Source organism: Vidua macroura, chromosome 5 (genome assembly GCF_024509145.1).
Source record: "Vidua macroura isolate BioBank_ID:100142 chromosome 5, ASM2450914v1, whole genome shotgun sequence".
Taxonomy (NCBI): domain Eukaryota; kingdom Metazoa; phylum Chordata; class Aves; order Passeriformes; family Viduidae; genus Vidua; species Vidua macroura.
The window spans coordinates 52,284,841-52,356,929 of NC_071575.1; the positions used below are offsets into that span (position 1 = coordinate 52,284,841).

The following is a 72,089-nucleotide window of genomic DNA, read 5'->3' on the forward strand; positions in this document are numbered from 1 at the left end:
TAGGGAATACAGCAGTCCTTAAGAAATGAATCTAGTCCACATTAATAAGTCAAATACTGTTTTTCAGAGTTGGAAATAGAAGAGGCACTGATCTCCCTGCTTCTGCTTGCTGTCTCCAGTAAAAGACAGCTGAAGGTGCTTTTGGCTGCCCACATCTGTGCTACTTGTCTTGCTGCCCTTGTAGACATCTTCCAGCTGAGAGATGCCAGGGGACTGTAACTCCTCCAGTCACCCCAGACACAGATGGCAGAGCTTATTCCCAGGTACTCTCCTTCCTCCTTCCTCCTTCCTTGTTCTTGTCTGCCTCCTTTTGCACAACATGTTGTGCAGGAATAACCAGGAAACAAAGCCTCCTCCCCCATGAGCCTTGTGTGTACCTTTGTATGGGGCAGTGATATGTTTCTGTGTTTGGAGTAAAGACCAAGACTCTGAACCAAAGTAGTTTTTGCTAGTCAGTATCATCTGTCATATTCTCTACCCTGTCTGATACCCTGTAACAGCTAATAAAACCATCAGTATTTTAGAAAAAAATGTGGGTGGAGAACATTAACATGGATTTTGCATGTCTACCATGTGAATAACACCCAGGTGGATTATATTTCCTTAACAGAAAATAAGTGTTCTGGCCTGTAAGACACATTCTGGTACAAAAAAGTAAAGTCTGTCATCTGAGAACAAGAAGACAGATTTTCTGAGATACAGTGCTCCTGGTATCCTAAATGACAAGAATTAAGGACTCCAGGGAATGCTGGTAAGTGCCTCTTGTTCTCTCCAGTATGTACAGTAACAACATTGGTTAAGTTCCTGTTCTCTGCTGTTGTGTGAGGATGTGTGCTTCTCTCTCTTCTTCTCAAGTGTGCTTTGAACCTGTCCTCATGGAAAAGATCCTTTTCCAGATGATCACATCAGTGTACATGAATAGGCCAGTTGGCTTACTCTTCCTAAAAGCATGACTCCAAATATCCACTGTATGGAGGAATGTGGGTTCATTGGAATAAATCTGCAGACATGCACTAGTTAATTACCTGTATTGTTTGGGTTTTCACTGGTGACACTTTGGGATGAGATAAGTTTCAAAAGCATCCTGTGCTATTGCTGTTGGTTTAAACTGGAGTTTATGTTCCCAAACCTTTTTTCACTTGGACTCTTTGAGGAAGGGTCTCTCTCTCTGCTCATTTGTTGAAGCTGCTGTTTTCATTACATACATGTGATAAACAGGAATATATCTTTCTTGACATAAACCTATTTCACCCAGATTGATTTTAACTTTCACATTGGAAGATATAACTTTAAAGTGCATTGCCATCGAATGACATAAAAGACAATGAAACATGAATGGCAATCAGGTAATTAGGAAAATTGTTATTTACTCATTTTCTCAATGCCTATTGTCATGGTAGCTTGCAAAGAATTAGAAAGATTTAAATATAAATTAGATCTGTCATTCTCAAAATGAAAACAAGCTAGTTATTCAAAATTGTAGGGAAAAAAAAAAAAGAAAAGGCAAAAGAGCCTTTTGTGTTGCCTTTAAAAGCTTAGATCTGAGCCCTGGAAAGCACTGAGTGCAAACCACATTGTAGGAGGCCTCCCAGGGGAGAGTTATGCTGCTCCTTTTAGTATTTTCTTAGCTTGCACAGAGAAGCACAAGTCAGAGGTAGCCTTGCCTATGCAAATATGCCAGAAGAGGAAAAATTTGTAACTGCAGGAATGTGATGCTATGTCCAAACTAAAGGGTCTGCAGAGACAGCAGCAGCAGAGCTGCTCTGCAAATGAGGTGTGGGACTGAAACCTCCCAGTTTGGTCAATGGCAGCTTTAGGGCTTAGAAGGTGCAGTGGAGAACTATTCCACACTGAGACCATGTCAGGTCCCAAAAAGAGGCCAAACAAACGAAAAATGTCCTATACTGAACAAATATGCTGCAATTTTTCATTCTTTACCATTTAAAAATCCAGGCTGGTATCTCTGTATTTCATTGTACCCTGCAGGTAAACTGCTTTATTTGGAAAGAAGGTAAACATTTAATTGGTCTCCATTGCATAATACAAACTCACCCACAGAGCATCAGATGCCCCAGTGGACAGCAGGAGCTGTCAGTGGCTTGAACTCCTGTAACACAGAAAAGGACTGGCGCATTCAGGACATACTTCCACCTGCAAAGTTTATGCACACATAGGAAGGAAAATACTCTTTCAGGTTAAACAACAGTATCCTCCCAAACTCCCTGGTTTTCTTGCATGCTTCATGTACATCCTCAGGAGGAGCTCACTGACTTCCATGTCTCTTCCCCAGTGCCCTGGTTTCCATAGTACAGAAACCTGGTGACAAAGGCCAGAATGAGAGCACGTGTATTCGGATCAGTTCCCTGACGCAGATGCTCAGACAATAAGATTTGAGGATGCGGCGGCTGCCTGCCACGACCTCAAGCAGTCGAGAAGCGCCGGCTGGCACTGCCCATGTGAGGCCGGGTGGCCGCCACGTGAGTGGGCACTCCAGGGGAACGGCGTCTGCCAGCCTGGTAGTGCTGAGCGCTGCGGCGTGGGTTACACAGCTTTGGTAGCTTCACACACTGAGAGGAGGTGAAGAGATGACAGAAGGACACTTGTTTGAGAGCCAAAGAGCTTATATTCCCCCACGTGTGGCAGGAACACAGTGCTCTCGGGGTGGTTGCAGTGACAAAATGCCGGAGAATGAAGCCTAGGAGCAGATTAAATAGGGGATGGGCAGACAGGGGTGGAAACCTGGCTCACCCAATGGGGACAAATGAGAGAGAAACGACATTGATCATAACAACCAATGGTAACATAACAGAGGTGGGTACAGAGTCCTGGGACAAATAGAAAGGCTAAGGTGGGGTGATTGATACAGAACTTTATTGAAGAAGCTGGGAGTGGTTACAAGATTGACACCCAACAGGGAGTGAACAAACCCTGACTGATGGGACCAAATAAGGAGAAAACAGGGAGAGGTGAGGAGATTGACAGGTATCTGTGGATCCGAGAGGCGGGAACTCTCGGGGTAAACAACTTGGAACAAACCACTGTGAGGGGAAAAATGGGGGAGTACAAGGAACAAACCTAACTAACATTAATAAAACACCTGACTAAATAAAACCAACCCACAACATGAGGATGTCCATAGTATGTGCTTTTTGGTCGGATCTCTTGCAGACTCCAGTCCTAGAAAAAGATTTACAACCTCACTAGCACCTAAAGTGATTCTCTCGAACAAGAGGACACAAGCAGTAGTTGATTATAATGTCCCATCTCTATAGGTAGTTGAACATCAGATGGGGGACTGGATGGAGTTTAGCCATAGTTCTCCAAAAAAAAAAAAATTGAATTCTTTAGGCTGGAGCTGGCCAGGAACTGTGGAAAATATTTAGAAAATCTTGACTAAAGAGGAATAAGTGGTAAATCAAGACAAAGGCAATTGACAAAGTCATTTCCATAAATGAGGAAAGCAAATCTTAAATGTGCACAGAGCATGCCAAATGCATGTGGTGCTAACCAGAACTACCAGTGCAACTTGAGCTCCCATAATTTACCTGCAAGAGACACAACACTGCCCAGGTCTGACTGCATGGGAGGGCAATGCTCACCAGTGGCAAGAATCCTGGGAGCAAGTTAGGGAAGTCAGCCCCATCTTCTGAAGGGCTGAAGGAAAAGAATGCCCAGAGCGATGTAAATTGGAGGATGGGTTCTGTCTCATGGCCATGGTGGGTAAGCATGATACAGAGAAAGTCCTTCTGCCTGGGGTTTGTGGAGGTTAGGATGGTACTTTGGAGAAATGAGGGTTGGAGATGGGGATGTGCTGGAATTGAGAAAAGAGAAAAGGACCTGAGTGAAGGGTGGGCTTAGGAAAAGGGGATATGGTGTGTGCAGGGTAGGATCTGACATGTGTGACTGAGGCTCAGGGGACAGCTGCTGAGAAACAGGTTACAGGTGCCTTAATGACTTGCTCTGCTGAGAGATGAAGTGGCTGGTGCCAAGGAGGTGGTATTCATCTCAGTGGAATCAGACTGGCAGAAGAGTAGGTGATGTGTGGTGAGAAGGGAAGTGAGATCCCACATCCTCAGATAAGTCCCCTGCCTCCCATCACTCCATTCCATGTACCCTCAGCCTTGCAATCCATTCTGCCAAAATCACAATGTTGATTTTTGCTGCTCATTAATAATGGGATTAGTTCCTTCATGTTTCATTCTTGGATCAGCTGAGTTCAATCTTTGCTTACACTGCTTGGAAGCTCTGCCTTTGCACATTATACATCCTACTTTTTATTTATAGTGTACTGTGGTATTTGAAGATCTTTACCAGCTTCTCTTAGCTGCCAACTGTGGCTGTTCTATTATTTCATCTTTCCTGCTGCCTCACAGCCAGCAGGAACACTTAATTTGTGTTATATCAAAGTGAAATCAGGAGCCACCCAACAGCCCTGCTCTTATGATTTGAAGGAGCACAGACATGTTTAGCACCACGTTATTGAGTTGAATCCAGCTCATTCAGCAGCAACTGGAAATTGTTAATGCCTGCTGACAGGCTGGCAGCTGTGGGGCGTGATACTGGTGGCTTTTCTCCAGTTGCTAATGGACAGATGTCCACCTCATAAAACCCCAAACAAAAACTAACATTGTTGCTGGCAGCCTCAGCAGGGAGACATCGAGTGGGCAGTGAGGCTGTTCTTACACCAAACAGTATCCACAATGAAAAGCCCAAGAGCACTGGAGTGAACAATTTGCAGGCCACCTCTCTGTGAGGCTTGTTGTGTGGATAGGAGCCTTTACTACCAGCAACTCTGTCTTGTTTTGAAATAAATATATTGAATATATTGAATATTTTGATGATAGAAGCCAAGGGGATGTTGCTGGTCATTGGAGACAAACTGGCAGGTTTTAACGAGGTGTGAAGAGTGGTTTAACTATTGTGCACCTCTTTTCATTTTGTTTCCCATATCTCTGCAGACCCATTTTTGTAACTCCTCAGGCTCCTTGGCTTTATTCTATTCTGCACCATCACTTCCACCAAGTACAGTAATGATTCCATGGTTCATTCAAAAATTGAGAATTAATTCCCTTTATTATAATACTGCACCCGGAAGAGATGGCTTATTCTGGGAGGAAATCCCTATTTGACTAGGGAGGTGAATGCTAGACTAGCAGATGAGTGGTAAAGATGCTGGATGGGATTGCTGACTGTAAGAATACTGTGGAGTGGATCCTGCATCATAAAGATGCAACATTACAGGAGAGAAAACCACTGCTACTTGTGAAGTGGTACAGCCTTGTAGTCCATGGCTTGGGCTGAAACAGCAAATGCTACCATGAGTGTCTCTGCAGCAATTTGACCTACATAGTTTAATTACTGTTTATCTTATTTTCCTTGTTTTTCTGACACGTAAAGCTGGCTGCCTATTTTCCATGAAAAAATAGCAGGTGGAAGAATAAAACATATTTTAGCACTGAATTTGAAAATTCCAAAACTTAATTTTCATTTATTTTTTTAACTTTAACAAAAAAATATTGATTTCAAGTTCTTATGCAAAATAAGAGTAACGGATATACTAGCATGTTACTGAAGAATGATAATGTGAAAATGTATAATGTTAAAAGTTCCATTCTATATTCTTTCTTCATCATAGCAGACTGCTTTAGAATATATTTTCTCATAATTTTAAAATCATTTTATAAATTAATTTTTAAACCATTTTTTTGCAAAAGAATTATTTAAAATTGTTGTTCTACAGTTGACCTTTAAAATAAAAAAGTAGATGAATATTCTGATTGTTTTCTGATTTGGAGGATTTATCATTATATAGACTTATATAGTAAAAAATATACAAAGAAAACAATGTATGACATCTAAAATGACAAAAACCTTGCAATATAGAAATGACTGCCTTGAAAATGAAATTGATTCCAAAGACAAAATTGTCTTTGGAATCAGGGAAGATGAAAAATAGTTTTTAAATTGCAATATTGAAAGTATAGCAGAGGGTCCACGGCTCAAAACTACTCTAACGTGTGGCACCAGCTGCCATCCCTTTGGTGTGGGAAGCCCTCAACCAGCCCAAAGTGCTATGTGAGCAAAATCAGAGCTGGGAGTTTAATGACAGAGAATGGTTTGTTGTTTAATTATATAGCTCCAAGGGTCCTGCCTATAGCTCTCAAGAATCCCTGTGAGAGCAATCAGAGAGTGCAATGTGGCACTCAGCTCAGTGATCTCCATGCATGGCAATCTTGGTATCTGCTCTCCAGCACAGGATCTCTTCTGTGACCTTGTTTCACACTCTGTGTGAATGCATCACCTGGGGGTACTCTAGATTCTGGCAAAGCAGAACACAATTTTGCTCTCCCCACCCCATTTTTTTTAACCTCCATTAGATAAATCCCTGCTACACTGAAAAGCAAAATTAAGTCAAACTGTATTTCTTTATTTTGGAAAAAAAAAAAAAAGAACTATTTAAAAGAATTTGTTCAGTAAACTAGGGAACATGGTGCAAGACCTCTGACAAGTAATGCGTTTTTGTACTACTCAACTGCAATCAGCTGTGTCAGAAGACACCTTTCATCAACTACCCTATAATTATGCTAAGGCTTTCACCAAATGATAAATTCCAATTGGCTGGGCTAGAGCCCTGCCTTTTTAGACACGAGTAATAATTTTGTCCACTCACCTGTTCATTCATTTCAGCAAGTCCTGACCTGTGGACTCGTTGAGGTGAGTATTTCTGATTATTTTTATGCTGTTTAAATTTTTACTATTTTTAAATTCAAATCTCACAGAGGGAGGGTAAATTTTTATAAGACTTTCTAGAAAGATTGTCAGGAGTTGTGAGGTGGAACAACCACTTACCTGTGTTACACACACTGAACTGTATCTATCAGCTGAACTGACACTATCAGCTGGTTTTCTCTCAGTGTATTTTAACTTTTTTCAATGCCAGTGATTCACTGAACTATTACACACAAAAAAAATTATTAACTGCACATATATAGCTGTCAGAGGTATTGAGTAAAATCTATGTCTCCAGACAAACAGAATTGCTAAAACAACCTTATTTTAAATAAGTCTTGTTTCAAGCTTTTTAGGCTAAGTCCTTAGTCTAGGCAATTTTTCTTAGGAGGTGGGGATATGCTTCCTTTACAGGTATGAGTATGTTAATAGGGATTTCTGTTTCTTTAGGAATCTAAAGTTTATCAGTATAAACTTACACCTGGGAAAATTCAATATGAAGTTACTTCTCCCTAGTGAATGCTTCTAATTAGGGGTGAAAGAAAAGACATCTGCATGTTTTCAGCCTTTCAACTCAGGTAAATGATATGGTGCAGTGTAATAGTTATTTTTTACATGAAGCCACAGGCAGACAAGACAATCCACAAAATATCTGAGGCAAGAGGTTTGAGTTAGAGTTGTATGTAAGCAATGGAGCACGTGCTGGGTAATCTCACACAGGTGAGGGCTGGCATGGGTATCCACTAAAGCCTCCCAGCATGGAAAATCTGAGAGGGAGTGAGGATGTGGGGAGTGAGAGCCAGGCCTGACTGCCAAACCCTGTCCAAGTCCCAGTTCTCATGTGAGTGGTCCAAACTCACTCTCTCAACACGTTACATGTTAAGGTCTCTTAAAACCAGTAGACACCACTGTGTTTCTCAGCTTTGCTGTTTAGTCAGTTTGTGAGGGTTTGCAGGTTGTATCAGTTAGAAGAAGATGAGATGGTGGGGTCAGGTGTCCCAGTTGTATGTTGGTAGAGAAAGCACCAACTTTGCCACCCTAACCAGTGGCAGGCCCGAACAAAAAGAACTCATTTCCTCAGCTCAGAGCCACAAGCCCTTGTTTTCAGTTCCTGTGCTGTAAATCCTTTCCTTAGGCTTTCTCCAAGGGTTATGTTAATGTTCTTGCTCAGGCAGGCCCAACTGTGCTCCTTTCTTCTTTTCAGTTGAACTGTTAATTCTCTGCATACCCGTTTCCCAGAACAATGCTTGATAAATGTTAATGCCTCCTTAATAAATCACCGGTTTTCTGCATAGCTTTGTACTCACTTTTGTTTTGAGACTTTCACATCTGTTTACCCATCTCTCCCACTTATCTCCAGGGATGGGTGGCAATTAGACAGGCTTCTCGGTATTAGTAGGTTTATCAAAATAACAAAAGGCTATGTGAGGGCTGTGAAGGAACAGCAGGTGAAAAAGAACACAGTACGAAAGAGAAATTACTCTTGAGGCAAGGTTTATTTCTTTACTGCAGTTTCATATTTTTGTGATTGTATTTATTTATATGCAATCATGGGAGAAAGGAATATGGAATGAATTACAGTCCCAGGAGAGGAAGATTAAAAAGAAAGAGCATTCAGGTATTGCAGACGAGAACTTGAAATGTCATACTGTGAAGACATATGTTAATGTACAAACTGATAAGAGGTTACTAATACATATTTAATTCCACAAATAATTAGCTTTGAGAACCCCTTCCCCTGCTACCCCCACCTCCTGTTGCTCTAGCAACACACTCTATAGAGTGTGGCTACTGAATATCCAGGAAAAATTTCATCCATGCAGGTTTCATTTACCCCAGGGGTGTTTCTGCTCCCTTATGTTTGAAAGGGAACACCATTATCGTCTTTCTTGAAGATTCTATTTTTTTCTAAGAAAGACAGCACAATTTTGTGACTCAAACAGTTTCAGATACAGAATTGACTTCTGTCTGTCCTGGTCTCTTTTCCAGAGCAATCTCACCTTTCTAAAGGCACAGTTACTTTTGTACACTGTAGATATTTTTTTTTTTCTTTCATAAATCCTAGATGAGGGTAATAGTTTCTTGAAGGGGAAATAATATTTTTAACACAGATGTGAAATGATACCAGCTTTGTATAGAAATGTACTGCACTTATTTCTGTGCTGCATGTTGGCTTAGAAGGCAAGAATATATATTTTTATGTTTGGTTCAGACTTCTGATTTTCAAAATAGTACTCATAAGGGAGATTATGATCATTAAGTGCTTACTAATAGTGGATTATAATCCTCTGTATTATGGCCCCCCTTTGATACTGTCTATACACTTGTAGGTATAACACTATCTTGTTTGGAAGAGCTCCCTGAGAAGATCTAGTAAAGTGCTTAGGAAGCCTGTTCTTGTACTGCAGCGTGCTCAGTGATCTACATTAGAGCCCTTTGGAAATATTGCTGTCCAAAAGATTTTAAAATTATGCTGGAATACATGATGCTGCAGAAAATATGACACTGGGCATCTTAAGTAATATCCCCAGTGGGTGTTGGACCAGGTGACCTTTAAAGGTCCCTCCTAACTCAAACCATTCTATGATTATGAAAATTTGACCTCCTACTTTGAGAAGTAGTCAGAACAAATAGGCTGAATATACAAGCCCAAAGAAAATTTGGTTTGGGCCTTTTGATTGTGATTATTTTTTGAAGGCTTCTAATTAAAATTATTCAAGAGGTTTCAGCCTAATATAGTGAAAATATATTTGACTAAAAAAACCCAAGTAAAACCACTAGATGGTTTTAAAAACTGGGCTGTGATTTGCCCAGTATTCTAAGTTAGGATAGCAGTGGTGTAGTACACTGATCCAAATATGCTTCCAGGTTGTTCTTGCCTTTAATTAGCTATATATTAATAATCTATATTCATGGTAAATATACAATTATATTTTTTAATTCTATATTGAATATGTTTGGGCTTGTTTTGTTACAAAATACTAGAGATTCAGCAGTTAACATTTTGCAGGGTAATCTTAGTGAGATAGAATACTTTACAGCCACACATGATTGACTTTTTATTTTGTCCCTGATTCCTCTGCAATGAAAACTGTAGTTATAAAATCTGAGTTCTGCCAAATCTATTTATACAGAATACAGCAAAGGAAATTTTTCCAAGTACTCTTGGAAATGTGTTCAGATAGTTTATTTGGCTAACTTGCTAAAAATCAAATCACAACATCAATTATCAGGCTGTTATGGTATTAAGAATTTTTATAAAATTAAGAATTAGAACTTGCAAGAGAAAAAAAGAGAATGAAAAGTATAGAGATTTTACTAAATACATGAAAGTAATCCTGGAACACTGCAGCAGTCATCATAAGAGTATGAAAATAATTGGGTAAGTTTAGTAAAAAATTATATTTTAACTAATTTAAATGAGTTAAAACCATATATTTAACTCATTTAAATAATTAAAAAGTTGTTTGACTACTTTTGCATAGGTATTTTTAAGGAGGGTTGTCTACAATGTGGATGCTCAGTTCCTGACCTTTACATCACAGGCATGCTTTGATTTTTTTCCACAGGCAACAGTCAGGAATCCTGGCAGAAATGTTCAGGAGGTTTTTTCAGGTCCTCATGTACTCATTGCCCTGTACTCAGGAATGGGACTAAGTAATGATGAAAGAAATGATTTGGCAGTTCTTGATGATAAGGACAGCCACAGCATTGGGGTGTAGTTTGACAAGCATCTCTTAAATCAGACATGCTGACTAAACGAGCCAGTTTTGCCGGTTCATGTACCTAATTATAAAAACCCCTTCCTCTCCTCTATATCAGCTGAGGTATTTTCAACCTCAACAATTCATTACATGGCCTCATTAACAGTTGCCTTAGCCCAGCTGAGAAGAATCTGCTGAAATGAGAGTGGAGTTTTAAAATCACTGTCAAGATGAGTGCTTACCAAAATCTGACTTTACAGAGATGTGAAGCTTAATGCACTTAATGTAACAATGAGGCCACATCCTCTATGCAAATATCACCCTTCACAGTTTAAACTTGCCATCAGCTGTGTAGCACAGATGGTTCATACTTCCAGAGGTGGACCTTCTTTCTGTGGAGCTTTCTATTCCTCAGAAATGTTCATCACAACACCCATGTGTGTTTGTGGCAACTGAATGTCATTGCCTCTTCTTTAAGAAATGCCAAAATGACACAAATGGGGAATGCAGTACAACTACAGTGTTATTCTTCCCTTTCTTCTGTGGCTGTTTCATGACCCTGATCCTTGTTTGTAACGAACAAACAGCCTCTAGCCAGAACATGCATCTCTAAAAAGAGCAGGAGGGTTTAATTTGAGGTTGCAACAGTGATACTGTCCCCTTCATCCAGAAGAAAGACCCCTCCAGAACAGAATGGAATGGAATGGGGCCATTTCCCACAGCAGCACCACTGAGGCACCCAAGGACAGCAGGACAGATGCCAGACACAGTGTTTTCCACTGATCTATAAAAAATATGTGTGACCTCAGACAGCCCTTTCTCAGCAGTGTGGGCTGATTTGATCATATTCAGAGAAACTGTGTATGGCTGTATCAGTATTGTTGGTAACTTTAAAAAGTGCTTTGGATTCTCCTTCAGGTTTCTTCCAAGTTTAAATATGTTAACATTTAATATGTACTTAGTCTGCTCCTCAGAAGTGTATTCTATCTCTCCTTAGGACTACAACAGTGCTGACATCTTCACAGAAGCTAAAATCGAGTCCTTAGACATCGGTACAACTTTACATTTTGTAACCTTCACATAAAGGAAAATACAAAGCAACTTTTCCTGAGAATTTAAGTTATGCTGTCTAATACTTTATTTTGTCTGTAACATCAAGAGTTATTTCTACACTGAAGTAGCTAATGTTTATATGAAAACAAAAGAATAAGGAATAAATCCTTAAATATTCTGGTCCTGTCTGCATACTTGACCATATACCTTACATCACAGCCTCAGGCATTTAAAGACTTAAATGCAAAGATTTAAAGAGCTAGATTCTTCTGTCCTATAAAAAAACTGCAGTTCTACATGCCAACTTCTATATCTATATTTTCTTTGGCATAGGGAAAAGACCAGACAATTTTCACATCTGTAGTTTTTTTTTTTGTTATTATGCCATTAATTAATAGGCAATATCATACTGCTGGTGATGAAAAAAACAGTTAATAAACACGTAAGAAGTATGCAATCTGTAATCTAAAATGATAACTACACAGATGATTGTGGCACTACAAGTGTTTTTACATACTGTTGTTCAAGAAGATAGCACAGTTCAGTGACACTCACCTTCTGCCTTAGAAGTCACAAAGAGCACGCCTGCTTTCGTGAGTTCAAACTAAAACAGTGAAAGTGCAAGATTTTGCAGACTTTTGCTTGAAATTCAGTAAGTGTAACTAACACTATTAACATAAGAATATCAGATACTCTTTTTGTTTATTGGCTTAAGTTTAATATTAGCAGATCTGACTTTAAGCAATGTCCAATTATATCAAGGCTGAATGTGGACTCTCATGTCTAATTTTCATAGAAAGCCTCAAAGCTGAATTCCTCTAATGTTTAGGGGCAAGTTTTGAACATAAGCCAAACAGTATGACCAATGCTTTTTGATGCAATACACCATCCACTTGTGGGGCAGCAAACATGGATTTGTATGAAGTTCAGGGGTATCTACAACACTTCTTTCCCTTTTTGTTTTAAGACTGTCTTTGGTCTAGTGGAACCTTTTCAGAGTCCACCTTTTCAGGGACATGTGGCATGGCCCGAATCTATGACTGTGTAGTTACCAAAACACAAGAGCACACTTGCACTTTCAACCATGTGTATTTCTGCAGACCAGTTTATGCTGTGAAAAATGATGCAATAATTAAGCCAAGAAAATTAATATGATTTCCTGTAATGCTTAACCTTTACAAATGCCAGATTTGGGAAAATCTTAAGTCAAAGCTTTTTCCCTTGACAAAAGGCTCCTTCAATATGTACTTCCAGTCAGGTATCCCATGAACAATTAGTGTTAATATTATAAAGTAATTGACTTTTTGACAAGAAGAAGGGCAGCTTTCTGACTCAGCTCACTTAGATGCCCATCAAGGAGACTGAAGAGAGTAACATTTATCAGAGCTGTCATTGTTAGGCTGGGAGGAAGGCAATCCTTTTAACTGGAAACTATCACATAAAATAATCTGTTAGCTCATACCCAGTAGAGTACATCACAGCAAGATTTGCAGGAAAACCATTTCCCAACAAAGCGTTAAATTTAACTTTGCAAGATTAGCCAATAATAAATGAATTCTAGCAAAACCAGTAAATATAACATTCCAAACAATGTTTTTCTCTTTACATCAAGTCAGCCTATTACTGAAATCCACTCATTGGAAAAACCTTACAGGAAAAATAATAAAATTTATGTTCTGTAGTTTTCTGACTTCAAAGGGGGCAAGAAATATCTTGTAATCAAAAGAGGAACAGAGGAACAGTAAATCCAAACTATTCCTACAGCTTCTTTCTGAGGCCTTCCTACTTATGATCAAACCAATAACATAAAAGATCACCATCCTGGCAAATGCTGGTGTGTATCAGCTGGTTATGTGTGAAAATTTATTTAATTTGAAGAAGCTGTATTTGCATAAATGGAAAAAGCATTTCTGCAGAATTTCAGTACGGAATTCTTTAAGTTTGTCCTGGAAGTCTCCCTCTATTCTCTCAGGAAGTGTCACTTAGGGTAATGCAGGAGCCAGGAAGAGAGATGCTCTGGTGCACCTTATAGTTACAAACAGGAAACGTGAAGGCTGGGTCTTGGCTGTAGTGATTATGAGATGGTGGAGTTCAAGATCTTGAAAAGAGGCAACAAAGGAAATGGCAAGATCATAATCACTGCCTTCAGGAAAGCACATTTCAGCATCTAGAGCTCTAGAGGCATCAGCTTGGAAGAATTCCTTGGGAGATGGCCCTGGAGAGAAGGGCCCAGGAGCTGACTGATTTTTAAGAATCATCTTTTCCAAGCTCAAAAATCTCCACATTCAGGAAATCAAGAAATGGCAGGACAAGCTCCTGGCAAAGCTCAGACATAAAAAGGAAGCACACATGAGGTACTAGCAGGGACAAGTGAACAAGAAACACTATTTGAGCTGTTGGGATGTTGTTAAGAAACCCAGAGCCCACCTGGAGGTGAATCTGGCAAGATGTGTGAAGGGCAACGTGAAGGGCTTCCAGAGGTATAGCAGCAGCAGAAGACAAGAAAAAATGTGGGCCTAGTGCTGAGTGGGGCTGGCAGGAGATCCAGTAGCAAAGGACAAGCAGGGTCAGGGACATTTATGCAGTCTGGACACACACAGGTTTATGGGACATAATGGTATGTACCTGCAAGGAGGGTATGTGCTGAAAAGCTGCTGATGTCATTGTAAGGTCTCTCTTGATAATCTTTGAATAGTCACAGTGATTGGGGGAGTTTCCAAGGACTGCAAGAAAGCAAATGTAACTCCTTTCTTAAAAAGGTTTAAAAAAAGAAGATCCAAAGAACTATAAGCTGGTCAGACCAGCCTCACCCCAAACCCTGGGAGGCTGAAAGAGCACATAATCCTCGAAGACATTTACATTAGGAACAAGAATGTGATTGCAAGTAGTCAGCATAGAGTAACAAAGAGAAAATTAGGCCTGCCCAAAGTGGCAGCCTTCTCTAAAGAGATGACTGGCTTGGTGGACAAGGGGAGACATTGGATACTGTTGATCTTGATTTTAGCAAGGCTTTCAACGGAGTCCCCTGTAACGTTCTCACTGATTAAGTACAAGCTAGATAACTGGACACTGAAACTGAAAACTGAGAACTGTCAGGTTCAAAGGGTTGAGATCAGTCCAGGATGTACAGCTGGAGGCCCATCAAAGTCCAGCTGGAAGTCTGTTTCTAGTAATGTACACTAAAGCTTCATACTAGGTCAAATACTATATAACATCCTGATTAATTATCTGAACAATGGAAGAGTGTTCCTGTGGCAAGTTTACAGATAATCCAGACTTGGGAGTGGTTGATATGGCACAGGATCCTGCTGCCATTTAGAGGGACCTCCACAGACAAAGAGGCTGACAGGAATGTCATGAAGTCCAACATTTGAAAACATCGACCTCTACAACTGGAGAGGAATAACTCCATGCACCAGTACAGGCTTGTGAGCTGAATGGCTGGAATGAATTGTAGAGTAGGCTCTACAAAGTTGATTGGATTGAGTAGTGAATCTTTGCAGCAATGAAGAGCAAAAGCCTTTTGGGTGGCATTAACAAGAGTATACACCACCAACAGGTCAAGCAATGTCTTTATTCCTTCTATTTAGCACTGATGATGGCACATATGGAGTGTTGTGAAGTCTGAGCTTCATAGTGCAACAAAGCAATGGGTATACTGGAGCAGATCTAGCAAATTGCTACAAAGACGAATAAGGGATTATAGCATTTGTCATATGAGGAGACATGAGAAAGCCAAAATTGTTTAGCTCAGAGGAGAGATGGCTTTTTCCTGCTGTCACCTCTGGGCAGCTGTGGGAAATGCATGCAGACAGCTTTTCTACAAGTTTCATCAAGTAGATGCCATGCAAATGAGGTACTGCTCTTGAAGCAATTTAAATTAACAGAGGCACACCTTCTTTCCTGGTAATTGGATCTACGATCTAAGTCTAGTTTATAAAACTGACTCTTGGCAGAGTTTCTTTAGTTATCACATCAGCAGCTGTGGAATGATGAAATATCTGCATGAATGTTTAGATTTCAGTTCATCCGCTGATTCTATACAAAAATTTGTAGATTCCACTCCTGGCTGAATACAATAAATACAAACTAAAATATTACTTGCTTTTTTTCTTGGATTTGTCCTTAGGGATTTTACATTGCCAGCCGCTCCATGGCCAACTTCATGGTGACCCCTATAATTTTGTGTACACTCTTATATAATCCTTACATACTCTATTGCCTCATCACACGGCCTCTACAGAAAGTGACAGATTCAGGTTTGAACCATTTCAAAGTCAGAAGGAATGTATATTTAGGAGTTACTGCACAGAGAACGCTTTAGCTAGTGAGATTCTATGTAAAAGCTGATGCCTGTACTGAGGCTATCACCACTAAATGTGATTACACTGTGGGTGTATGGACAGCCTCAGCTTTCCTAATGAACTGCACCCCTGGGCAGACTTTGACTCAGGGCCACTTAATCTGTACATCTCAAATGGCCTGAAATAACATATAGCCAGCCATATACCAAAGTGATTCACAGGTGTTTGAGCCTGTTTAAGAGAGGCCTAGACAGAAGATAGAGTGCCTACAATATTTCAGATACCTCACTGAGTTATATGCATCAACTGGTTTTTTGCAAGTGTAAAACAGCCCGGGTTTGTTTTATATTATTTTGTATCTTCCCTTAAGGACTCTGTAAAATTAACAAATGAAGGATCAGAACTTTATTTTTAGGTAGGTGAGACATATTATATATACATTGCTGTTGATTAAGAGAAGTGACTGTGAAACTACTCATTTTTACAGACATTAGTAACTGACACAGTCTGGACTACTTCTGAGCACACTTACTCTGATTTACGAGCCACTGAATACTGTTCCACTGCCTGTTTTAAATCTAGGTTTTTTAAATCTAAGTTTTAGGCATAAAACTGACAGTGGAATAGTACAGTTTATTTCTCTATGGTTGTACATTGTTCTTTTCCTTCAAAGGGTAATTGTATTCAAGCATTACAATATATTCAAAATCAGAAATAGTACTTGTTTCATGGTTAGAAATGAAATATTTATAATTTCTTACTTCACATTTGCTTCTTTTTCTGCATTAGGTCTGAGAAGTTATTGGAAAGTTTCCTGCAGCCTGAAATGACAGAGAGCCTTGTAAAAAGGACACTCCTATTTTACACCCAAGGAATATTGCTTAATAGGTATTAATCTGAAGAAATATATTTTACGATAAAGTTTTTGACAGACTACCAACATTCTGAACACCCAGAGAGCATTTAATTTTAGTCTGATCAGAAGCACCTAATGTCACTGCACATGCTACAATGGAAACTGTAAGACAAATGCAAAGTTTTGGCATCTGTGTTACCTGTACATACCCTGTAGCATCTGGTGTGGTGTTTGCCACTCTTCTAGTTTCTTGCTGCTCATCTCTGAATATAAGAGCTCGTCCACTTGTTTCTAATTCACCTTTCCTTTCTATCTGGAATGCTCCTACAGAACTTTGTACTGAAAGGACTGGAGTGCAGCTGGACATGAATTTTTTTCCTCTAATTGGAAGCACACTAAAGACATCCGTTGGGCAAAACATCACTCTCTTCTATCCAGACAGGCTTGGCTACTACCCTTACAAAAATGAAGTCACAGGAGAGGCATTCAATGGAGGACTCCCTCAACTCTCACTGCTGGAGAATCATTTAAAAAAAGCCAAAGAGGACATCCAGTTCTACATTCCTTCTGATGAACAGCTTGGATTGGCTGTCATTGACTGGGAAAACTGGAGACCTGTGTGGATAAGGAACTGGGGATCTAAAGATATTTATAGACAGGAATCCATTGAGCTAGTTCAGCAGAGAGACCTCAGTCTATCCGAAGCCGAATCCAGAACTATAGCTAAAACGGAATTTGAATTTGCAGCAAAATCATTTATGTTGGAAACTTTGAAGCTGGGCATAGAAATGAAACCAAATCGCTTGTGGGGATATTACCTTTATCCAGACTGTTATAATTATGATTACAAACAAAACCCCCACAATTATACAGGAGCCTGTTTAGGTATTGAAATAGAAAGAAATAATGAGCTTAACTGGTTGTGGGAGAAAAGCACAGCACTTTATCCATCTATCTATCTAGAGACAGCCTTAAAATCTTCCAGAAATGCTCAACTCTTTGTTCGCAACAGAGTTCAAGAAGCCATTAGAACTTCCTATGTCTCTAACTCTAGTCATCCCCTTCCAGTTTTTGTATATACACGTCCAGTATTCACAGATGTCTATGAGGAATATCTCTCTGAGGTGAGTGAAGCTAGACTTTAAATAGTTCAAATTTATATGGCAAGAAATTACCAGGTGACACTCATTTAACAAATATACTAACTTGCATCAGAAAGAAGTGTGCAATTTTTTTCTAAAAAATTAAATTAATCCATCAAAGAAATTTGACCAAATGAAACACTAAGAGGTCTATTTTCAAACCTTTCTCATTATATTTATCAAATAGTGTTTTATTCTCTGAGTTGTCCTCACATGTAACATAATACCACAAAACTAGAAAACATGTTTAGCACACTTGGTCAGAGGAAAGTAGAGTCTTGCAAAGAGAAGTAGTAATACTGGGCTCACCTGCTTTTTAGGTTATAAGAAAAAAAATACAGTAAAATGGAGTCTTTCTTTCCTTAAAAAGTGTTTAAAGCTAGCGAAAAAAATCTGTCCTTAGTTTTACTCAAGTATAAAAATGGTATTTCAGCATGTCATGCATTAGTTAAAGTTAGGCTCTGATTAAAATCCAATCATATTGCAGTTCTGGCCATACTTTTCCCTTCACATTTTTATAGACACCCACCCTATCAGAGATACCACCACTCTGGGGAATCTCTTGCTGTTGTTGCAGCCCATGAGGAAGGGGAAGTTAGAGTCCTGGTGATGGCATTCTATCTGGTGTTCTCCCACACTCTGGACAGAGCATTAGCAAGTATTGTCCCCAGCTCTGTGGATACTTTCAGGGAGCAAGGGGTGCTGTCAGGGGCCCTGCTGGGATCCTAATTAATAATTTAAATCCTATAATCTTTACATTAATTCTTTTTTTTTTTTTTTTTTTTTTTTTTGTGTGTGTGTGTGTTTGTTGTGCCCTACAGTAACTTGCCTTTTTATTGTTTTTTCATTATTATAGTCCTCTCCTATCCCAAATAGACCTTAACATTTTGCTAGGACTGGGCTAATAGCTGACCCTAAAAGGAGAACTGGACAGAAATAAATTTTCCAAATCAATCTCTGTAAAAGACCAGATACATTCTTACTGTTGAAAACTCTTTCTCTTGCTACTTTTCTGTTTTAGCCCTTTCTGGTAACAGAAATTAAAAAAAAAAAAAAAAAAAAAAAGCTGTGCTTTCCAGTATCTTTATCCCACAGCATTACTGAAACCAGTTGCTACCAACTGGGAGCAGCCAGGAGGCAATGCAGCAAAATAAGCCTTAACATGGCTGCAGGAGTGTATGTCATATGCCTAAGCACTGGCTCAGTTTTACAGCCTTGTTTTTTTAACCAGATGACATATATAAATTGGATATTATTGGCAACGTTTTCTGGTATCACCTGTGCAATCCAATTCCAGGATAAAATTGTGCAACTGAGAGCAAGACATTTGGATTGTGTATCATTGCTTGCTGTATTCAAAGTAGTTATTTTGGATATGGCATTTACTCTATGCATTTTTTCATTTGCCCTTATGTTATAGGTTACTTACATTTGTATGATTCTTTGCATATTTTCCTTCAGGATGATCTGGTAAATACCATAGGAGAATCTGCTGCACTGGGTGCTTCTGGAATTGTGATCTGGGGTGATATGAATTTAACACAAAATAAGGTACGCTAAATCAATCATTATATGACATTTTAAAGGAGAAATAAAGTGAAAAGGATGTAAAGCATTATGATCACTTACATTTTCTACTTTTAAAATTATTCCATATTGCCAGCAGTTTCTTGTAGTCAAAACCCAAGCATATCTGAGGCTTATTAAAGTCATCATTGGCTCTACGCAGAACAAGAGTTCAATCTTTAAATGTCTCAGTTCTGTTGACTCTGGGTAACTGGACAAGTTACTATGATAACCGTAGGCAAGTTAGCACTTGTTTAATTAGTATAAGAAAGAATTCCTATATCTTCATTTTATTTTAGTCAGGAGATAAAGAAAAAATTATGTGGGCTTGCCCAGAACAATTTTTAGAAAACCCTTCTGCTTTTTAGAGTGGTGAACTTGGCAACAATAGGAGAAGTCAGTCTGTAAAAGTTTAGCCCTTGCCTGTTCTGTGTGTTGCAAATACTACTTTGATTAATTTCATTTTATGAAACATCTGAGCCAGAAGAAAAAAACTCTAGTTTGTTTTAGGAAGAGAAATACATCGTTTGAGAAACTGTTACAAGGATGTTCTCATTATTCTTTCCAGATAGTTCATTCAATAACCAGGCAAGTTAGATTTAACAAACTATCGTATGGGAAGACTCTTGTGAAGTCTTCTGAGTGCAAAGAACCAAAATGCTTAATCCCTGCCAGACCTCTTGTCACAGAAAGCATGGCCAAATACACCTCCACAGCTCTGTAAGGTTGTTATTCCCCAAAGCATCCCACCTTGACTTTTTTTTGTATCTGCCTGCCTTTGATAAAGGATATCAGTAGCACCTGGAACTTTTCTGCCCATTATCTCAATATCAGATCATATATGAGCAGCAACGTTTATTGTCTTAATTTCGAGATTCTTGCGAGAAAAAAAAAACTCTCCATAGCTCAGTTCGACTAAGTATTTGTACACTAATTGTACCTGATTTTTTACAGCTTTCACAGCCACTAGCATTTCAGCAATTAAATATTACTGTAAGCCTCACTTCTGCATCAACCAAAATCTCTTGGAAGCATTTTTATATATACCTAAAAGAAAACCAAAAAAACTACATGCATCTTAGACTCACCAAAGTGATCCCCATGGATATAAATACTTGGACTATCTACATGTGGCATTGGGCAAATGCCCATAATGTCAAAAACAAAAAGAGAGCTCCCAAACCTTTTGGATATTAAACTGTGCCAAGAATGCACAGAACGTATGTCAGTTTCATGATTAATTAGAATGATCAATTCTCTTAGCATACCTTCAATTTGACCATCCAACCACAATTCTTTTCATTTAAAAATCCCATGAAAGGTCCCTACCCTGTAGCCAAGCTATTCAGGTCATGGGAAAGATGAAAAGTCTCAGAGTCTACTTGATAGACAAAGTATTTGTTTAGACTGAAGAAGTGAGAGTTTTTTCCCCAGACGCATTCAAACTATTTAAGACTTAAAAAGGAACTTCAAGTCTTCATGAAACTTCTTTAAATGCATCTGTTTCAAAAAGCTACATGAAATATAGAGATAAAATGAAAGCTTAAAGACAATTGCTTTCTGATCTAACTGCTTTCTGTAACATCTCCAGCAACTACACAACATAAATTTGCTAAGATCCTTGAATTTTATAACAGCTTCTCAGGTAAACTTGCTTCCAACAACAACTTATAGCTATTATCAAATCCTCAGGGGAAACATTTATAGATATATACTGTGGTACTGTTATTAGAATGACAGCATTTTAATGGTTTCCATACTTAACTGTGGAGTATAATGCTCTTTTCACAGAACACCTGTAGAACTCTGGACAACTACCTTAGGAGGACTTTGACCCCATACCTCATCAACGTCACAATGGCAGCCAGAATATGTAGCCAAGTGCTATGCCAAGACTCTGGTGCTTGTGCACGGAAAAAATGGAATTCCAGTGACTATCTTCACTTGAACCCTGAGAATATTGCAATTCAAATGACAAAGGATGGAAAATACACTTTACAAGGGCAGCCATCATATCAGGATCTGCAAACATTCATAGAAAAATTTGATTGCCATTGTTATGCAGGGCACAGCTGTGAACCTAGAGCTGATATAAATGACATCCATTACCTCCATGCTTGCATTTCAGAAGATATTTGCATTCAGATATCCTCAAATTCACTTTCTAACATAGAAGCCTCTGAAGAAAAGATCCTGTCTAACAGAACTGCATTTTCATTTACCTCTGAGAGTAAGGCGACATTATCTACACATCCTGAAGTAGATTTCCAATCTACCTTTGGAAATAATATACTTAATATAACAACTGCAGAATATAACACTGTTACAGCTGCCAGTAGCTATGATTTAGAAGAAAATGATACTCGTACTTTCAGTAGTTCTTCATCCTGTAAGATAAGGATGTTTAATCTGTTTCACTTAATTCTCCTTTTGAGAACCTTAATACAAATGATCCATGAAAGTGAGAATATCCTTTTCCCTGACTATATTTGAAATTCTAAAGGTTTTATTTACAAAACAAATAAAATAATTCCTGAAAGGCTTATGGTCTTATCTGTATCAGGTAACCTTTTCTAATCCATAGGTACCACTTCAGCTTGAATGTATTTCTTCAGTTTAGTTCTATAAACTACTATCTGTGCCAAAGATATATTGGTCTGTATATACTGACCATGCTATATGAGAGGATAATCCGGAATAAAAAACATTTTTTACAGTTTACATTTTTGACCATTATATTTGGAAAAAAGTAATGGTTCACAATGCTCTTTTGTGTACTTCAAGTTAAGACTATTAAATATATAATATATAAAATAAGTCATCATGTTTGATGCTCTATGCAAGAATTCATTTCATTCCATATGAATGGAATTATCTTTTAAAATATTTGGCTTAACTTTAGATCTGTGGAACTTTGCAGCATAAAATTTATCTGATTAATGTAATGTTCCTCCACTTTTCACAAAACCTTTAGGAATGCTGTAGCTTTTCCTTTAATTAAATATATTTGTAACTCTTCAAAAAGTTCTGATTTCAGTGTCAATATTGACTTTGAATATTACAGCTTCATTATTTAAAATTTGAGCTGTATTAGTTTATCCTTTCTTCTCACAAACCCTCCTCCTTATTTCAGATGTCCCTTTCTTGGTTTCCAGTTGTTTTGTCTTGCCAATACTCACAACTCATCTGCTCTGCCTGTGCATTCCCTGCCAGCACAGGTCGCCAGTCCTAGTTCCTCCATCCAGCCATCCCTAGGAACTGGATAGGGCTGTATGTGCCTTTTGGACAAAAGTCTGTGCATGGGACTGTATGCCTTGTTATTCCTAAGGAGTCTTTGGTGAAAACCATTTTGCTCCTTAGAAAAACCCAGCAGTGGAGGCAGAAAGATAAGTGTCACTGGGGACCTGAGACAATCTCAGGACCACCCTTCTCATTCAGTTTGCTGACAGAACTGAAAGTATTTGCTTAATACTATTCAATTGCCAAAAGCAGCGTGAAAGTAGCAGAGATACCTCAGAAGAAAACTACTCCTGGCATCATATTAGGAGTCTAGTTTTGATTAACATATTGTCAGTTAAAGCATTTAGAAGCAATTAGCTGCAGTTTATTTGATAAAATAACCTTTTCAAGTTATTATGTCAGATGCTTAATAGACAGTTGGCCTTCTGATGGGTGAAGAGTGGCTGCTGGTATGGATACATTAAAAAATCTCCCTAGAGCCAGGCATGATCTGCATAAATAATTCACCACCTCTCACAGATATAGCCTGCCTCACTAATGAAAATAACCAGGACTTCAATATAGTGGCCATTTACTTATAAAAAGTTCATTCCTTAATCTAGCAGAAAACACATATTATTATATCCATTTTCTTTGAATTTTCAGGTTGTTGGTCATAACAAAGATGCAGAAAAATAGATGAAGCCTTTAGACCTAACATGGAGAAATAATGTTTTATGGCTTTTGAACAACAAGTTATCAAGAGGAAGTAACAATCTTCTCATCCCAATTACAGTGATAAGTCCATGAGTCACAGCTGTTTCTGCCATTAATGTTCCAAGTGGAATCATGAATAAAAATATATATATGCAGCAGATTGTTCAGCACAAAGGAATTGATCTGGTTTTGATCACCCATGCAAAAACATGCTTTTTTTTCACTGCAACTTTGATATTGGTTATTTCATCTTGGGCAAAGTAAAGGCATGGTATCATAACTCCTGTGCCTGAACTCCCTTCACACTGCATTTGTGGTAACTATCAAATGGTTTCTAAAAACTGGAAACATCACTGGTAATGCCTTAGCAAAACTTGTATGACTTATATGAAATTCTATTTTTTTCACAATACTTTGACATGGCTAAACTGAAAGATACTGGATCTGCAGCACTTTGTGGTAAGACAGCTTGCAGGTTCAAAATATCTGCAAGTATTGCCATGAATACTTTTGATTATCAGCCAGGTAATAGCAAGCAGAACATTTCTGATTATTCACCAAAAAAGGAGGAATGAGAAGATAAAATCACAGAAGAATTGAAACAGAGCACCCAGGACCTCCCAATGGATGCAGAGGAAGTGAACTGCAGAAATGAAAGAGTGAAGCAGTAGGGAATGTGGACAGACCAGTCTCAGTTACCAATCAACATTTCTATCTACCTGTTACTTAATATTGACAACCTTTCCTCAAGGCTCACTGTAAAGATAAAGGAACACACTAACTGATATATTAGACTTATTCATCCAATCCCAAATTTTTTATTCTTCAGAACAGCCAGGACCAGAAAAGTAAAAGGAAGATGAGAGGAAAGTAGTCTATTGCAATGAACTGTGCCTTCCTAAGCTGCATATGTAAATAGCTATCTACCTTGTGCTCTGATGTACAATGCTTTGCCAACCACCTTTCAAATGTTCATTCAGGATTATTTAGGTTACCTACATGTATCTGGAATTCATGCTTTCAATCCTAGACTTCAGGATTTAGGTCTGCTATGTGTTAAATTACAGTATTTTCCAAATATATTATTCTTTTTTTTTTCTTATTATATTTGTCTTACCTATATTCTATGATAAATAGTCACCATGGAGTCAGTGAGTCTCCACAGAGTAAAAGGAAAAAAGAAGGAAAAGGGTGCTATGCCTTGCATTGCTGGTGACTGTCATATGTTCAAAGCCAAATTTATTTTCTCCTAGAGTGGACCCCTGTCCAATGAGATTTTCTTCTATTCACTGTATTGCCTGTAATCATAAGGTAGCCTTATAGTTTTAATTTCTTGCATTCTTGTAATTTTGAAAAGATTAAACACTAGAGGAACAGTTCACTTTGCTTGCCATTCATTATTTTGTATTTCTCCTTTCTAGAGAAACCTCAGTCTGGCAATACTTAGGGACAGGGAGATGCAAAGTGGATTTGATGAAAGAGTCTGTTTAAGTGAAAGCTGTTAAATACCCTCTTTCAATGTTTTGACATTATGCTAGAATTTTAATTGAAATTTTGCTTCTCTATCTAAATAACCTGGATCTAGTTTCTTGTGTTGCTTATTCTGGGACATACAAAGATATTCGTACTTCAAAGGGAGAGGGCAATTGGCAATTAAAGAATCTGAACAGAATAAAAACATAGTCACATCATCACCTTATAGGTTTTTTTGGTTTGTTTTTCTTTTTTTTTTTGTAAAAATGACAACATGGAGAGATGTTTTGAGAGGCCAGTAAGATCACTTTGTAAACAGCCTAGGATATGAGTAGAATCCTGAAGAGTTCAGCAAAATTTGCTTTATTCTCTGCATCACACTGGTATACCCTGTTGCAAATATATATATCAGCAAATAATTGTACGGAAGATTTCAGACCTGTGCAATATGTTCTAGACAACTTCCAGACAGATTTCTACATGTACCTATCCATCACTTTTCAGTACAAACAACAAGACAGCAGAGACAGTTATATAATTTTAAAACACATTCAGTTATGGAGCACTGATGACCTTTTTAAGATGACAACTAAATTCCATCCTTTATGCACCTAAAACTTATTTGAAAGATTTTTTCACACTGTGCTTGTGCCAGCTTTTTTGCACTGGCAGATAGCCAGCAAAATTAGGACCTGAGATTTCAAGTTGGAGTAATGAGTTTCATTTCAAAAAAATAACATTGATACCAAAAAAAAAAAAAAGTTTATTGTGTGTCTTAAAAAATACTGCTTTATTTAATGATTTAATCTTTTCTAAAGACTTCTTTTTGTTGTTAGCTCTTGTAAATTTTTTCTCCTGTGCTACTGAAAGCCATTGTATATATGGCTGGGAAGAGATTCAAAAAGCTTACTAGTCTAACTTCATCCCTTACCACTTCTAAATTATTCCCAAAGTGCGGCTATTCCAGACCTCCCTGTTTTTCTGGAAGTACTTCACTGAACATTAATTCTGCTTCACAGTATTCTTCATGATGATGATGATGATGGTGATGATGTAAACATGCTGTATTCAAGATAAATTCTAAGCTTTTGTGTATACAGTCAAGGATCAGGGTCTTTACAAAATAGTTCTTTCATGTAGCTGTTCCAATACTCTTGCAGCTACGCCTCTCTTCACTGTCACTGACACCCAGGCCTACAAAAGCTTCCTACATTTGTTGTCCCCTTGTTATATATAAGAAAGTAAAGGGCACCTTTATATAAGAAAGAAGGTAAGGGGCACCTATCAATATTAGCATCCTCAAGGGAATAGCTTTGGATTTAATTATGTTCACTAATGTGTTACCACTATCAAGGTATATTGATTTCAGTTCTCCTTGGTCAGTAATAATTAGATGATATTTTTCAGTGTATACTTGTATAAGCCTTAATTTATAACTGATAAGGTATTTTACTGATTAGTAATCAGACACAAACAGACAACATGAAAATTAATGTGGATCATTATTTTATTCAACTGACATTTTGGCTCTGTGCACACGATTCCAGAGGGTGGTGTTAAGAACCACCCTCTGGTGTGGGCTCTAGACAATATGCAATCACCTGTCTCTGCCTTTGTTTTCATATCAGGAAATAGATTTATTCAACAGAACTCTTCAGGATCTTGCAGAAGAAATATACCATATGTTAGCAGTCTCATGGACCACACTGCTCCCTCAGGCTACCAGCAGGTTGAGACAAGAGACAGCTTGCCTGTGTCAAGTGATGATTTCCTGAGGCAGGGACAAAACAACCACCCGTTTAAAGGGAGGCTAAGGGCACCCTGCAGTCCCACGACAATAATATGGTTAATGTCACAACAGAGTACAAAGTACCTTGTTGCTGGGGTAGCCAGTAATTAAGGGCACTGGACTAATAACAGACTTAGACGGCCTGTAAATCCTATGTACTATTTCAGCATGAACTGCATATACCAAGTTTAGATATCGAAATCACAGCATTTTTGAGTTAACAACCTTAATCTGCCACTTTAACAGTCCTTACAGAAATCCTTCTTCACCTTTTCGCTCATCAGAGCATGACAAGAATATAGGGCACATACTAGAGCCTCTGGAGCTGCAGCCAGCAGAGGGCACAGATGACACATGCAGACACTGGTGGGTATCTCACTAAAAAGTTCAACACGGTTTTCTGTTCCCTTCAGCAATGCAGCTGCTTGACTCTGGCCTACAAACAGAAAAGATGACTAGTCATCCCCTAATGTAGTGCCTCTCTAGCAGAAATTACTGATTCTACAGGTTTTTTCCCCAAACATCTGGTATATCAGGACAAACCTGAATATACCTGTGAGATATTACCTTTTCTCCTGCTCTCTTCTCTGCAGATTTCATTCAGCTGAAAGCTTCCTCTCCTTAAGATCTGCCCAGGTAGGTGGCTGAATCACCATCCCTGGAAGCATTCAAGAAACAACTAAATGTGCCACTTAGTGCTATGGTCTAGTTTACAGTGTGATGATCATTCAAAGGTTGGACTCAATCTTGGATCTTGGATGTCTTTTCCAATCATAATCATTCTGTGATCTTCAGCTGACACTACAATGTGTGCTTAAAATACAAATAATGGGGTTGAATCTCTTTGCTAATGCTCTGAACTACAAATATGAGTCTCAAATAACTTCTTCCCAAATGTGAAAAATCTGGATATGAAGTGCTTTTGCTGATTGAAGTAATTTTGCTGACCATGCATCCCCAGCATTGTTACCTGAAACGTAAGATACACTTTTATTAATTTTTATAGCACACATAAGTCTCTGCAAAGGAGTAAGCTGCTTTGCTATCCCTTCAGTGCACTTGGAAGACTCAACAAGCTAGGCGCTGCATGGTCCCGTAACACTGCTAAACTGGTCCTGCAGTGTGTAAAACTCAGTAGAAAAGACAGAAAAGTAAAATACTTTTTCAGTGCTTAAATGTTTCCCAGAAAGATTAAGTGGCTTGTCTGTCTACAGCCACACAGGACAACAGGATAGCTTTTAGCTATGACAACAAATGTCATTTGAGCTGTTAATTGTAGCAAGGCAGCAATATGTTCACATACAATATTATAGTAGCAAACAGTACGTAAAATAAAGAATGCCTTTTATAATCATACAGTTTTCCAAAAGATTAACAGATTTTAGAACAATATAATAGAACTTTAAACTTGGACAAACGCCTGAGACACTATAAAAGACTTCAGTCGTACAACTGAATTAATGTTTTAGAATTTATCTGTGCATCTTCTGCCAGCCTGTTATGAGGATATGCCTGAAATGTATTTTTTCAGAGTTTTACTATATCTACAATGTATTGTTAAGTAAACTTCCAGCACTCTAAGACTCAAGCACTACTTAAAAATTTAATACTTCTTGCAAAATAGAGACTGCTCAATTTTATGTGTTGTCCCCCATGCCATAATCAGAACCACTTCATTTCTAGAATCACTCTCACAAATGGACTGCATGTCACCAGATGAGGGGAGATGAGGGAAATTCTTATATTTATCAGTTTTAGGGCAGCCAGAAACATTTTACGTATTCACCCAAAATTCAGTAACTCCTTTGGTCAAAACAAGTTTTTAAAAATTGCAAGATACATAGCAGAAAAATGAAAGTTTAGTGATTTGCCTGTGAATTATTTCCCAGTCCTCTTACATCTCCAACCGGAATAAATCACTTCATCAATTTTTCCATCCATTCCCCCAGTGATTTCCCCATTTAGTTGTAGTGTAAATGGTGAACTGGCCAAAACATTTGTGACTGCTGGTGAGGATGCACCTATTTATGGAGCAGCCATCTGGCTGCTACTCAGAGACAAGTAAACAGCAGAGCTCTGCTACGCTCTCCCTCCGTGCAGGATCTGACCTGGTTCCTTTTACTCTGCCACCAATTTTCAAGCACCTTCAAGAGCTCTATCATGCTTTGAAACTGATGAAGACACTATCACTGTTACAGTTTTAAGAGTGGCATTCAAAATTCTGACTCCACCCAAAATACCAATGCTATGGAACAGCATTAGGACAAATGGACTACCTTTAGCCAGGACAAAACCTGATGCTACTGGGAAAGAAAAAATAATTCCCCAACATTACCATTGGGTGGCAGGGCCAGTTCCAGTACCCAATTTAATTTTGGAAATGTGCAATTAAGTTTACAAGAGTAATAACTCAGTACTTTAAGAATTACACTACAAGTCATTTTGACAGTATCTAAAACCAGGGCATGAAAAACCATGAAGTTTTTCACCTCTACAGCAGCTAGCCCACAGACAACTGCTCTTGAGAGCTTCATGATTTTGTGGTCCAACTGACATAACCAGTGAAGTTTTGTCACAAACTGCATCCTCTAGATTGCTGAATTATGTCTCTAAAAAAACCAAGAAAACCAAATTTCAAAATGCTTTGATGATTGTGCCATGTTTCAATAGAAAATGTATCTGCAGTAAATGTGTATGTGCCTTTATACCTCTATGAATGTCCTTCATCAAGCAATACCACCAGCACTGTAACCTTTCCAGAGCATCACATTTCAGTTGCAAGCTCTGAGACTGGCAGATGGATCCAGAAAGGCTAGCCCTGTGTGTATGGGTAAAACAATCCTTTCCCTAATGCTCTATGGCAAGACTATGCGGAATGTCGTTTATTCAGTGCAGGCAGAAGATTCTTGGTGAAATGGCGTGCCTCATCATTGATCACAAGACAAAAGCACCATCACAAGCATCCCTTGAAGCAAGGAGTCATTCTACAGGTAATTTTCCAAAAATCATCATGGGAGAAACAAAATAAAACCATGGTAGGTCCTGGATCTGGAAGCCCGTCACTACGCAATGAAGAATTCAAGCAGAGTTTCCTGGGAATAGTGGAGGTCCTAGGCTAGGGGTGTGAGAATTGCCACCACTAGATGTGATGAACCTACAAAATCTACGCTGTCAAGCAGCCCTAGCCCACCAACTCTCGTAAGGCAGTGCTGCCATGACGGCCTCGGCCCCCCTTTGTTGGGTGTGGGATGCTGTAAAGCGCGCCCATGGCAGCAGGACTGTGCCGGGCCGTCCCATCCTTCCACACCCCAGGGACCAGCTGTTCCCGCACAGGATCCCCGCCCTGTCCGGAGCCGCCCTGCCGCTACTGCCCTGCGGCCGCATCCCCTCGCTGGGCGCTCAGGGCCGCCCGCCCCCTGCCAGCGCCGGCCCCTCGCAGGCCGCTGCCGCCGCTCCCCGCCCGGCCCGGCCGAGCCGAGCCGATCCGAGCCCGGCCCGGCCCGGCCCGCCCGGCCCCCTCCCCTGTCTGCAGCGGGTGGAGGCGGGAGAAGGGCGGCGGCGCCGTCACGTGAGGCCCTGCCTGGCGCTCGGCTCTCCGCACAGCCCCGCCGCCGCCAGCCCGGCCCGAGCCCCGCCGCCGCCTCTCCTCGCCTCGGCTCGGCTCCTCCGGCGCTCCCATGCCCAGCAGCGAAGCGGTGCCGCTGGGGCTGGGCGCCTGCCGCAGGTCGGGGGCGCTGGGAGGGATGCTGTCGCTGGTGGCGAGGCTGCTGGAGTGGCTGCGCTCGCTGTTCTGGAAGGAGGAGATGGAGCTCACGCTGGTGGGGCTGCAGTACTCGGGCAAGACCACGCTGCTCACCGTGCTGGCGGTACGCGGCCCCCGGCCCGGGGCAGGGCGGTGCGGTGCGGAGCCCACCGGCGGGGCAGGGCCGCGGGGGTGCGGCGGGCGCGGCCGGCCGGCGGGGCTGGAGGGGCCGCCCGCCCGCCCGGGGCCGCCGCCCCGCGGCCTTTCCCCCGGCAACAAGTGCGGGCTTTGCTGCTGCGGTGATGCCACCGCCTGCTGTGAGGTCCTGCGGCGATGCGGTGGGATGCGGAGGGATGAGGAGGGGGGGGCCAGGTGGGAGAGAGCATGAGGCAGCTTTTGCATCGTTTGCAACCTCGAGAATTTCACAGCGGGAGACTAAGGTGTGTATGAAGGTGTTTTCAGAGGGAGGAGGAAGATGTCTTCTGGGTCTGGCTGCTAAGTGTGCCCATCTTGGAGCAGATTCGTGGGCGTGGGCTCTTGCCGTGGTTCAGGTTGGCTTTCCATGTTAGTGTATCCCAGAATAATACACTGTGCATCCCTCAAGGCTGAATTGTCTGTTACTGAATTCTTTCCTCCCAGCAGTTGCAGCAATACTAATGCCTCCCACAAATCCTCCATAGCTCTTCCCGAGCATTCAAATCTGGTTCTAGCATTCCGTTCCTCCTCTGGTGATGGCCTTGCAGCCTCTCTAATGCTGACACCTCCTACCATGACATTTTCTCTTTTGTCACCATGCTGAAATACATTTCTCATCTTTCTTTGTTGTGCCCTCCAAACTGCATTTGGGTCCATCCCAAAGATTTGCTTTCCATCAGGGGATGGAAATAAACATGTATATATGTTATATTTACTTACTACTAATCATGAAGCTTAGTGAAGCTTTTCTGCAAGGTGGTATCTCTTGTGAGCTGTATTGCAGGGGATGGAAATAAACATGTATATATGTTATATTTACTTACTACTAATCATGAAGCTTAGTGAAGCTTTTCTGCAAGGTGGTATCTCTTGTGAGCTGTATTGCAGCTTCAGCTGCTAGAAGAATAAAATTTCTAGATGTTCTTCAGCCCTTAATGTGAAAAGCTAAAAACCGTACTGGGAGGTGTATGGGTTAAAGTCAGAGGGATTGAGGCAATGAAGACCTGAGTATATGATATTTGTTACTTGCTTTTGTATATGACTATGGATTAAGGGAAAAAGAAGAGATTATGCATTAGTGTGAATGAAGAAGTGGAGAGAGAGTGGGAGAAAAAGGTGCCCAAAAAGTCTGTTTTGGGTGACATCAGCAATCAACGGAATATACTTGTTGCTGGTATTTTAGTTGGTTTGTCAGGCACTCGGGTAATCTTGCTGAGATAGGCCTTGGTGCTTCTTACGCCCATTGGAAGTGTTAATTTCCCAAAGGAGGGCCTTGCTGTGGAATGGGGAAAAGGCATGACAGATTTCACTGCTTTTTGGATTGTTCTCATCAACAGAGCAAAGAAGAGCACAGTGGCTCAGAGACCTCAGTAGTGTGTGGTGCCAGACTTTGTGTGTGTAACTCTTTGTCCACTCCCTTGTACTGTACCACCAATGGAATGGTGGTGTAGCTGTTTGTCTCTGGGATGTTATCGTCAACACCAGAGCACTCCTGTTACTGCAGGTCTGATTTTCCCTGTAAATGTTATTTCTTAAGAGTGTTCTACAAGGCATTCATGTTTTGTGACTTAGGGAGGGTCACATATTGCAGGTTTTGTAGATTTTGGATCTTCCAGTCTGGAGATGACATGCCATGGTAATCCCTGAAGAAAAGTGGTTGGAGAATTTTGAAAAAAAATTAGGATAAGGCTAACTAATATTGTATGTAATAACTATATATTTAATAACTATAAACTAATATTCATTTTAGAATATCAATAATAGTTTTCTCTTGAATGCCGTTGATATGTGAAGGGCAAACAGTTTGGGAACTCTCTGTATGTTTGTGAATACGTGGCTAGAGTGTGACGATGAAAATAGCTGTTGCAAAATAGTGGCTACTTAAAATATAAGCTGCAGTAGATCGAGAAAAAACATTGGAAATTACAATTTTTTTCACTTTGCAAGAGCACTCAGAGATCCTATCGTGCTAAGACTGAATATACACCCTTTGAGACAGTCTCTGCTCTTCAGAGACTCAAACTCTTCAGAGTTTGAGCCATATTTAGTCCTTTATTACCAATGGAAACCTTGGATAAAGTCACTGCCTTGTGCTGTGGATGTGCATTGATAATAGAGTAGAATCTGGTCCATGGTTGTTGATATGGTATGGGGTAATGACAGTGTTCATTATTAATTCAATATTCTGAAACTTTTAGAGGACATTACAAACTTCTTAGCACCAGTTATTTTTCATTTGTGTTGGGAGGTAATCTGGTTTTTATTGACATATGAGAATAAAATTTTTTGCACTTCTTAAATATTCCCAAGAATAGGCAATTTGTAATGTAAACCTTCCTTACCAAGCACAGTAGTATAGACTTTTTACTTTATGGTGATCAGGTCATTACAACACAGTAAACAGCTCTTGGACTAATGTGAGCAAACAATTGAACCTATTCCTTTCTTTTCTTCACTGTGTGGGAAAATAAAAAGCTATAGACATAATACTTTCTTTGTATCTGATTCCATTCAACCAGAATGGGGAATTTTTAGAGGAAGAGACTGAAGACCAATGAAGAGGATGCTAATTCTTTACATTCTGTCCCCAATATTAGAAGACTTATGGTGGTTTGGTTTCTTTATTTATTTTTATCTTCCAGTTTAGCATATTACACGTGATGTATAATTTACTGACAGAAGTAAAATTCTGATTTTCTCCGGCTTCCTGAGTCAACTGTCTGGTTTTCCCAGCATTCCTGTCCTTGAGAAATGATGCTACATTTTCAGTGTTTATGTATTCATATGGGGAATATGTGTTTATACATTAGTCCTCCACAAATATAGGTACTACCTATTTTAAAAAATTCATATAATTATAGAATGATTAAGATTGGAAAAGAACCCAAACATCATTAAGTCCAACATTTGACCGAACACCACCCTGTCAACTAAGACATAGCACTAAGTGCCACATCCAGTCCATTCTTGAATGCCTCCAGGGATGGTGACTCCACCATTTTCCTGGGTGGACCAGTACCTGATACACAGGAGGATTTACTGGTTGGCTTTGTCTTACTACATCCAGTTAAAAACTTCTGTCAGTGCTGGGTATGTGTGTCTGTATAAAACTGTGGGGGCTTTTGTTTTCACTCTGTTTTTCGTTCTGCTATTGACAAGTTAGTGAAGCAGGGAAGAAGAGGGAAAAAAAGAAACAAAAGATGGTGACAATATATAGTACAGAATTTAGCAAGAAGATTCACATAAGTAAGGTTGAAAAAAGAATTGATGGAAGTTGTTTCTTTCCTGAGGGATCTAATTCCAAGTCCTTGTGAGACAATCGTGTAACTTTCAAAAGTTATACAGCTTTTAAAGCCCCAGATTAAAAATGGTTAACCTTTAATTGTAAATGCAAACTGGAGGCAGAGTGTATTCTCACTCCACCACAAACAGAAAAAAGTTTCAGAAATTGTACAGAGCCCAGGAGTAGCCCTGGAGGGGTAGACCGCGATACACATTGTTGTTCCAGTGCACCCTCAAGCTCTGATCCTCCACTTCTCAGGTGAGAGGGAACTGATGGAACATGACTGCATCCTGCCTTGTCCATATATACCCAAATTTTCTTCCAAAAAGAAAAAATCAACAACCCAGGGCACAAGAGGTGATAGGTAAATATGGGCAGATAGATGCAGAACGGTGGTGGCAGGCCCAGAAGGTGCTGCTTTCCTTGCTGGATGATTGGAAAACCAGGATTGCTGTGTCTGTTGCAGAGAGCATCTGGGCCTCTGTGTGGACATAAGTAACGAACTGCCTATCTTACTGTATTGTGTCCGGGAGACACAACAGCTTGTTAATTATGCATTTTCAAAAGGAAGAATGAGTGATGAGTTACCTACTCAGATCTCAGTTCTGTCTTTATCCTCAAAAGGTGTCTTCTGTAGTGTGTTGAAGTCTGTAAGATTCCCATTGGTTTGATGAGAAGTCTCTGTTGTGAAAATATTTCTCTGAACTGGGGGAGGAGGCAGTATTTTTGTGCTGGGGGTTTATGTTTGGGGTTTAAGGTACACTAAGTTAGTACCTTGTACTTTTCTGTCTTAATGGCATTCTCATAGCTCTGAAGCAGGATTCCTCTGCTGTCCCCTGCGCAGAAGGAACAAGTCTGAACACAGTATTTTCTGCATGGGTAGTCTTTCACTGTTTTTATATTTGGAGTTAAACTACTGGTAACAGTAGTGAGAAACTACAGGAAAAATCATAGTGTAGCCAGTTTTATAATATTTTTGTCATGGGGGGGTAGGACTAGGTCACCTTTGAAGGTTTCTTTCAACTCAAATCATCCTACAATTCTATAATTTGGCTGTGCTGCCAAAGGATCAGATAAAGAATTATCTGAAGTCTCGTGGTTTCTGGGGTGATCTTTGTTGCTGAAGAGAATAAAAGATCATTTAAAGGGACTGAAATGAACAGTCTTCCGTGATGTGACAATGCAGTAATTGAAGTGCTGGCCAGTGCTCTTGCTGAAAATTAATGTGATATTTTACAGTATTGTAAAATAAAGTTTTTTAGATTGCAAATGAAAACCTTTCTTGTATGTATCAACTGTTTTATAATCAATATAATTTTGGTTTTATATTCTAGTCGGGGCAGTTCACAGAAGATATGATTCCTACAGTAGGCTTCAATATGAGAAAAATAACAAAAGGAAATGTTACCATAAAGGTAGGTGTACATGTTTGAATTAATACAAAGTGAATAAATAATAGAGTAATTTCAGCTGGAAATATGGAAGACAGGGAATTTCTTTTAAGATTATAGGGTCCCTTATCTGTTTTTCTAGCTCCAGACTAACTTTTTTTAAAGCAATAGTAATATATTTCTCTGTTACATTAATCTGTTTGATTTCATTTTATTTCGTGCCAGGCACAAGCTTTGTTGCACTTTTGATTTAGGAAGGTCATAAAATGTGGAGATACTAAGGTAGCTGAATTGACTCATGGGGGTGTATCTATCTTCTCTCTTCTCGTTCCCCCCCCCCAACTGTGAGTGAAATCTGGAGCGACTTAACTCCTGACTTAGGTATCTCAGTGGAGAGTGTGGTTTAGCTCACACGTTAGCTATGCTGAAATAGAACATCTAGCTTAAATCAGAGAACCATCTCTTACAGCTAATAGAGACACATACGCTTCAAAATAGGGATAAATCACTCTGGTAGCATTAGGGCACTGTCTGTTGTTCGATTATGAAGGGAGCCTGTTTGATTAGTCTCAATGAAATTCACAACTTCCAGATAAAATTAGATCAAGAGAATCTAGATTTTTGTCTTTACCTTGACTTTTCCCTCCTTTTCCATAATTTGTGTGTTCTTTTCTCCCTCAGTTCTATAGTTACTCTTTGTCTGGTTTGGTATGACTCCTAAACCACTGATCAAATTCCAGAGGTGCCACAGTCAATAAAAAAGTTACTACATTCAACCATAGCTGATAAATAATCCACAGGAATAGGAATTTCCATTGTTTTTTGTATTTTGCACAGAAGCAATGAGGCCATGATTGATAGAGAGAAAACACAGGCGTGGTTGGAGGGGTGTACTGATGCTGCTGCAGAATTGTCAGATGTAGAAGAAAACAGAAAAGTTGTTGATGGTTCATTAAACTAGACAAAAACCTTTTACTAGTAAGCAGTAGTCAAGATAAAGTATTTTTTGAGACAGGATAATTAAAGAAGGAACTGAATAATAGTTTATACCAGGGTTGTCTGAGCAAATGATGTTGCAAGGTTAAGTTGTGCAGTGTGGGTGTGGATATGTTTCTGTGGAACTGTACCTTGTTTTACTCTTTGATCTCAAAAGTAATTTTATATATAGTTGCAATAATGGAATTTTTAAGAATAAGGAGATAACGCTAACATAATTTATATGTTTATTAGTTTCAAAAACCATACTTAATTTGGAAGCCAGCCTGCATAGGAAGAAATCTTGACTCATTCTCACAGTCTCTCTGCTACAACAGCATTCAGTGCAAGGAAAGGGTGTAGGGGAATATGACTCTTAGGCATAGATGCTTATTTTCTTAAGAGTCAGGATAAACTACTTGTATGTCACTATTCCTGCATCTAGGTTAAAATCTTGCAGGTTATTGCTAGATAAGGTTTCCAGAATTTTTTTACTTTGAGGAAAATGACATAATCTTTTGATAAGTTGATGACTCAAGAATGATGAGGTGTCTCTTGCTAGAATCCTTTTATGAACTATTTGCAGCCAAGTAACAAGAACCCACAGTAAAATTTTCTTTCTTTGGCCTTTTTATCCCAACAAAATAGGTAACCATTATCATAGAAATACTATTATATTCAATTGTCAGCTACTAAAATTAATGGATAAAATGTTATTGTACTAAACCCGTTAAGTTCTTTAAACATGACAGGAATGATGTTTATGCTAAGCAAAGACCTGACATTGTGTCTGACCTTTTTCGAAGGTTTCAGGGGACACTATAAAACAGAATCAATTAAACTTACTATAAAGTTGAGGTTGAAAAGTCATCTGGGTCAAAAAGTCATCAAGTGAAAAATTGGCATTCTAGAAGTAGTAAGATTGATCAGTTTTGGACAAGTAAGTTGCAAACTTACTTGTTTTTAAAAAAAAGCAATTAGGTGATACTAATCCTTTATCTGTTTTTTGCTCTATTTTGAGGTAGGCCACTAAGTGGGAAGTACTATGTTAGTGCAGTGTCACTGCCTGGATCCTTTACTTCAGTTCCATCTGCAGATTCCATACAATTCCAGAAGGCAGAAAGAACTGACACCCATGGTCTTCTTTCCTTTCTTCTGATTTTGGCAGTCATTTCCAAAGGCTGGTAGATTTATTCTCATTTTTAATCTCTAATCTTAATGTATAAATGTATGGTCATTGGCATGTGTGTGTATATGCATATTTATCCAAACCACACTAAAAGAAAAGCACTGATTATTTACTCAAGCCGAAACATTTCGTAGGAAGATGCCAGTTTCAGATGTTCTTGAATTGAAGCTAAACCTGTTTAGAAATGTAAGGCTGTCAGCTTTAACCATGAACTGTCAAATTTTGACTTATCAATATGTTTAATAACCTGTCACCTGTTATTTCCAAGAAGAGAAGTCAATAAAGGAAGGATTTTACCACACGGTGTTTGAAATCTAAGCAGGGAGCTTTACATTTTGAGGTTGTGGATGAGGTATTGAAGTGCAGGATGATTTCTAGCATCAAAGTATTTTATGTACTACAATGTAGGGATCTGCTAGAATGATTCTATTGAAGTTCATTACAAAACTGATGTTCATTACAAAACTGATCTTTTTTTTTTCCCCTGACAAAAATAAATTACTGAATTGCTTTGAGATTTTAATTCCAAACACGTTTTACTGTTTGGTGAGTGATTTGATTTTGACGGGTTTTCCATTTTTTGGATTTGCTTAGTATTAGCTGTCCTTTTGCTTAGGTCAGATTTACTGTTCAACAAGCTAGACTGCAGTTAATAAAATTTACTTTTAACAAGCCAAGTTTCAAGAACCTCAGAAGACTTGAATTGTGAACTGCTATTTAAAGTGACTGGGAATCTCCAGCTAAGCAACCTTTGGTTCTTGCAGCGATGGTCTTAGAACAGTGCCATTTGAAAGGAAATAGAGCACCACAGACGTGTACACACAGATAATGCCACAGATTCATCTCCCTTGCTCTTGCATTTGTTTTTATTAAAATAGCATAGATTCTGCACTTCCCAGCCATAGTGGTCCACAGGGAGTGGAGAGCAGGTGCTCGGGGGACTGGAGCTGGCAGAGTGGCCTGTGGTCACCCCAGCTGTCACCGCTAGATGCCGGTGTCCCTCCACCACACCCTGCACAGCCTGGCTGCAGGAGAGCAAAGCTGAGCTTCTTGCTGCTTACACTTTGCTCTGATGTGGCATGGAGGCAGGAGGATACCAGCTCTGTGCATTCCTCTGCCAGCTTCCATTGTTGCAGCACTCCTGCTCTGGACAGTGGTGTTTTCAGGTCTCTACACATCCTTATAGAAGCAGAATCCTTCAGCTTTGTAATGCTTCCTCCTACTATTGAGGTTATCTTACCTGTCAAATTGTCATTACAAATATCATGCAGTAATACAAGCCTGTGTGTGTACTCTTGAGTGTAGCTCCAGCAGTGTTTCAGCACATACTGGCTATTCTGTATGACTTGGATCACTCTGGAGAAGCTGTGCTGTGTCTGGCCTGATTTCAAGTCAAAGTGGTTATTTCTGTAAAAAAAGAATTTTTGCTGAATGTCCCAGTGTTTAATGATAGTTGTCTGTAAGGAATAGCTGTACTGGTGGTTCAGAAGGGCTGTGATCCACAGCAGGAAGCCCAGTTACTAGTCCTAAATCCCAGAGATCAGTGTGTTTGGTGTGTTCATTAGTGACCTGGGTGGTGGGACAGGATGCAACTTCAACAAGTTTGCTGGTAGTACAAAACTGGGAAGAGTGGCTGTTGCAGCAGAGGGTTCTGCTGCCGTTCAGAAGGACCTTGACAGGCTAGAGAAATGGATTGGTAGGACCCTTAGGAAGTTAAGGAAGTACGAGGACTTTGGTTTTGTGTCCTGTTTAAAATCCACCTGTTGATCCTTCCAGCACTGTATTTTGTGTCTCTGATAAAATGGCAAATAGCCTCTGGTCACTTAGAAATACTCCCTCCCATTAAAATGCCTCTGTGCTTGTTGTCAAGAGTTGAAGATACTTTGTGAACTTTTCTGTTGCAATCCTATTTCCAGTTCTTCGGTGAAAGTATTATGATTAAATTGTGAACATTGAAATGCACATATAGCTTTTTTCTTTTATCTGATGTGATTAAAATGCCTAAATGCTATGTTTAAAAGTTGGACTTTATCACGAGTGAGGAGGGAGAGCAGAGTTCTTTAAAGGGCCAAGACTGATTTCAAAGAACATACTGTTCCGGGAAATACTGCCTGCATAAAATCATGTGTAACCACATTGCACACTTTTTTTTACTCTAAGAGCAGCTATGAAGGCATTTCCAATATATAGGATAATAAGTAGTAAGTATTCTAAAGTAGCAAGTTATTCTAACTTCCATAATAAGTTACATGGCTGGTAGGTTAGGCTGTGTAGATTTGGATATACAGGGAAATTTATTAAAAAGTTTAAGGTTATTAGGTTTTTTATTCTTCTGTTTATTCGGTAAAAAAGATGGTTATTTTTGGTTGAAGATTTCAGTCTAGAATAGCTGATTGTTCAGGATTTGTGCCTTGTGAGCTTAGCCAGCTGGTAAGTAACAGCCTGAGCCAGTTGTCTGAACTTGCTGGGGAGCAGTGGGTACTTTGCAAGAATGCAGGGTGGGTAGGCAAGGTGGTTGAAACAAACAGAACAATTTTCTGCTGTTGGTGCCATCTGAGCACTTCAGTAGACAAAGAGAAATTTTGGTCACCTGGATTAAATTCATAAATTTTAGATGTTTGAAGTTGTTCCATGTTTTTCAGTTGCCCCATATTACACACTGAGTTGGCTATGGGTGCAATGACTGCTATGTATGTGCAAACTCATTGGTCACATCTTAGGCTTCTGTGTATACTGTGATGGTGGATGTTACTGGTGCTGCCTTATTCTGTCCAAATATTCCTCTCTGCTTAACAAATTCCTCAACTCTTTGTTGAGTTCAAATATTTGTAGTGTTGGATTCATCTTGCAGGTTAAGATATCTACATGTAAACAGCTATGTCTGCAGTGAGGCTTAAGCTCTTGTAATAATAGTCAGAGGAGCTGTAGTCAGTACTGTCAAGTCTAGAGCATAATTCTATCATCCTAAACAAGATGTTATATCTGATCAGCTGAAAGGCTGTCTAGACTTTGCTGACTACTGTGAGATTGTAGGTATTGAGCCCACACACTGACATCAAGATAGAAATTTGTCATTGTAATCTCTGTCCACAAGAAATCTTCAGCATGTCTGAAAAAAGCCATGTAACATGACATCTAGAAAACGCTTTTCCTGCAACTTTCTCATGAACCATCAAGCCTTCCCACAATATGAACTAATTTGAAGAAACACAGCTAGAGTGTTAATGAACCTTCCTGTAACTGAAAACTTTAAAAAATTCTTTGAACCTATTAATGTGCATTTTTGCTCAACTCTCATGATAGAGCTCTGTGCAAAAGAAAAGGACCTGCTCCTTAAACACAGTTAATAGCTGTGGTCTTAAGATGGAGCCTTAGGCCCTCATGAAAAAAATTGGAAAAAGATTAATCCAAAGTTTCCACTTTTAGAAGAATTTGATATATCTCAAGTAAGTACATGGTGATCTAGTTTACAGATTAAAACATTGCACTAATTAATGACAGTGTAGACCTGCAAGCACAATAAGAATTACTACACTATAGAAGTAGATAGGAATGAATAAAACAGATTAAAGGGCAGTACTAACAAGATGTGTGCCTTTGAGATTGAGCCTGAACATCAAATCCTTGAGATTTTAATCTCCTGTGAGACAGTGGTACTGGGTATCAAAGAAACTTTCTCTCAGTTTGGTCATTCTGTAATCTTTTCCTGATTCTTAACATCACAATTTTATCAATTGGGATAAAATTACCTTTTAAATATTATGAAACTTTTATTCCTGAAAGGCCAGTAAAAGCTATGGGAGAAATTTGAAGACCAGCCTCTTTTTAAAAACAGCCAGACAAAGTAAACTTCTTTTTATAGCTAGCTATATGTTCAGTGGTAAAGGTTTAGTCTCCTGCCTATCCCCATTCATACCCATAACATACTTTTTACGTGTGTATGAAATACTGTGATGCAAAAATAGTTGATATACAAAACATGCAAGGCTCATGCAAGAAAACTTCTTTAACACCCTTTCCTTCATGGGTACCTCTTGTATTCTCACAGTTCTGTCTGTTCAGTTGTGTTCTGTGAAAATGGTTTGTTGCAGCAATTTGTGTTTTGAATTAAGTAGTTAACTCTTTCATTGGCTATTCAATATAATAAAGAGTATTAGAAAGTTACTATTAAAACCATTTTGATTTCAGAGGGAAAGAGGTGAGGATTTTTTTGCATTTCATGCATTTATTTTTTTTTAATATTTCATATAATTATTACTATATTGATATAAACTTGGTTCTAAAGCACTGTTAAAAACACCTAGTCTATATTGTGTCCTTTGTGTTGTACTTTAATGAATAGCTGTAAGCTTGATTAGGGAAACTGACTGGAAATGACTTATCTTTCCATTGTTTCAAGGTGACTTTTTCTCCTAATGAGAGTAATCTTGTTCTGCAGTGCAATTTAATACCGCAAGATACAGTATATCACAAGGAAGGACAAACGCAGTATTTTTTATCTTGTATTATTTATTTTGTGATTAGTCCAGGCTACATCATCTTTTAGATTTTCATTGCTATCATCATTCCAAAAATCTAATCTGACTACTAGCCTGCCCTATCATATTTCCTTTTTTTTTTTTTTTCCCTCTGGTCTACCAAGAAAATAATTTAGTTTCTTTTTCAAGACACACAGATGTGCACCAGATGGCTTTGGATAGTTTCAAGGTCTTGATGAGTTATTGGAGTAATTAGTGTTGGTGTAAGTTTTGTCACTTAACCATAATGCTGAATACTTCTTTTAAATTATAAAAGTTTATTTTACTAAGACCTTTGATACAGTGCTTCAAATGTCAGTACAGACATTAACTGATACCCACTTCATGGTCAGAAGCTCTTTCATGTGTAAAATTTTTGATCTTATTCAGGGGATCAAAAGGTACTCTACATTTAGGTGATACAATAGTTTTATGTTGGAAGGAGTGTTAAGATATCAATCAGGGAATGATTTTAATGGTGAATTGGGAAATACTTCTTTCTAATATATGAATATAAGATATTGAAAATTATATAAAATTGATATGTAAAAATGATTTACAGGCCGTGAAATTAAAAAAATAATGGATATTAATTGAAAAAGGCCTTATCCCATGGGTCTGTGAAGTCTTGCTCTTTTGTGCAAAGCTTTGTTGCCACAGAAGGCTTAATTTGGATTTATAGTGTAAATGTGAGGACAAGTCTTAAAAAAAATTATTTCTGTATATATTACATCCAAATTTAGTTTCTTCTGTTATACATATGCCTCCTAGATCTGGTATACAGTATATATTGTTTTGATAGCTAAATCTGCTTAAAATAAGAAAAAATTACTTCTCTTTGTCCTTGGCAGAGGACAATTCCGTTACTTTTATTTGTCAGTGTTCATCACTGTCTTAATCTGTGTGTCACTTGTAACACAACTGTCTTTGGATGTAGCTGTAACAGATACATTGTCATGCAGCCCTGACCTGCATGATGTATAGATGTTACCTGGTACTTTGATCTGAGAAACAGTTTGGAAACAAGATACTGTTTACAAGATACAATATACCAAATATACCAAATTTTTTTGGAAGTAAAGCAGACTACAGAACTCCTGTATAGAAAAATAACGTGTTGATGTTCTAACAAATTTAGGAATTCCATGGGGTTGCTGCTCACTAATAGCATGTGTAAGTATTTATAGGATTTGAGCTTTATTTCTTCAAGAAACATTGCTTTGATCACTTCAGGCCTACCTATACTACTGTTTCCTTTCTGGTTCTGATTAATTTATCCATGTGTCTTTTAAAGCACATTTGTTGAACTAGTGGGAGAACTGTGGAGGTATTGGAGTTCCTTGGAGTGGGTAGTATCATCCCTTATGTGGATTCAGTCTGCTCTCTGACCAACTCTTTGTTTATTTACTATCTGTCTTTATCTGGTTGAAAATCTGATACCTTCTTAACTCAGGTCTCCCTAGCCACATTAAATATTAACCTGCATAACTGTTTCATACAATGATGATACTCTTTTTTGTTTTGAGACTGTGCATTTGCAATAATTCACTTCAGTATCTGAGTAAGACTTTTCTTTCAGTGAGTGGGAAAGGGTAACATTCTCCAAAAGAACATTTGGAGCTTTTAGTGTAACAGGCCTGACATACTCTGTGAATGTGCATGTCCCTGTCCATTAGCTAGAAGGGGCCAAGAAGACCTTTGAATAAAATTTTGGAATTGGCAGTACAACCTGCGTGCTGCATGTAAGAGTTAATTTATTCTGTTGGGTTAGGGCTATGTAGTTAAAAAGTATTTTAACATTAAGAGGTTGTAGTATTCTTACCTTTTCAGGTGTGGGATATTGGAGGACAGCCAAGGTTTCGAAGCATGTGGGAGCGTTATTGCAGAGGAGTCAATGCAGTTGTGTAAGTTTTCTTTTGTATGTCCATAGAAAATGTACTTTGTAATATTTATTACTATAAAATTAGGTATTATATTATATTATACATAAAGAAAATAAATTTTTTTTCTTCTGTCCACCTCCATCACATAAGAAGACCCAATACAATAAAAGTAGTGTGTTTTGCACATGCAGCAACTCAGACATGTAAGTAATTGCATATTCCAGGCCATTTTTTCCCCATGGGCTGTATTTAACAGCCTAAATCTGTTATCTTCCTTTATCAATAAATGCAGGGCTTCTACAACTTCGGATTTTTCTAATGCTCTTGTCAATATCAACATGTTTGTCACATTTCAGATGTTTTAATGCAAATTTCTGCAGCTAATGGTCAATACCATAAATGATTATTCTTTGTTGCAGTTACATGGTGGATGCAGCAGACCTAGAAAAAGTAGAAGCTTCAAAGAATGAGCTTCACAGTTTGATAGATAAGCCACAATTGCATGGAATTCCGGTAAGTATTTTCATTATTATTCTTACCTGAATGTTGATAGTGTGGCCTAAATCCTCCTGAGTTGGTTTCTCTGGTCTCTTAAAAATACTAGGTTATATATGATGCAGCCTTGATACATTCAGCACTCTTAGAAAAATTACTGTGGTTTTTTTTCATAGTAGTCAGCAACTTAGGAGCACTGCTTTGTGTTTGTACATTTTCTTGTCTATAGGTCAGAATAGATTTTGAAAATCTGTGTTTTCACATGTGGCATTATCAGATAGTAATTACTTCCAGTCAGTCCCTTGTTGACTGGATTTCAGCCAGTGACCCAGGCATGTTTCTGGCAGTTATCTTATGGCATGTGAGATCAGTATTTCTGCAGGTTGGCAGACAGTAACATCAAGTAATGTTCTCTGCCTCCAGAGATTGTGTAGAAACTTTTTTTATTTGTCCTGACTTTTTCTTGACTTAGTATTTCAAACTAAATTGTGTGGAAAAAATGCAAATATGCATCTGTTCTCCAGTTGGAAGTGTCAAAGGATGGTGTATTCAGCTGAAATTATAACGAGGAATATGAAGGTGGAGACTAATGTTGTTTATTTAAATGTAATCTGCCAATTTAGGAATCCATCAGGTTGTCATTGGTCTTTCTATTGATGCCACCAAACAAGAGTTCATATCTTGACTATAAGAAAGAAAACAGTCCTAAATACAAATGAGGAAGAAGTTACTCACAACTTGATGGCTCTTCCTTGGCCCCTTTTTTGTAAGCAGTAATTTGGACACTTGGCCTCTGCAAGTAATTGAAGTTACCTGAGGGTGAGTGGACAATGTAAGGACTTAAAGAACACAATTGAAGTGTGTCAAAACACCGTCAAAGCCATAGAAGGAACTTCCCATAAGATAAGCCACCACATCAAGAACTTGAGATAAGCACAGCTGCCACAGTAGACAGGAGATAATTCCAGGCCTAATGGAGCTGAAGGTTTAGTCAACATCTGGACATGCTAGGCGTCTGGACATTGCCACTATGGCAAACTGTGGGAAAGGAAGTGCTTGTACACATGTCATCGGTTATGGGAATGGCATCTACACCCCATGGATACCTGGGACTTGGTCTGTGTAAAAATGGTACCTCCAGTATGCAGTCGTCTTCCTCTTTCTCTCCCTCCTTTCCTCCCACTATTCTCAAAGGAGAGTTTTTCAAGTGATTCACCATCTTTTTTATAAGGTTTGCTATTTTTGTTGTGATTTTATATGTTAATTATCTATTGAACAAATCCTACAGAAGTTGACAGTTATGCTGTTCATGGGGAGTGACATTGCCTGTCCTTTGCACTCTCTTCACATGCTTTTTTGCTTCTCACTTTTCCTTACTGAAATGATTGGTCTCTCATATCTTCAGTAGTATTTAATTAAGTTCCTTGCCTCTTATATGTTATAATATCAGATTCCAAATGCCCAGGCTAACCCACACAGTAATTTCCAAGGTGCAGTGACATATTTTTTACTTACTTTTATTTCATATGTAGTAATTAGTATTGAACTTCCTTCAATTTATTGTGCTCAGGATTTGGCACTATAGATTTTAGAGCAACTTTATTAATCTGGACTCTAAATTACTGCAAGTAATGAGTTTAATATGTTCCAGATTCATGGGATATAATGGGACAGTCTTGACTTAGAATTGTAGCACATCTGGAAAACAATAATGCAATCATAACTAGAAAAACCTTCCATTGCTTACTTTATCTTAGAATGTGCTCAACCCATTGACCTTCATTTATACTTGAAGCCTTAAATAGGAAGTCTGAAGTTCCAGCATCTATTCAGTAAATGTTCTGCATTTCTTGGACTAAATTCCTAATGGCTGCCTTTCAGATTTCTACCATGGATGCTCAAATTGGAGAGAGAGGTGGCTGGTGCTTAGGTGATACTTGGTTCAGAGGCTGAGCTGTTCAGTGCATCAATGTTAAGAAGCAAGGGAGCAAAAAAATGTAGAGAGAATTTTGTCTGGGTCTTTAGGACCAGCCTCTGCTGCTGGGGTCCTACTTTTGATTAACATCAGGGGTCCTCTGAATTGAATATCCTTCGGTGGCTTGAGTGCACCTGATGCATGCTCTCTTCCACATTTCTTTGCATTTAATCTGGCACCATCCTGTAATGCCATCCAGAATGGAGAGATTCACTTCTAGAGGAGACTTCTAATACTAACATACCCAGAAATAATTTGATCCAGTTTTCAGAGGGTATACATCCAGCATCTGGTCCTGACTAGAAGCAGGATTTCCATGATGTTCCCACAGTCATTGGTCATTTTGAATATGTCCTCTGTTACTTTCTAAATAGCTGCAAGATCCAGAATAATGCTAACAAAAAGTTACAGACAAGAATAAACTTTTGTTGCTCCTGGATTTAATAGGCATATGAATTATTTCTTTCAGGTGTTAGTTCTTGGAAATAAACGAGACCTCCCAGGTGCACTGGATGAGAAGCAGTTAATTGAGAAATTGTAAGTAGCTGGCTTTTGTAAAAAGCTGAGACACTGTGAAGTTTGATATGTAAGTCAAAATTATTGGTAGTCTGTGGCAATAGCTGGCTATAAAAGATGTTATTTTGCATTCTCAGATATTCCACTTCAAGCTCTGCCTGATGTAGTGATAACTGACTGCAGTAGATTTGAATCTCTCATGATTGTTGGTTGTGTGAAGTTATTTCAGATAATCCTGTTTTCCCATCAATGAGGATAGAACTGCTATGGATAGTGAAAGGGTCATTTTGACTTCTTGCAGTACAATGCAGTGTCAGTTTAATGCTTGAATGGCATTAGAACAAACCATATCAATCTAGTGTTGGTAAATTTAAGCAAATTGTTGGTAAATTTAAGCAAATTTTTGCCATATATCCAAAGCATAACTTAGGGATTACTGAAACTAACAAATTGATGCATAGTAAATGTAATTATAAAAAAATATACAATTTTTTAAAAATGACCAGTATAGCACTAATTTTGTAAAATGGGATTCACAAGTCACATAATTTTAATTAGTAGAAAGTGAAGTGAAGTTTTGCTATAGTAAGGGTGGTCCAAAGACGGGGCTACTGAAGTGGGGCTCACAGAATGGCTGAGGTTGGAAGGAACCTTGAGGTCATCTACCTGCTCAAGCAGAGACTTTTGCCCCTTGGAGCTGATTGCTCTGGACCATGTCCAATCAGCTTTTGAACATCTCCAAGGATGGAGACTTTGCAACCTCTCTGGGCAGCCTTTGCCAGTGCTTGGTCACTCTCAGAGGTAAAAAGTGTTTCTGTGTATTCAGAGAACTTCCTGTGTTTCAATTCATGGCCATTGCCTCTTTTCCCATCATTGGGCTCCATCTTCTTTACAGGCTCTCTTCAGATTTTTGTACACATTAATAAGAAGTTCCCTAAGCCTTTTCTTCTCTAGGCTAAACAGTCCCTACTCTTCAGCCTTTCTCAGTATGGGAGTTGTTCATTATTTTAGTTGTCCTTTATTGGGCCCTATTCCATAGATTTATATCCCTCTTGTACTGATGGTCCACAGCTGGTCAGGTACAGCCTTACTGGTGCTGAGTAAAAGGGAAAGATCACCTCCTTCAGCCTGCTGGCAGCACTCCTAGTGCACCCCAGAATACCATTAGCATTTTTACCACACTTCGTGATTGTGTTCAACCTGGTGACCCGCCAAGACTTGCAGGTCCTTTCCTGCAAAGCTGTTTTTCCAGACAGTTGGCATCTGACATCTCCTGGTGCCTGGGGTTGTTTCTCCCCAGGTGCAGGACTTTGCACTTTCCTTTGTTGAACTGCATGAGGTTCCCTGCCAGCTCTTTTCTCCAGCTTGTGGTGGTCCCTCTGGGTGGCAGTATGACCCTCTGGTGTATCAGCCACTCCTCTCAGTTTTCTGTCATCAGCAAATTTGTGCTTTTCCCCATCATTTGCAACAAATGAAGATGTAGAACAGGATTGGACCAGTATTGGTTCTGGTGTACACTGGTGGTCACTGGGTTCAGCTTGCCTTTGTGCCACTGATCACCCAGTGTTCAGCCAGTCTTCAGTCCACCTCGCCACCTGTGCATCCAACCCATACTTCCTCAGCTTGTCTGTGGGGATATAATGGAAGGCATTGTCAATGCCTTAATCAAGTCAAGGTGCACAATATCTGTTTCTCTCCCATCATCTACCAAACTGTAGATTTCATTGTAGAAGGTTATTGAGTTGGTCAAACATTATTTCCCTTGTGTGAATCCGTGCTGACTGCTCCTGGTCACCTTCTTGTCTGTCACATGCCTGACACGGATTAGTTGCTGATAGGATTAGTTGCATCATCACGTTCACAGGAATCAAGGTGGGGCTGACTGTCATGTACTTCCCAGGGTCCTCCTTTTTCTGAAGAATGACTTTTGCCTTCCTCTACTCTTAGGCACCTCTCCCAGTTGACATGGTTGCTCAAAGTGGCCTCACAATGACATCAGCTAGTTCCTTTATCACTTGTAGGTGCATCCCACCAGGGCTGATGGACTTCTCCATGTCAAGTTTGTTTTTTTATTCCCTGATCAGATCCATCAAGGATACAACTTCTTTGCTCTTACTCGTGATCTCTCTGGGGCCTGGTGTTTCTGAAAGCTAATCTTGCTAGCAAAGGCAGCATTTTGATGTCCTGTGTAACTAGGTCCCCTGTCTCATTGAGCAATGGGTGCACATTTTCTCCTGTCTTCTATTTGTCACTTCCTGGTTTTCTTTGACATCCCTCATGAGATCCAACTTCACCTGGGCTTTGGCTGATCTACTGGTGTCTCTGCATTCTTGGACAATGTTTCTTTATTCCTCCCAGGTTACCTGTCTCTGCTTCAACCTGTATGCTTCCTTTTAATTATTGGGTTTTGCCAAGGGCTTACTGTTCATCCACTTAATGTCTTTTGGCTTTTTTCCAGGCTAGTTAGGATATGTTATTCTTAAATTTGGACAAAAATTTTGAATATTAACTGATTTTCTGCAGCCCTTCTTTGCTACAGGGCCTAACTACATGGGACTTTTCCAAGCAGATCCCTGAAGAGGCCAGGTCTGCTCTCCTGAAGTCCAGGGAGGTCCATATTTAGTTCTCTTCTTTACTACTCTTATATGGTCTTCAGACTTCTCAGTCCTTCACTTCCCACCTGCTTCAGGAAAAAATTTTGTGCATGTCTGTGTCACTTGTGTGAGGATAAATAAATGGGGGAAAAAATGTTCAGAAGCTCTGAAGGGGGCTGGAGAATTCCCAGAAAGAAGTGGATTAAGAATCAATTTCTTCCTAAATGTAGAGGCATCCTTTCAGTAGGAGTCAGATGTGATATATTAAGTATGATATAGTAAACATCCTGAAGATAAATGGTGTGATCATTTGAGCACTGATATTTTACTATGATTTACTGGAGAAAAAAACTCAGAATTCTAAGTGAAAAGAGTAAAAGGTGAATGATAAGACATGAGTAATACTTGGTTGCTACCACAAGACGTTATTTTTAGCTTATGGATTTCTGTGATTTTATTTCTCACTATTATATTGACCTAATGAGAAATTCAAATTTTTGTGAAATTACTTTATAACCTTTTAATCCTTATAGTTTAAGAAATGTGTGATTTTCTGTGTGCAGTGGCATATTTTAAGAATTTAACATCTGGGAATAGAATTGAACCCACTGAGTAAAAAGCAGAAAACATATAATTTAATGGAAATTTCTGTTCTCAGTGTTTATAGGGTTATAACAGTACTTATTGGTTTTGTTTCTGTAGAAACCTTTCAGCTATTCAAGACAGAGAAATCTGTTGCTATTCTATTTCCTGTAAAGAGAAGGATAACATAGGTAAGCTTCTTCTAGTGTCATCAGTGTGTGGTTTGTACTTCAGATCACATCAGGTTTGAACATCTACCTCCACTATATTATTGAAGATCTCAATAGATCTCAATTTACATTGAAAGATACTTTGCAAATATTGTATGCCACTGTATTTGTTTCAACACACAGTTATGTGTAATTAAAAAAGAAACTTGTAGAAATATTTAGTTCCATGGGAAGTTAATTTGACAGGGACTGTGGGCATTGTTGGAGCACCATGTGCCATATTTTGAGGAAGACCTTGAGAAAAGAGGTTGGGCGAGAAGCTAGGGAGACTAAAGGGCTGGAAAGTACCATTTATAAAGAAAGACTCTTATGCTAGATTATTAAAGAAATGAAACTACTAGTCTTTTAAAGAGAAGACTGGCAGCTGTCTTCTTCCTCTGTGCTTTTGACTGATGTCAGTGCAGTTGAATGAGATGATACTGGTTTTTCAGTGTGATCTGCAGCCTAGCTAACTGGTCTCATCAGGAGGTGTAGGTGTAAGGCTGCCAGTTACTGTGTCCTGAGAGACTGTGGAAGATAATTATATAGTTAATAGCTTTGATATAAGTGCAGTGGGTTGCTTTTTTCTGCAGTCTCAAAGCCTAAGCTGGTCTGCAAGGATATTCATGGAGTGCTGTCTTGAACTTAAGACAAATATGGCAACAAATTTCAATTTGAGGGCTAGAGCTGCTGCTGCCCCCTGATATCCTTCCTGCCTTCCTGACAGATGTTACTGCCTTGAGGCAAAAAAATCTAAACTGCTCATGAATCAGTTTGTGAACTGCTGCAGTTTTCGGCTCAGTGCATTGGATTGCATCAGGAGGGGTGCCAATTTGAGCTATCAAATTTTAGTCCAATGTTGCATATCTTTCAGAGACCTTGGACTCCTACAACCTACCTAAATAGCTTCTTAATGTGTTGTCAGATTTTTGCCCTTCTCATTCCTTCTGTTTGTGTATTTGCCTTTGTTCTCACTCAGCATTTCATTCTAGTCTGGATTTTACAGTTTGTTTTATGGTCATCTTAAATCTTTGCTTTTTCAACAGTTCCTTGTCTATGGCTTAGAGAACTTGATGTCAGTCATTATACTTCAAAAATACAAAATGCACATGATTTATAGACATACAAACATAGCTAGGAAAGTGGCACCTGGAGGTTGACGTTAATGAACTTTAATTATGTGTGAATAAGAACCTGTGGTTTCTGGGTTTTGTTTGGTTGGGGTTTTTGTATTTGTATTAACTTGCTGGTGTTCTGTTGTGCTTCTACAGTCTGCAAACAGGCTGTTGAGTTTTCATTTTGTTTTATCTATCCTGGCAGACATAACATTACAATGGCTTATTCAGCACTCCAAATCAAGAAACTGTTGAAGAAACTTTTGCTGAAGATAACTCTTCCCCAATCACTTTGACTCCTATCAGCTATACACACTGAAAAGATAAGGAATGCAACTGTCTATTACCAGGACTCACTGTGGTCATATTTGTTAACAGAAGTAAATCTGACTTGTAATGTCTCTGTCTGTTTTGATCCTTTTGTGGTTTTTTTTTTGTTTGGTTTTTTTTTTTTTTTTTTTTTTTTTTTTTTCGAATCCTGATATTTGTCTGCCTAGGTGAAATTCCTGAACGCCTTAACACAAGACTGGAAGAAATCAATAATTTTTTGAGCTGAAATGTTTTGAGTTTATGCATGCAAATTGTCAAATACATAGTACTTTTTTCTAATTTGAAACTGAATAAATTGTGCAGTGGAAACAAATGACTGTTTTTTTTGAATGTAGCATATAATTATTCACACAGATTGTCTTCCCTCTGAACACATGTAGTTAAGTACATTCAATCAATTAAATCAATTAATCAATTAAAACTATAATTAAGAGCTTTTTATTTGAACAAAATGCTGATATTCAGAACACTTTCACATACTCTGGAGAAAAGTTATTTACGAAGTTATGTATCTGTAGTTAGTTTTTCCAGTCCCTAATGTGAATTATTCATATGAATATTCTTTTGGAATTGAAAAATAAAATATTCTAGACAATTTAAAAATAAAATATTCTAGACAATCTTGTCCTTCTTTATTGGGAAAGGAAAGAGCCTGGAATTGTAGTGGGTATTTTTCTTTCTTAAGCAGAGCGTGAAATAGAGAGCAGGTGAGATCATGTGCATCTTTTCTGATGTTATTAACCCCCAAATTCATGGATTTCCTAAGCATTGTTACTGTAAATGAAATGGTGTTTGTGGACTACTCTGTGCATTCCTGAACCTTTAGAATTTTCAAGTATACAACATAAAATAGCTGGGATCTGAAGTAGGATTAGTCCTTTGGAAACAGATTAAAGAAGCAACTTTTTAAATTTTGATGCTTTGCTAACATCTTACAGGTACCTTCTTCCAAGTGCTTCACTTAAAAAGCTCTCTGATGGCAATTTTTCTATGAGTATGGAAATTCTATTACATATGGAAAGTTCATATCAAGAAACAGTAGACAGACACTCAGTGGCCAAGTGTTTCAAGGACACTTGCAGATCTCAGAGGGAGAAGTTCAGGCTTAGTGTTCAAAAGATGCTGTAAATCGATTGCTATAGTATTGAAAGGGCTATAAGTCATGTATGCAGTTCTTGCACTTAAGTACATGAACTATGAAAATAGGAACTTTTTTGTCACTTCTATTTGAGAATGCTTTTAGGCTAGTGGCTCTGATAAGCTGCTAAGAGCATACGGCACAGAATTGATAAAATCTTTCTTGAGTGTTATAGGAACGCTACTGCAGACATGGTAAACGTTATAGCACTTGCTGATAATATTTGCAGTCTCACCTGCAGAAGTGTGGCTACAGGGGCTCATTGTTCTGTGGTAACATGAAAATAATTTGACAAAGTGCTGAGTGCTCAGTGAATAAATAAGTGGTGGATGCTTCTGAAAGGGGATGATGCATATAACCTTCCAAAACCTGACATGTAATCCATCTAGTGACAATTTGTATAGAGCCATTGTAAAATACACTGGAATTGTACTCACTATACATACAACACATGAGAAGAGCTACTTCTGCACCAGTGGTCTCAATATCTTCCCTGTTGTCATGCTTTTTTGGTAGTAGAGCCTCATCCTTCAGAACTATCATCCTGGCATGGAAAGTCATGCTTCTGGCATAACAGCTCCACCTCACTGAATCACTCCTTAATTTGAACCCCTTCTCTCACTCCTTGCTGCAGAAGGTTTGTGGGAGTGGGCACAACTTTTTTGCAAGTTTATGCAGTTGGTAAGAAGAGCAGTGCTGGCTTCTATCCTTCCCTTGCTTTGCTCAGTGTGGTATTTCTTTGGGAGGTGACCAGTGAAGAAACCTTCTTGTGTGAGGTATCATCAAGTACCAGTGCAACCTAAGAACAACCCATGGAGGGAGGAGGTGGGTTCCAGATAGGCCAAATGAATCTTTGGGAATAAGAGGTGAAAATTAGCAATTTTGTTATTAAAATTATCCCATTATGCACCATATGCTGATGTTTTTCCTCCTACTATTCTCCTACTATGTGACCTTGTATCCATACCTAAGGCAAATTAGCACAGACACTGGTTTCACTCCTCCCGTTTGCAAGTCTGTCTGTTTTTCAACAATTTGCCTTCAAGTAATTTTTCAGAATGGACTTAGCTGAAGGTGATTGTTTACTGTCACATCCAATAGCTTTGTGGGAAAGATGAATTGCTGATGACTGACGACTATGAGATTTTATTTCTGAGACTATATTGCTAGGAAGGGTTACAGAGATGTAGACCACTAAAGCCATCATTGCACCAAAATTGTTTGGAGAGGTCACAAATATGCCAGCCAGGGAACCTCTGTGCAGAGAGTGTCCACGTGCTCAGGCAGCAATACATAATGCAGTGCCTTGCATGGTTCCACACTTGGTGTTTCAGAAGCGGGGGGGGCATGCAGAGACAAGGAGTGACCCCACTGCTTTCTGCTTCTCAGCATTCCGAGAAGGTGACTGCAAGACAGAGCAGCAGAGGCTGTTGTGCTCTGGCTCTGCTTGGGAGGTGGTGAGTACCCTCCTGTGCCCACCCAGCATGTGTGGTGCTGGTAGTCTGATCTATATGCACAACACCCTCCAGGCTCTGGGAAAAGAGCAGCGTTGGGGGTTGTGGACAGCTGAGGAGCTAGGACTGACCTTCAGTTTAGGCACAGCTAGAAATCCCACACCCTACAATGTCAAGAACCCTAAAGCAGCACCAGTGTAACAGTGATACAGATAAGTTTCACTTCCTTTATTTCCTTCTCCAAGTGTAGGAACAGTTCTAACTGTCACCCAGGGTTATAAAGGACCACCAGGTGCCAACCATCTGTTTTACTTCCAGCATATTTTATTTATGAGTTTTTTCCTGCTAGCAATGTAATTCCCCTCATATTTCTTCTCCATTTGCATTGTATATTGTAGGAGACAATCATGAACATAAAATTTTAGTTAAATGATATTTAAAAAAACCTCAAAGTCAAGTTTTTAAAAAATGCACTATAAAACTTCTACATTTATTGCAGAGAGCAGTGACACATACATAATTTGTTCCTGAATAAGCTATTTTGTAAGATGCTGTTTCTTCAGTCACCTGAGCAGCATGTTAAATGGAATGCCTTTGTTCTGTGCTTTAGGACAGGGTGTACGTAGCAGCTGTCACAAGACTTTCAAGCAAGTGATGGAACATATACAAGAATCGTGTATAGTGACCCCAAAATTTTAAGGTTTGTGAAACAGAACAGACTGTTCTTTTGGCTCATGTCTCCAGCACGCCTCTTTTGCCTCTGGCTGTGCCCCAGCCTGGTCAGTGTCACGCACACTGTGATCCTGCAAGGGCCAGCATAGCAAACTCTGCCTGACTCAGACTACAATATCATCACCTGGAAGCCTGTAAGGGAGTGGGGCTTGGGAGAAGGGCTGGCTTCTGGCTGTTTTCTGCACTGCGGTTTCCAAGCCAGTTCATGCCTTGGAATCATTTAGTATCCATCTATACAGTCCGCCTGTGCAGCATTTATTCCTATAGATTTGTCTTACTCAAATGCCTTCAAAGAGCAGGACACGTTTGTACATTTCCCTTTAAAGATCCCAGGGTAGACTGGCCGGAGCCTTAGTGTGTCTTCATTATCTATTTATGCTTGGGATCTAAGAAACAGACATACTCTTTTATGGGGAGTGCTTGTGAATCCAGTCTAGATCTTGAGGTCAACAGCACAGAGTGGTTGGTGGAAGACAAGGTATTGAAATCAAGTAAGTATGAGGGGTCCTTACACCCTCCTTACTTCTGGAGAAGGATGGATTTAAGATCTGTGGGGCAATGAATAAGAACAATCATCAGGTGACATCAAATATGATATGATCAAATTTTATCCCTGGCAAGAGATGGTGTTGCACTATGCAAATCAAATGATTCATGTCATCATGGACTACCCATCACTAGTAAACTAAAAGAACACAGGCTCTCAGCAGATATGGTCATCTAAAAGCCTCAGGGGCAGGGTAAACTACTTTTGTTTTCCTCCACTGCAGAAGAAATGGGAGGAGTCATACTCTGCTCCCTCAGCAGATACAAGGACTCCATGACAGATTGCAGATTGGATGCTTTAAGCAGAAGCCCTTGCAGATTACTTGTAACATACTGGCAATGGCGTTACCCTCAAAAGCAGTGAGCTCTGCCTTTCTCGGTTGGCCCCTTGCCACGACAGGCATTTTCTCCTGCAACTCAGACAAGTGACCTGGCAGTCCATCCTGGCTTTAACCCTTTTCAGGAGCTGCTGTTTATTTCCAGTCTCTCTATACTTTGCTTCCTGGTAAAATGGGCATAATCCAAAGAGTCTTCTCAGTGCTAAAATCATCTTGAAAGAAAGCATCATATCCCATTTCTTTAGGACACTGTCTTCATTGCAGCATCACATACAGGACCCCAAGAAGAAAAGAAAATCTGGAACCGGACTAACAGGGAAAGCTGAAGAGGAAATACAGTCCAACTTGTATGGGCAATGTGAGAAAACGTGAGTTTATGGTGTGCTACCATCAGGGATAGTCCTTTCACCAGGCCCCAGTTCTGCAAAGAGCTGGGACAGAGCCAAGCAGAAGACAATGGCAGCCCTTGAGTGCTGCATGCTTGGACAGTGTCCAAGCCCCTCATTTATCCCAACCTTTTCTCTACCTGTGTGGTTATATTTTTCTGGCCCTGGCAATATTGCCTCTCTTGCCTTTTCAGGTGTGACTGCTGAGCAGGTCTTCACAACTCCTGAGGAAGGGCAGAAAGCTGATGCTGCCATTATCCTGTGGCAACTAAGGGGGTTGGCCAGCACCCTCCTCAAGGCTCAATGCTTCCTGAGCCTTGCAGGCCTGATGACTTGGAAATGGAAAAGGACAGGAGATGTGCAGCTCATGGCAGCCATCTGTGAGTCTCTGCTCTCTACTTGAAAAGGAGGGAGCAGGATAAGGAAGACTACTGCCCTGCTGTACAGTTTCTCCATGACCAGTTGGGTGCCAGACTCTTTGTGACATGATTAGGTAATCCTCCCTTCTTGCACCTGGAAGTGCACTCATTCTGATGAAGGACAGGATCATTTATTGTGTCTGAGAAATTTTGAAGAAGCACAGATTTTAATATAGTGGACAGGCAGTCCTGTGACATCCCATGGAGCAGACTTTGTCCAGCTGCTGCTGGGATGTACTGGTGGCCTTGGTCCTTCTGGAGATGACTGTCAGCCAGCAGAAGCATTTGGATTTGCACTGAAATAAAACATTGAGAAGGGTTAGCCATCTCTGTATAGATTTTCCCAATATCTCTCCAGGGCCATGATAGTGTAGACAAGGTGTCCACCCTTTTAATATTTTGATTTGAGAACTGCTGCACTAGATGGGTCTACTTTTCATGTAGGGCTTTTCATGTTTCCAGCACATCCTGTGATGGAGTCAAAGCTCCACTGAGTTGAAGAAATAAGCAAGTGATTTCTCTGTAATCTTTGAACACCTAATCCTTGGTAATAGAGGCAATTTGTTCCTGGGACTCAAAGGTAGTCATTTAGAAAATGCTTTTGTTTTTTGTCTGAGTTGGACCAGATTGCACCTAGTGCATATAATTTTGCAAAATGATCCCCAAGGAGGGTAGCTTGTCTACCTTTGAGTTTCAAAAACTGAAGCACTATTATGCATCTATATAGGCAGTATACTTTGTCAGGGTAAGTTATTTACAGATAAGTGCACTTGGAAGTAAGTGGATTTCTTAAGCAGCATTGTCTAACTCTTTGCTCATCGTTATCTATAGATTTCAGGGAAAGTATTTTCACTCTAGTGGAAAGCAAGTCAATATATTTCCCTAATCCATCCCTCAATGTAAAACCAGGCATGTGCACTGCTGGTATTTAAAGTTATTTACCAATTAAAGGACAAGAAATCCAAGTTTGCGGCATGTCACTTGATTTGCAGGTAACATGGTACAGCCACATTGGACCAAGAACTGTGTTGCAAAGATCCAAGAATAAAGGATCTCCCATGTTTTCAAACAGCCTGTTCCTTGTAATGTTGATAGCATTATCTAAGTAAGATTATCCTCCTTATATGCTATGGAGAAGTTGTCCTCTAGTCTGAAAAAGAGACTGGAGTAGATCCTAAAGCAGTCAAGACCATTTATGCAGCATCTTGTACCTTCCTTCATCTTTTTTTTTTTTTTTTCTTCCCAAAGTTTATAGCAGTAGGTCTTGAACAGAATGTTTTAAAACACCCAAATAGCTGTATTTTTTTCTTTATTTTTGGCAGGTGTGGTGAAGTCTAGTGGTGAGATACAGTGTGTCAGTTTCTCCTTTCTGCTGACATATGGACACAGAAACTCTATGGATGAGTAGATCTCACAGAGTAAACTGCTGCTTCTGTATCCAGAAATGCAACTTTCTTGGTAAGAAAGAGGTGATCTGATGCCTCTATAGTTCAGAACACAGCATAGAAATGTGTAAATATATATATGTATGTATGTATGTATGTATTAGTGCATGAAGTGGTTGAATGCGTATCAGACATAGACAAGGAGGATTTCTTGACATCTGTTGGATAATATGTAAGTGTATTCTTCAAAGAATAGTGAAAATGAGACTTTTAGGAAAACAGTCACTTCTTTTCAGTCTCTAGAAAGCTGTAAATTGTATTTTGAAGGCTTAGGCCTTAGCTTTATTTTTAAACCTTTAATCTAAACCCTCACCCTAGGTCTTGATCCATTTGCAACCCCAAACACATATGCAGCAACTTTCATGGGATATAAAAGTGTACATCCATGTACTTTACGTGTAGTTGTACATGCAGATGGGTAGCTGGCTACCTGCCTACTTGATTAAGGTCAAAATTAACCAGATATTTGGAAGGAGAGGTCATCAGTCACAAGGAAGAAAAAGCCCTCCATGGCCTCTCTTGTGTAGAAATCAATGTGTATTATCTGTAAGCATTTTTGGTGTATTTATGGTGCATGGAGGTCTTTACGTGCTCCAGAAAGAATCTATCAATATAGTCCATATTAATTTTGATATTTATTATACACTGTGCCACTTAATTCAGCTTTCAGATCAGATGAATTAAAAGCCTGTAATACCACTCCACATCTGACAGTCTTCAGTACTTCCCATCTTGAATCATTCCTCAGCACCCCAGAGTTCAGCTCCCAAACTATCACTCTGCCCATTTTCTTGGTATGCAGCAGCTGGAAAATGCCCTGAGCACTCTAGGTCTGACTGTTAATCTGACAACTGCCACATTAAGACAACTTTCATATTTCTACAACCTCAGCTTCCATGCTGAGTGAAGGAAACAATTTTTATCATGCACCTATTTATCAGATGATTTATCCCCTTGTGATATACAGAAAACTTCACTGCTTTTCTTGAGGACCTCCTGAGGTGTGGAGAAATGGGTTGGTCAAAAGTTTCATTTGTCTTGAAAAATTGCATCATCTTTGAGAAAGATGAATTACAGTCACTGTAAAGCAAGTCTCCCATGAAATGAAATGGAAGAGAATATGCTCTTCATATAAAATTCTCAGGAAGGCTGTCTTCTTGACTTGAGAGTTTGATTTTGTTAGTTTTGCTTGTGAGGAAGCCAGATATTCCAGGCAGTGAGCCTTTTAACTTTTTTATCACCTCAGACCCTATTTCTTTGACTCTGCACAGTCTTCTCTGCATTCTGAGATTTTTTCAGTGTTTATGACCCAACCTGTATTGAACTTCTGAAATGTTATTAGTTGTGAGTTTCAACCTTCTGGGTTAGCAGCTATCTCTTTTGTAAATGCACTGAGTGACATAAAATGGATAGAACATAAAATACCTCTGTTTGAAGATACTATTTTAGTTAATATAGTGATGACTTAATAAGTGCCTAGCATCCAGAAGTGCTTTATGTTTTGCCCATGACCATCAGCAAATACACATGACTTATTCTACATACCATTCATATTGCTGCTAATCTCCTTGGTCTGTTTGCTGCATGGTCTTGAAAGTAGAGGTATTTTATCTGTGAAAAGTTAAGTTAGCATATCACACAGCATGGGTCATGTTGGAAGGGACCACAGTGGATCATCTAGTCCAATCTCAAGCAGGGTCATCCCAGACCACATTGCATGAGATTGGTGTTTGGACACTTCTTGAATATTTCCAGTGAGGTAGACTCCACAGCCTCTCTGGGCAATCTGTTCTGGTGTTTGGTCATCCACACAGTAAAGTTCTTGCTCATATTCAAGTGGAACTTTCTGTGCATCAGTTTCTGCCCGTTGCCTCTTATCCTGTTGTTCAGCATTACTGAGAAGAGCCTGGCTCCATTCTCTTGGCACCCTCCCTTCTGATATTTACAGGTATTTGATGAGGTCACCTCTCAGCTGTCTCTTCTAGAGGCTGAACAGGCCCAGCTCCTTCAGCCTTTCCTCTCAACAGACATGCCCCAGTCCCTTAATTATCTTTGTTGTTCTCTGCTGGACCCACTCCAGGGGCTCCATTTCTCTTGTCCTGAGAAACCCAGGCTTGAACACTGTGGTCTCACCAGGGCTGAGTAAAGAGGCAGGATTGCCTCTCTTGCTATCTGTCAATGCTCTTTCTAATACACCCTGGGATTCCATTGGCCACCTTGGCCACAAGGACATGTTGCTGTGGCATTGACAGTTTGTTGTCCAACAGAACGTCCAGATCCCTCTCTGCAGAGTTGCTTTCCAGCAGGTTGTTCCCAGCCAGTATGGGTAACCTCGGTTTATTCTTTCCCAGGTGCAGGACCCATTCAAGTTTGCAGGCAGAATATGAATTGGAAGGCATTTTGATCAGTGGAAAAATGAAATCATCTAATGTGTTCTTAACCTTAACTTCTCAGATTCTCTTCATTCTCATTTCTCCGATAACTAGGAAGTCCTAGTTTTTCATGCATTTGACAAAACACTATTACATGCTTCATTTGCATCAATTACACAAAACTCAGAGCTGAATGGCCTGTAAGTGGGGGTAGAATAATACCTTTAGCGCTTCAAGAAAGCAATATTTAATAAATACTCAGAAAGATCTACCATGCTAACATCAACCATTCTCTTTGAAAATTCTGTGCTTTGGAAATGTAGGAATGCAGAAAGAGAATGGAATACACTTATGACTTATATTTTAAAGATATTGCTAAAGAGATTAGCAATTAATCCCATACAAATTTGCAATTTCATTACTTGGAGTATTTCCTTGAAATCACATTATAGTAAGTATACTATAGCTGAAGCTGAAGTATCCTGAAGCTCCTTTTTTCCTTTATGTTTATATGATCATCCAGAAATATTTTATGAGTGGGTTTATAGACTTCTATAAACAAAAAAAACAACAAATTGAAAGAATTGAGAAACAAGGCAGGTTTTATTGAAGAGAGAGATTATCATTCATAAGAACTTTGTTTTTCTACTAATTTTCTGACTGGTGTGTATTAATTGATTTTCATTGAAAAGAAAGTCAAGCTGCCACACTGCCTTACCAAAACAAAGTTCAAAGTTGTAGTTCAGTCTATGTTGAACTAAGCATAAAAGAGTAAAACACAAACAAAATAATGCTGCAGTAGTCAAACTGTTGGGAAACTGATTGCTAATTAAATCTGGCATAACTGTCAAAATAACTGTGCAATACATTTGAGAAAGGAGACTTCAAAGTCACATGTAAGAAATCTGAGCATCAGAATTTCTCAATTTACTTGAGCTGTAAACTAATAAATCAATGTCTTTAAAATGAGATGAAAGATGAGGGAACAGCAAGGGATATTTTCACACTGCACAGAACAAAAGGTATTAATAATTTTTGTGGATATTTTTAATGACATTTAATTGCTGTACTTTAAGTCTTAAACAGGGGATTTTAATGGGCACTGTAAAATTTTTGCCATTAGTTTTCAGTGCAATAAACTTTAATGCCTGATGCTGAGCTGGTATAAATCAGTGAAGTCAGTGGAGTCACAGATACACTGAGGCTCAAGTCCCTTATTTTACATCAAGTGCAGCCAATCTGCACTATCAAACACTGCAAAAAGCAAAACATGCTGTGTGCAACCTGGAGTGGGAACGGCATCTTTTGGGAAGGAGAGTTGGAGGTCATCATTGCTGACTGAGGCTTGCTGGTCCAGGGGCTAATGAAAACTGACAGATTACTCCTCAGGAAAAAAAAAGTCTCCTCACAAAAATAACAACCATGCAAATTAATATGATACACAAAGGGGGTGAAGATTTATGTGGCTGTTTCCCACATCCCTTTAATCTGGCTTCCTTTTTTTGTGCTGCTCCCTAATGATTCTCATTTGTCTGCTTCACTTACTGCTGCCTCCCTTTCCTCCCATGCCACTCTATTACTACTGGAGTACATGGGGCTGCATCTTCCTGGCCTCTCATCCACTGAGGTGTTTTTGATGGCATTCAAGCTGTTGCAGCTGAGGAAGCTCCTTAGCCCATCTCTTCATGCCACTTCTCTGCCAGAGTTGATCTCCTCACAGTGCAGGTGCTGGGATGGGCTGCAGCCCTGCACTGCAGCTGCAGCAGGTCACAGCCTTGGTGATGTGTTAGTTAGCAATTTGTGAGTTGCTGAGCTAGGAGTGAGCTGGTTTATTACCTCCTTGGTTAACCTCTGCCTGCCAGGCTTCAACCTGACAGAAGCAGTGAGGCAGAGCTGGGCTGCTGAGGCAGCAGCCCAAGCCCATGCAGATCAGCAGGAAGATTCCTACTAATTTCAATTAAAATAGTACACTGGCTTTAGATTACCCACAAGACTCAATTCTGCTGTGACTTTTACAAAGAGTTAGGAGATCCACTTGAGCAAAACATGAATAAAGCTCTCATTTCTGTCCTACTGTATTGCACCTAAACTCAGCTGAGAAACAATGCAGTTACCTTTCTCTACTTCCATCTTCCTTCATACAGTCCCTCCCTACTGTCTCTGCTCTGATGCATCTGAAATTAAATTCTGGCTTCTTGGAACAAAGTCCCCGGCTTTCCATTTAAAGTGCAAGATGTTAGACTTTTTGGAATGTTGTGATATGATAAATGTGTAATGGAAAATCTGGTTTCTGCACTTAGCTGGAGAGTAATTAATCCTAGGTCTTTTTCCTTCCTTCTGGGAATGGAACTATCAGCTACCTCCTGAAAGAGAGGCAGTTGGCAAGAGGTAGCCTTCTTGATGAAGTGAGATGCATGGTGGGTTTCTCTGAAGATAGTGGTATTGAGCAGAGTCTGTATATGAACAGAATGGAGAGAAAGGGAGGAGAACTGAGGAAAACCACTTTGTTGCCTCCTTGTTCTTCAAAGCCAGGAACAGCTCACCCTGAATGTTGTTGTAAAGTAGTTGGTTCACTGTTGTATCTGCTCTCAATCAAAAATAGCAGAATATATGTACAAGATACATGTGTAAGTACACACACACACACATGTACACATACCTATAGCTGATAGCTGATGCACTTTTTATTTAAATATATGATAGAATGTGTTAATGAGCTTGGTCTGAAGTTTGAGCTTTTCACAGCACAATGTGAAGGGCTGTTTTGGCCCTTCAAAATCAATCAGCATTAGATAACTTGCTAAATTCCTTACTCAAGTATGGGAAAACTATTACAGATAAATGCTCATTTACTTCCATTTCTGCACATTTGTGGCTTTATATTTTGCAAATTTGTCTTCTGCTTTGTGTTTAGGAAATAAGCAATTTTTTTGCTTTCATATTAAGATATGAGATCATATTATAAAATAAAGCTATTTTTAAAGATTTTTATCTTATGATATAAAGCTATTTTTAAAGTCACTTTCAGATGTCAAGGCATCCCTTTCCTTCTTACATTGTCTTCTTTTGAAACAGGACATTGGGAAACCTAACAGCTCCTTGACTCCCTAGAGCATTGTTCTTGGTTGGGAAGGGTTTAAGTGTGATGGTCTGTTTTTTATGTTAGCTGCACAGGTTGCTAATCTTGATTCAATCTCTTTTGCAACAAGTGATGATCCTTTTAACATACATATAACTTGGAGTTGATATAGCCAAGAGCTCCCTTCTGTCTCTGGGAGAAATTTCTTTTCTTTGCCACCTGCAGACATTTGTGTCCTGCTGTGTTTATTAAACTGCTGGCCTAGATGGTGCTGAAATAGATAGCTTTCGGGTGACAGGGGGATATGTATGTACCAAAAATATTTTATTATCACTAGTTTGCTTTAGCTGAGGTTACCTGTAGAGACAGTGAATTAAAGAAAACTCAATGTATATTCTTTTGCAGTTACAGAGAAATGAAGCACACTGCTAATTTGATTGCTTGTTTTTCTTTTCTAATCTCTTTTTCAAGCTGAATATTTAAGAATTATAATGTAAAACTTAATTTGAAGAAATTCCCTCAGAAATGCACTATGCCAAAAACAATAAGCAATGCAATGTGCTCCCCATTCTCTTTTCAGGAGAGGAAAAATAAACTAAGGTATTTTGGGATATATACATATTGGTGTCAGAATAAAGTAGCTGCTCAAAGCAAACTTCATCCTGCTTTTGATAATGGAGTAAACATTCAGGATGGATACTACAGCTATATATTTGCAGGCTAGGAGGGTTAAGTGACAGAAAGATATATTGGTTATCCAGAATCATTCACATGTCCTGCTTGCCACCAGCTGATGTACCTTCATCATTCTCCCCTGAGAGTAATAGTGATATTTTCTATTGTCTTTGTGTGTGTGACAGACCCTGAGCTGAATTCAAGGGATTGCAACAAGATAAATCTATTTAAACCAACATAAATCACTGATAAGATTTGGGGCTGCTTTCTTTATTTCTTTTTTCTTTTCCTGTAGGCTTTCCTGGAACCTGCTTGTCTGTGGGTTAGAGTGAATGCTATGTTCATTACTGGTCATAGCAGAGTTTGCTGAAATGCTGCCTCTTCACTGAGAACAGCAACCACCACTCCATAGTTTGGGAGCTACTGAGAAATAGTTGAATCCTGTTTACTCCATGGAAATTCTGTTCCTATCTTAACTGAATTGGATAAATGCAGGGAAAGGAGGGACTTTCTTAGTTCGTCACTGTTCCTTGAAAACACTAGATATTTTTTTTAATATATAATATTAGAATGGTGGCTTTTAGCTAATACCTTTATAAAATGAAGTTATGCCTTGCAACATGAACAAGGATCATGCAGTACCCAAAGAAAGGGAACAGCTTTCAACAGAGTGACTTTGTTTGCAGTGTGACAGAGACACAGAAGTTCGGTGTAGTATATCAGTGATTGTGAGACAGACTTCACAGAGTAAGTACCAGATTTTCTGGCACTTCAGGTGCAACAGAAAGACCCCACAGGTTTAGGATGGATCAGTACTGTCTCTGCTCATGCCATTTCAGACAAAGCTGTAATTTAGATATCTCTAGCACATTTTGGGTAAATGCAAATAAAAGTGTTGGGTATCTTGTTTATTGCTATTTTGCAGACTACAATCACTGTTTTATTCGAGCTACAACCTTCCTTCTGCTTAATTGTATCATGATAAAACTATATAAGAAATTGGGAAAAGATTCCTTTTTTTTGTTAAATTCCATTGCTTTTTAAAAATTCAGCTTTCTACCCCAAAGAGTTGCAAATTCTCTGAATAGACTAAATTCAGGATCTTGGAGGACATAGGGGCAGTACTTCTGGAGAGGTCTCCATCATCCCAGAGAGGTACTATATGTGCACAGGCTGGTTAGATGACATGCACAGTAAAATCCAGCCAGAGTCTTTGAACATATGGCACAGCAACAACTGTCTGCCTGCACAGATGGAGTGAACAGGGTGATTTATCTGTTCATGTGCAGCAGCAGCAGCTTCTGAGACACAGCACAGTCACTATGGCCATGGAACATGTAAGATGCTAGCTGGGCTGAACAGCCGTTCCAGTACTGATAAATGCGTCCTGTGACCATTTCAAGCAGGCTTTCATCCTTATACTGACAGATGACATTAGCACTCTGTTATCTGCCTATATGAGGTTGAGCATAATAGGCACCCTGAGCCAGGTTTGCAGGTATTAACAAGATAGAGGGAAATACTAGCTTATATTCATTCTTGAAAGTTACTTGGTCATAGGAGCCTGGTCTCAGTGTCTCAGCAAGTTTTTTCTTAGAGATCTTGCTGGAGATATTAAGTCTCATTAAGAGACTGAAGAATCACAAAAGAACAGAATATGTTGAGTGAAAGGGCCCCACAAGGATCATCCGGTCCAACTCCTGTCCTGCACAGCACCACTCCAAATAGTCACACCCTGTGCCTGAGAGCATTGTCCAAATGCTTTTTGAATTCTGTCAGGCTGGTGCTGTGACCACTGTCCTGAGGAGCTGTTCCAGTGCCCAACCACCCTCTGGGTGAAGAATCTTCTTCTAATATCCAACCTAAACCTCCCTGACAGAACTTCAGGCCATTCCCTCAGGTCCTGCCACTGATCACCACAGAGAAGAGATCAGTGCCTGCTCCTTCTCTTCCCCTCATGAGGAAGTTGTAGACTGTGATGAGATCCCAGCTGTCTTCAGAGTAATTTCTTTTGTTGCTTTAGTCAACCATTTTCTATTGTCCTACTTGATGATTTCCCCTACAGACCAAGAGCTTTTCTATCTCCTTATGCTTTAATCAGGGTAGGAGTCAAAAATATATTTTTAGGAATAATAATGGGAACCATATCATAATCATAGCATTATATTGTGATCAAATAACCCTTGAAAATATTTGTAATCCACAACCTGAAAACTTAGAATCTTCCAACCTTTTCATATCTAACTGAAATTATTATGTTTTAACTAACTCTTTAATTTTCAGTGATTTCTTTAAGTTCAGCAAAGCCTTATAAGGTTAAGTTCCACAAACTTATGGTATGTGTGTGAGGGCCCTTAAAAACATGTAGGTCTCTCTCCTGTCATGGGAGGCTTTATCTCAAAAGCTACTGTATGGTTCAAAGGCCTATACTGTTGAGTGGGGCAGCAGATTTATCTCTAGTGGGAGAAATGAACAACTTTCGTTTTATTGTAAAGCTCCAGGCATTATAGACAGCCAGGTAGTATCCTGACTCTGCTTAAATCACTGGCAAAATGTCTTCTGACTTCAATAAAGCCAGGATTTCATCCACAACGTCTTTAATAATCTGTGTCAAAATGAGATCAGTTCTTTGCTCTGAGTGGGAAGACATGAAATTGTTCTAAGATGGAAAATTGACAAGTTGCCAGTAACTAAGAGACTTCAGGGAATTTGAGAAGCTTCCATCTGGGAAACATCTTCAGTTAGTCTTCCATGTATATAAAAATATGTTTCCTGACTTCCACAGCTAATTAACAAAGAAGGAAAAACAATTCTCCTGGTGGGTATATCCTGTACTCAGACTATGATATAAAATCAGCTAGTCTGTCATTGTCAGAAATACTGCTGGAATTTTGACTTTTATTGAACTATCACCATGACCCCTTTTTCTTTAATCTGTACATCAGTCTGCAGGTATTGAGCTGCTCTTTACAATTAATTCATATAATCTAATATTTTATAGAACAATTAAGGTTAGAAGATAGGACTTGAGCCTTCCAGGTTTCCAAAAACTTGAGCTCCAATACACAAAATACAGTATATACCACTGTTAATTTTGGCTGAGATTAACTGGCAATGCCAGTTAATGCAATGCAACAGACATGATAGTATATTTTAAAGTCCTGTGAGTAAGTAACTTTTCTGCCTTCTTTAAGGAGTCAGCAACACTAAGTTAATGTTACAAAAAGGGATAAATCTGATTTCAAAAATGTATACACCAAAGTTCACAGGTTTTCCATTAATTATGTAAACTAATACCATACAGAACTACAAGGATAAATTAAGTTCTCCAGTCTTATTATAATAATAAAGTAGTTATTAAAGTTATAAATGCATTTTTATATCATTAAGTAAGTTAGTCAGGTTCTCTGGTAGGTTTTTGCCATTCTGTAGACTTCTAAATATCTATCTATCTATCTATTGATCGATCAATAGATATAGATATAATCCCCTCAAATTAAAATACACTGATTTTCCTGTGAAAAGCAACCAGATTCCTTTTCACCTGATGCTGAAGATTTGCCCAGAAAATTTTATTTTGTATCTTTGCTTTTTAAGCAATGGCTGTGCTCCTCTGTGATAATCACAGTTGGATTTTTTTTTCTCTTTAACAGCAGTAATCATAAGAAAGAAACTGTTGGCTTAATCAAAGTGACTTTCTTTTCAATTCCATCTTCAGTGGAGCTTCTAAAAAGCCAAGTCAAATGCTCTATTGCATTCAGGAAATATTTCCAGAGAAACATTATAGCTACAAGTTAAACAGAGAGCATCTTCTGCTAAAACTTGATGTTTTTCTGTAGCAGTGTGTAAAAAAGAAAACAAAGCCAATGTGGCCTCTGAAAGAGCTGAATTGCTTTCTACTCTATAGTGAAGGGAAGAACACAATGCTGTGGAAGTCTGGGGAAAAGTACTGGTTTCCTTTTTGTGTCCATTTATTGGGATAATCGCATCAGTAGTAGAACCACAATTTTCAGAATAGGAAAAGCATGTCTCCACTCACTACTTTTATAATACCTGTGGATATAGTAAAATCTAGAGTCCTGCAAGAGGGAGCCTTTATCTCATCTACTGTTGATTGTAAAGCCAAGTTTCTCAATTGTCCTCAGATTTGTTTGCCCTTATTGGTCTTGCTGTACCACAGCAGAGACAAAGAACTTATTTAGACACAGAGTCCCAGATACTGCAAATATACACCTAAGAAGTCATGTTGCATGTTGAGGAATATTATCAAACTATCAGGCAGAAACAACAAAGGGGTTGAACAAGAAAGGGTTCTTGATGCTTCTGCTTGCCACTCAGTCCTACCCACCCATAGGACGTTTTATGCATCTGATGCCTGTCTGACAAAAGTAGAAATAACCCAAAGATATTGCATGACTTTGCCATCTTCTAATAAGAGCATAATCGTCTAGGTAAAAATCTGATTTTCTCCAGCTATCATTCTCCCAGTACAAATCTTATGTTCCCCAGCTTTACAGTGGTCTGGACTGAGCAGGGAAATGGAGGAGTGTTCCCACATGAATTCTTTATCTTCTGATGCATGGGTACCCTTCCTGGACCAGGGAGCTTGGGAGCAGTAACCATTGCAGGCTGTGGACAGCCCAGATTCAGGGCTCGCTCTTGCTTAGCAGGGGTCCCTGGAGAGTAGAGTGCTGTGCAGGAAGACAGGCAGCAGCACTGCTGTGTTTCAGATGGCAAGAGCAGGGCTAAGTGCTGGCTATTGATTGGCTCAAGCTGGCTGCCTGCTCAGCTGTGCAGGGACAAGTGGCCCTTTGAGTCTCTGCATACACTGAGAAGTTGAGAGATGCAAACTCCTAATTTAGGCTCTCTAAATTGCTCTCTGGAGGTGTTCAGAGCTGTCTTGTCCTGTCTGTTGTGCATTTAAAGCAGTTGGGCATGTTTCCTGCACAGCTTGCACTACATATAAAAGGACTGTTGCCTGACTTTAAGATGAGCTTAGTTTGGACATACGCTCGGGGTAGGGTGGAATCCAGCTAAGGTTCACTGTGTGGGTGTTCTCCATCTCTGAAATGGAAATGACAACCCTCTGCATGGAAGTTTTGTAGTTTCGTAAGCATTAAGAAACTGATGTGCTTCTGATAATGCTGGTGCCAACATTGGACTGAACCCCTTCAAACCCTTCAGCTTGTCTTTGCTGTACCCTTCTGTTAATGCCCAAAAAAGTTTTGTTCCACGATGTCTTTTTTTGTGCCTTTAATGAAAGACAACAGAAATATATGATTGCAAATCTGTGGCTTCTAGCAGAATGTAAAATTTGAGGGAAGGAACCACTCTGTTCAGGCTGTATTTGCTGCAATCTTTTCCATGAGAAACATCACATATGCCACTTAGCAATTGCTAATAGGAACCAGAAGCTTAATTGGCAGCTCACCAGATGAACAAAGGATATAAAAAAATACCATTTCCCCAAGGATATGCCTAGATATCTAGAAATAAGAATGCATTCTGTAGCTGAGTTTTCATAAATACTGGATTTGTAGCTGAGTTCAGCATTTTCATGTGGTCAGTAGCTCTGCAATGCAGTGCCTAAGCAGTGATGCATATCAAAGTTACAACACATACTCTTGCATTTTACTCTAGCATTAAGTTGCACTGTGCCAGACTTCAAGGATGGAGACAACATTACCACACATAGCCACTCTCCCATGTTCCTAGTGTTCTCAGTGTCCCCAGTTTTGCTTTTTTCTGCTTCTTTTTGTTTAAGAATATGTTTTGAGACAGAGAAGCTGGAATTATTTAAGAAACAAGGTAATATTACAAGTAATTAGCATTCCAGGTGGATAACAAAAGACTAATAAAGGACTAGGAGTCAAGCATTATAAGTGTTAAGAACTGCTCTTCATTAAAATACATTACAATCTTAGGGATTATGTTTCATCTCTCCTGACACTGACAACAACATGGGATCTCCCATCCCTTCTCTAAGTATTTGGCTTTGGCTTTTATTAGTCTATGTATGTTTTCAAAAACATATGGCAATCTTTTCAAGGTCTGGATGTATGGTGTATTTGAGTTTGCAAAAATTAATTTTTGTTACTCCTTTTTTTTGTTAAGAAACCAATTCCAAAAAGCTGGGTAGCTGAATAAAATCTGAAAGGGTTTAGGAGAGAGCAACAAACTCACTGTGTTGGGAAGAAAGGAACTGCTGAAAAGTAGTCAGATTTCAAAAAGGGCTTTGTTTTTTCTTAATGCAGGAGTGCAACACTGAGTCTAGACAACTTCGTCTCAGATTTAGTGTAATGTGAAACTGTTGGTAGTATAACAGTTGGTGTGCCTAGATGTCTCCTGTTGCTTGTGTCACCTTGTGCTAATTAAGTATACCTACCAAAAGCTGCAGTTATTTTGTTACCAAAGTAAACTCTGAAACCCTTATGTCACTAGCAGTTTCTTAGTATCTGTGACAAAACCCAGCCAGATTCCAGCTGGATCCATGTTTATGCTTTTCTTCCCGTCTCCCATACTCATGCATATGTGGTGTGCTATTATTGCAGGGCACTAGGCTTCAGAGACCTCAGTTTGCAAGACTTGTGATAATGTGCACTTTTGATCACACCAGGCACCAAGGTGAGAATCTACAGCCACTGATATGTGAACTGACTTTGTCTCAGATATGTAAACTGAGGAAAAATCACACTGAAGTATTTGTGCTTCAGAATTAATGACCCTCAGTCCTTGGCTCTATATTTTGGCGATAATTTAAAGCAGTCAGTAAAAGGAAATTATTGCATGAAAGAATATTTTAAAAAGTACTGAAAACAAGTTGCTTTTGGCACAGCTTAAAACAAGCCCATCATACATGGCAGGTGGCTGTGTGTGCACAGTATGGCAGTCGGTGATGGTACTGGCACACAGCCCGTCCTTCTTTTGTGCCACTCTTTCATTTGTTCACATTATTCAAAATTATCCTATGCTTTAACAGGTGCCCATGATGTTAAAATGCAAGTAGGCCCACAACAGATGCCTGCATTGTTTTTTTTGTTGGCATAGAAGATGGCATCTTTTATTTGCCATGAAGATGTTTCTAGTGGGCAATGAAGGAAGAATAGGCTTTCTACCTCTGCTGTTGGATGCTTATAGATGGATGGTCTCTTGGAGCAGTTTTTGAACATGGGGTGAGTATCATAAATTTGTTACTGGAAACAGTGAGGGTGACTGTATGATCAGAGATCAATCCTGCATTGTAACTCTGAGAAATAAGGGTCCACGAGGATCATCTTCAGAGAACAGAGGTGGGCTCAGGGTCCTTTATCTGCTTTAGCTGACAGAGCACCATCTCTTCCAGATGCTGTTTGCTGACAGATTGTATTTCCAACAAAATGTGTCATCTCAGTATTCTATTTTTGAATACATTTAATTAAAATCCATTCATGCAGATGTAAAAACATTTACCATTTTAGGATACCATGGAAAGCACATAGAGAGGACTTCTATTCCTGTAACTTTTTTTGCCTTGTACTTTGGGCTTTTCAATGTCTATCTGAATTTTGAATATATTCTTAGATTACCTGTTTGACTAAAGTGGCTTTTGAATATAGATGCTCCAAAGCTAAATGCTTGCAGAGAAACCATTCAATAATCAAAGTCCTTCATTTCCCATCTCTCAGCTATCTATAGTTTTTGAAATGCAGCCTCATGACTCTGACAAGGGCTCCATGCTCAGTTGCCAAGATTGAAAATGGTGCACCTGCTACAAATATGTAAGCTGCAAAAGATTTAAAGATTTTAAATAACCACAGCATCTCATAATAAAAACACCTCAAGAGTCTTATCTACATTAGATCTAATCATAAAAGACATACTATCTACATAAAAGAAATACTATCTACATAAAAGAAATACTCTGATAGTGTTAAGCTACAAAACTAAGCACTCCAAAGTGGCTAATGTCAAGAGTACCCATAC

At 39.1% G+C, this 72,089-nt stretch overlaps 2 protein-coding genes across 4 annotated transcripts; both read left to right on the forward strand.

The window, feature by feature from the left end:
* Positions 1–16,582: 16,582 nt before the first annotated feature.
* SPAM1 (sperm adhesion molecule 1) lies at positions 16,583–22,113 on the forward strand. 2 transcript variants are annotated; one of them, XM_053978001.1, is made up of 4 exons: positions 16,583–16,678; positions 16,977–17,770; positions 19,250–19,339; positions 21,146–22,113. In XM_053978001.1, the coding sequence occupies exons 2-4, from the start codon at positions 17,012–17,014 to the stop codon at positions 21,845–21,847; spliced, it is 1,551 nt and encodes a 516-aa protein (XP_053833976.1). In that variant the 5' UTR covers positions 16,583–16,678; positions 16,977–17,011; the 3' UTR covers positions 21,848–22,113. The 2 variants fall into 2 exon arrangements, with proteins under 2 accessions (XP_053833976.1, XP_053833975.1); XM_053978000.1 differs by lacking the exon at positions 16,583–16,678 and having other exon boundaries at positions 16,764–17,770.
* A 7,968-nt stretch (positions 22,114–30,081) lies between these two features.
* Positions 30,082–52,153, forward strand: LOC128807381 (ADP-ribosylation factor-like protein 8B). Of its 2 annotated transcripts, none has more exons than XM_053977749.1 (7): positions 30,082–30,418; positions 35,107–35,187; positions 43,675–43,748; positions 44,147–44,240; positions 46,667–46,734; positions 50,010–50,080; positions 51,419–52,153. In XM_053977749.1, exons 1-7 carry the CDS (start codon positions 30,230–30,232, stop codon positions 51,466–51,468), a joined length of 627 nt encoding a protein of 208 aa, XP_053833724.1. In that variant the 5' UTR covers positions 30,082–30,229; the 3' UTR covers positions 51,469–52,153. The 2 variants fall into 2 exon arrangements, with proteins under 2 accessions (XP_053833724.1, XP_053833725.1); XM_053977750.1 differs by lacking the exon at positions 30,082–30,418 and adding an exon at positions 30,582–30,734.
* The last annotated feature ends 19,936 nt before the right edge of the window (positions 52,154–72,089 follow it).

Coding starts and splice junctions, on each gene's coding strand:
- LOC128807381 (XM_053977749.1), top strand. CDS start 30,230: ATGCCCAGCAGCGAAGCGGTGCCGCTGGGGCTGGGCGCCTGCCGCAGG. Junction 46,735..50,009: donor AAGCAGTTAATTGAGAAATT/GTAAGTAGCTGG, acceptor TTGTTTCTGTAG/AAACCTTTCAGCTATTCAAG. Junction 50,081..51,418: donor TAAAGAGAAGGATAACATAG/GTAAGCTTCTTC, acceptor CTATCCTGGCAG/ACATAACATTACAATGGCTT.
- SPAM1 (XM_053978000.1), top strand. CDS start 16,802: ATGGAAACTGTAAGACAAATGCAAAGTTTTGGCATCTGTGTTACCTGT. Junction 17,771..19,249: donor ATGAGGAATATCTCTCTGAG/GTGAGTGAAGCT, acceptor ATTTTCCTTCAG/GATGATCTGGTAAATACCAT. Junction 19,340..21,145: donor TGAATTTAACACAAAATAAG/GTACGCTAAATC, acceptor CTCTTTTCACAG/AACACCTGTAGAACTCTGGA.